Below are 72,089 nucleotides of genomic sequence, written 5' to 3' on the forward strand. Positions count from 1 at the left end.
TGCCTCAACCAAAATGTTTAAATTTTTGTTTTTTGCTTTTTTAGTTTGAGTTTGTACATTCATTTATGCTTTTATGAGAATACATTCCTCTGTAGGAACTAAAAAAATGCTGAGTTTCTAGTCTGGGTCGAAGCAGTTGACCCATAAAGATAATACATACGGATGAACACCCAGGATGGAGAGAAAACTCCCCAGGCCACGGCATTGTGCATCTGGGTGCATGGAGCGGAGAGAGGATTTGATAAATTCCCTCTCCCTAGATTTCTAGGAGGCCTCAGCTGCAATCTGAGTTCCAGATACCATAACTGTAATTATTAATATGCACACACAGTGGAATGCTTTATGGTGCTGATGTGAGCTACCTGTACATCCTTAGAGTATTTGTGACTCCGTACTGTGCCTCCCAGACACTTTGGTGGCATCAGTGTTTTCTGGGGAAACTTTCCTAAGCCTTTACATCCTTTAATGCCTTCCATGATGCTGTTTCCATTGCCTGAAACACCACTTTCCCTTTTCCCACCCTAACCTCTCACCGCTCTCTGTTGCAAAGGTACCTATTCTTGACTCACCAACCTGGACTGTAATGATTTGCTTGCTTGTTTGACTCTCTTAGTTTATAATCCTCTGGAATGCAGGAACTCTGCCTTGTGAAGTGGCTGATATATATAATAAGCCTTTAATAATTTATTGGTTGAGTGACCAAATATGAATAAATGAATAAATAAGTGAATGATAGCAAAACTGATCTCACCTCTTCTATGAATTTTCCTATTCTTCATCTATACCAATATCCAGTTTACACAAGGAACATTATTTCTAAAGTATGCTAATAATATTCTATTTCTCTTACATTTATTGGGTCCTTATTAGTGCAAGACACTATGAGATCTTATTTAATCCTTACAGGAACCCCACAGTATGGGTACTACTATTGTCTTTGTTGTTGTTTAGTCACTAAGCCATGTCCAACTCCTTGTGACCATATGGACTGTAGCCCACCAGGCTCCTCTGCCCATGGGATTTTCTAGCCAAGAATACTGGAGTGGGTTGCCATTTCATTCTCCAGGGGATCTTCCTGGCCCAGAGACTGAACTCACATCTTCTGCTTTGCAGGTGGATTTTAGTGACTTTAATTATAGGGTTAAGATTCCAAAGAAAAAAAGGTTTTGTTGTGTTGTTTAGTTTCTAAGTAGTGTCCAACTCTTTTGTGACCCCATGGGCTGTATTACACTTCTCTATCCATGGGATTTCCCAGGACACTGGAGTGGGTTGCCAGTTCCATCTCAAATTATTGTCTTTACTGGTAAGGAAATAGAGTGTTAGGGAAAGTAGGTGATTGAGCCTTGGTCATGCAACTGATAAGTGATGGAGCAAGGATTTGTGCCCTGACTGTTGGAATCCAGAGCCCTTTTGCACAGGCTTGACAAGTTCTATGGTCCTTCAGGGCCAACCATGGGCTTGGCTTCCTCAGGAAACATTCCTGCACGTGTGTCTTCATTGTCTGTTTTCTCATCTCTCCCGTCAGAATGTAGGCCCTGTGAGGCAGGAATCAAATCTCTTTTCTTCCCATTTTTTTGTGACCACCCTCTTGTGAAGTTACTGGAAAAGGGACTCCTGCTCATACTAGGCAGATGAGGAAAGAGCAGGCTTGGGGATCTGTCTAATATTACACAGCCACTTGTTGTCAGAGCCAGGGGAAGGACCTAGGTTTTCAAATCCCATCCCAGGCTTCTTCTCTGAAAGAAAATGCCTTAGAAATTTGTAAACAATCTGGGACAGATTGTTCATCGTTCACAGGATTTCTGGGGTTGCAAGAAACCACAATGTCACCTAGATAAATTCCTCATAGAGGGGGGAGGTGGTTTGTCCAAGGTTGTGCGCAGGTTACTAGAAAGATTGGAGTAATGAGAGCACAGAGGGAGATCACAGTCAGAAGTTCCTGGATGAAGCCTCACTCTGGCACTTAGCTTCTTCTGATTGAGGTTGACCAAAAACAAAAAAGTATAAATTCAGATTTGAACCAGCTTGATGATGACTTTCCTGTTATTGTCCTTGGCCTATATGCAAAAATAGCTTTCCTCTTAGTTCTTCTCTCCATTTATTCTACTTGGCACAGACACACATTGGATGGCTGTATTAGTTTTTTCCTTGACTCGTGCTATCTGGCAGTCTCCTGGACTGCTCATCCCACTTGTACCTCTCCAACCCGAGCCTCCAGCTCCCTGGTGCCCTGCTCCCCCACCACCTCCCCAGCCTTTGGTTTCCTTCATGGCTGCTAAGCCCAGCCAGTCTGCATTGCTTGTCTCTCTTCCAGCTGTGCTCCACACACCCAGCTAAGTCTATTTCCTGGCTGCCATCCTGACCCAAAGCTGTAATTGCTAAAATATTAATGGTGCCCTTTGTGAAAAAAAAAAAAAAAAAACACAGGGAAGCTTGGTGTAAATGAAAATTGCCAGAGACATGGAAACAGTGAAATGGAAGAAATAAAGCAGAAACATAAGGTGAAAAGGGGCCTCAGCGTTAAGTCAAAGGTGGACATCCTTAGCTCTGCCTTTCTCTTCCTAATACTGAGGTCTCACTGGGAAATGCCAGCTTCACTGGCTGAGATTCACTGTCTTGGCCACCTGGATGGGCTGCCTAACAAGGTAGGTGATCCCTGTGGATTTGCCTGCCTGCCTGGGTCTCCTGAGAGAGAAGAGAAGGGAAGTATGGCACAGATCTGAAAAGAAAAGGCAAACTGTGTGGATAAAGAAAGTAGAGGCTCCCGGTGGTCAAAAATCATGTGACACATTGGCATGAGGAGATCCGTAGGATGCTGAGGACAAATCAGGCTAGATTCAAAGGCAAAGACATGTGATTCCACCCTTTATCCAATCCTTAATGAAAGCACTTAGCACCTTATGCTTTATTTATTGGGTTTCTCATACTCTGTCGTTATCAGTATTGGATTCCTGGTGCCCTGCATGGTGCTTGGCACAAATCACAGTGAGAAGCTATATTTTCTGAATAATCAGAAAGGGGAGGAGTAGAGAGCAAAATGGAGAAGGAAAGGGCAACTCACTGCCGTATTCTTACCTGGAGAATCCCATGGACAGAAGAGCCTGGAGGGCTACAATCCATAGGAGAGCCAAGAGTCGGACATGATTGAAGTGGCTTAGCACAGAGAGCAAAAAATGACCCTTAACATTTGGAACATAGTGAAAGTTAATATTTTTATTCTTTTTATGATAAAGAGAGGACAAAGGGCTGAGGATGGGGACATCACAGGAGGAGGAAATATAGTGCCATCTCTGCAAAAGACACCCCTAAACTATACATTGAAAAGAAGTAGATCCCCCAGAGCAGCCTTTCCCATCCAGAAAATGGAAACCAATCAACATGAGTTTGCCAGTAGCTCACAGTAGGGCATATGCCAGCTTTTCCAGGTGCTGACTAGTCAAACTCCTTTTTCAGTTTGCCTCCAGGTTCCTAACTTGAGTCCCATTCTCTGACCTCTCTCATCCTCCTTGTTTTTGTCTTACTTGAGACTGATTCTCACAGGTTTCTCTGATTCCTGTGCTCATTTTCATTACTGGGCATGCTAACAATCTTCTTCCAGTTTAGGAAATTCTTCCAGTCCTCAGTCTTTCAGGCCCAAACAATTTCACCTCCCCATTTCACCTCCCAGTCTCCTCCCTCCTGGAGCACAGAGCTCTGCACTTGAACTTCTAGGCAAGCATGGCTTACGTGGAGTGGGAGAGTGGAAGCAGGTCGCCCTAAGGCAGAAGGTCTGTTCTCTGTGAAGATCCTAGGCTTCCTTCAAACAGACAGAGCTCCAGAGAGCATTCCTGGTTCCCTTCTTCAATTTCTGCCCCTTCATTCCACCACTGAACCTCCTCACAGGTACTGCCCAGCACCAGGCATCTCACTGGGTGGTAAAGGCAACAGCAAGGCTGAGACAGGTGCTCAAGCAACTAGGCTTGTTTTCAGGCTGTGCATGTGCACACAGAATATATGGTGTGCAACAGAGCCATTGTCACTCATGCAAAAGGGTTTCTATGCAACATGTTGAAAGTGAGAAATTAGGGATTTTATTGTAAGCGTGATACTAGTCAGAAGGCCCAGAAAACTGGCATTATAGCTACCAACCAGCTTGAGCAGAAGAAAAGAGAGCGACAGAAACCACTTAGGAGTCCCTGCTGATGTTAACATCTGTGGAGTCCTCAGGCCTCCCTGACCTCTTCCCTTCACTCAGATTGGCATGTTGCAGGTTTAAACATTTGCAAATTCACAGTCATAGTCAGTCATCCGGCACATTATGAATTTCCACTGGCGATCCCTGTAGGGAGAGAGTCAGAGAGCTGATGTCAGTGAGAAAAGACACCTTAGGAAGAATAAAGCAGTGAGCAATCTTTGGAGAATTTAGGAACTTAAGGGACACCTAATCTCACTTTCCTCTCAGGAAACATCTCTAAGAAGTCTCTAGAAAACCTATTGGTAATTGCCTATGAGGTCAGGACTCCTGGACGCCTCTTCACCCAGTTCAAGGTGCATCTTGGAGGGGACTAACTAGGTTGCCAGTGTGTTTAGGTCCTGTTTATCACCAGTGATCAGCTGATCACTGCTCAGTCTCAAAAGCACCTTCTTGGACATACAGGTTAACAGCTTGGGATAAAAGCATTTCTTTAACATTTTCTTCATTTCATTGTAAAGAATCATCTCTTACATAGGCTATCCATCTGCTCATTCTTTCTTTTTCTGAAAACGTACAATGTGCTGGGCTCTGTGCTGTACCCTCTTCAGAAAACACTATTACAGGGAAATGGACAGAGCGAAAACAACTCTAAAAGCCTTAATATGAAAAGGAAAGTGCCTGTTATTTTTGCATAACAGAAACTGAATTGCATATTTGTTCAGATGGTCAGGCATAGGTATGAGAAAACATAGAATTGTTTAGTTTTGAAAAATATAGTGTGGATGCATTTCAAGGAACATTCTTTGCTAAGGACTAGCCCAAGTCTTTTGTTCACCTATTTAAAAAAAATATATTGAAAGCCTACTCTGCATAGCACTCTTCTGATCTGATATTATTTAACAATGATAGCAGTGATGGTAATGACAACTGTAACCACTATTTGCTGAGTCCTCCAATATGTCCAGCATTGCACTACATGCTTTACATATTTTCTCATTTAATCCTCACAATATGTCATTGTTTAGGTGGAGAAGTGGACTCAGAGAAACATGAACTTTATTAACATAATTAGGTGACAATTTCAAGTTCCAAGTTTGTGGAACTCAAATCTTGCTCTTAATCTGATACCACAATGACTCCATAACTTGACACCCATAACTCCATTGAGAACACAGCTGTCATATCTTTTGCAAAGTCTTAATGAAGGGCAAAAAAGTCATTCTATGTATAACCACAAAAATGCTTCCCAAGCACAGTGGGGTCATTTAACCTTAGAATATTCTTATTCCTCTTCAGTCTGAAAAGCCTCTTCCCAGATCAATTTTTCTTAGACACCAACACTGCTAAGATCTTCATCAAGCTGCAAATCTGGAAGGTGGGACTGACCATTCTCGAGTTCTGGGAGGTAACTCTTGCCAACAGCTATGGAACAGGCTGCTCACACAGTAAGGCAGGCTTTGTAATTTGAGTCTGCTGCTCCAGGTTGTTTAGAGTAATGGGCATAGGATCCCCAAGTATAAAAAGTTTTCAAGAGCCTGGGTAACCAATTATTTATTACTATTTGTTCTTTCAGTTGTTAACAGAGAACATGGCTTGTTTTAGATGGAGGTTAGGAAATCGGTGGCATGTGAGTTTAGGAAATAAATTTCATTATTGTAGACAAGTCTGATTTATCTCTATGCCAACAGACATAGTTAAATAAGATCTTGAGCCAGGCATTCACACTGCTCTTTCAAAAGGCTTTAATTGATGCTAAGCAAAATTTAGACTTGGTTGTAAAAGAACCAAGTTATTCGAATCAGGCTTAGTCTCTGATTTCCCTCCTGGATGGTGGTTCTCAAGAAGGGACAGTTTTGCTCCTCAGGGTTTTTTATTGTTGTTGTTGTCATAACTCTGGGGGAGGTGAGGTTGCTATCGTCATCTAGTGTGGAGTGGTCCGGATACTGCTGAACATCTGGAATGCATAGGAAAGGCTCCTGCAACAAAGAACTATCTGTGCCCCAGCTGGGCAACTCCATTCCAGGAGAAAACCACTATGATCTGCCTGTGGAGGAAAAGCTCCTGCCCAGTGAGTCTTACACTGAAAATATTTCTTGAAGGTGATGACCTCAGCATCTTTCAGCAGAGCGGGAGAAATCCAAGTTGTGGATCTTCACACCACTGATTGTTAGTGACTGTGGCAAAATTGCATGGGTGTATTAATTGTAAACAAATGCATGATATAGTAGCTCAGTTTTCCAAGATTTTAGGTTAAACTACATAACTGAAAATGCCCAAGTCAATAGACACTGGACATTTTAACTGTCAAAATATATTTATTTTGAGGAAATTTTGGATGGTGTACTCTCTTTACTGTATTCCTTCCTGTCTCCTTAAACAGAAAATGCTGAACTAATTTTCTCATTGACTTGGAAACATCATTAGGAATATTGAGCACCTTCTATACTGTTGTCCAGTGTTGCCCTTCTGGGCTTTGAGTTCTTAGGTCTTTCCTTTTCTTTTTCTTAAATATAGTTTTTGTGTGTACATCATTCAGCTGTTTTATTTTAACTGGTGAGAAGTAATATCTTCCCTATTTATTAAAAAATTTTTTTTAATTGAAGGATAATAGCTTTACATAATTTTGTTGTTTTCTGTCAAATATCAACATGAATCAGCCATAGGTATACATATGTCCCCTCCTTCTTGAACCTCCCTCTCATCTCCCTCCCCATCCCACCACTCTAGATTGTTACAGAGCCCCTGTTTGAGTTTCCTGAGTCATACAGCAAATTCCCATTGGCTATCTAGTTTACATATGCTAATATATGTTTCCATGTTATTCACTCCACACATCTCACCCTCTCCCTCCATAAGTCTATTTTCTGTGTCTGTTTCTCCACTGAAAGCGAAAGTGAAAGTGAAGTCACTCAGTCATGTCCAACTCTTTGCAACCCCATGAACTGTAGCCTACCAGGCTCCTCTGTCCACAGGATTTTCCAGGCAATAGTACTGGAGTGGACTGGCATTTCATTGCTACCCTGCAAATAAATTCATCAGTACCATTTTTCTAGATTCCATATATATGCATTAGTATACAATATTTATCTTTCTCTTTCTTACTTCACTCTCTGTAATAGGCTCTAGGTTCATCTACCTCATTAGAACTGACTCAAATGTGTTCCTTTTTATGGCTGAATAATATTGCTTTGTATATATATACCACAGCTTCTTTATCCATCCATTTGTTGATGGACATCTAGGTTGCTTCCATGTTCTAGCTATTGTAAATAGTGCTGCTATGAACAGTGGGACACATGTGTCTTTTTCAATTTGGTTTCCTCAGGGCCTATGCCTAGGAGTGGGATTGCTGGATCATATGATGATTTTATTCCTAGCTTTTTAAAGAATCTTCAGACTATCTTCCATAGTGGCCGTATCAATTTACATTCCCACCAACAGTGTAAAAGGGTTCCCTTTTCTCCACACCCTCTCCAGAATGTATTGTTTGTAGGCTTTTTGATGATGGCCATTCTGACTGGTGTGAGGTTATACCTCACTGTAGTTCATTTTTTAATTTGCCCCTTCTAGCAAATAATAACTAAGCTAGATAAAAAGGTATGTAAAATGCAAACAATTAATGTGTGAGAATTGAGGGGGTTTTCTGTGAATAAATGCAAGGGATTTTGTTCATGGAGCCTGAAACCTGTATTGCATCTTTTCAGATTTTCTTCATGATTGTTTCTTTGTTTAATTTTTTTTAATTAAAGGTCATATTAAATAAGTTAACTCCAATTAGGTATGATATCATTGTACTTAAAAACATAAATATACACAAAAATGTCCCACCCAAATTTGTCATTCTATTATTTAATGAATTAATGAGTTAGGTTTTGTTCTATTTGCTAAACAGTTATTGGTAACTTTTCTGGAATTCGTTTGCTGTGTAAAGTGATGATCACCTAAATATAAGTAGGTCAAATCAACCTTTTAACACCTGAATTTATTCATATCTCTTTCTTTATTAGCAGGGAGAAGGATTTTTATTTTCCTCTTATTGTTTTGCTTTGATGTATTTGTGATAAAATTGGGAACTGATTGTGAGAGAACGGGGATTAAAAAAATTAGTACTGTCTTTCTCTGAAGTTCTCCTCTTTTGTTTCTAAATATAGTTGGTGAGTTTTGTGTGTTTCTTCTTTCCAGTCCCCTCTCTTTCTCTTTTCTCTCCCTTCCCACAACCCCAAGTGAGGACCATATAGAGAAGCGGTATTGGAGAGGATTCATTTCAACAGTGGGCACTCTTTTAATCACTTTTGTCCTCTCTAACATGTTTGGTAGGAAAAAAATGCTTTTTGAGACTGAGTAAAAGGAAGAGCATAAACCATCATGGAACACCAACTTGAGCATCTCCTGCTCTGAGCAATCTGGAACCCATCCTCATCTCCAAGGGTGAGCTGCTCCATGAAGTAGGTTCAATTCCCATTGTTTTCCATTGTCCTGTCAATATTTTAGTTAACATAGACCAAGTAGAAAACTAAAATAGGGAAAACCCCAGATCAAAAATCCTGCTGATATGACCCTTGCAGGGAGCTGGTCCCTGACCACTCTAACCTTGCCCATGGGGAAGGCTCACCTTTCCACTGCAGAGAAAGTGGTTGTTGCCCCTCGCATATAATAATCATAATTGTAGGAAATCATGTCCATCTCCTCACCATAGTGGCCTGGATATTCTGTTGTCAGCCTGTGTGGGAAGAACAAAAGGTTAGAGGGAAAAGATAAAACTACTACTGCTGGGAGCAAACAGGAGACATGCTACAGAGAAGAGATACAGTTTCAACATTATGGGAGACCCAAATCAGAGCTGGATGGCCTCTGCTACACCATTCCAGGCTGCAAAAAGATGAACAGTTTTCTCACGTCTCACGTTCCTTCTTGCCACTAAACTAGACACTAAAAAAGATATAGCAAGCTCCTCAGGCCTTGAGGAAACATTGACTAATATCAGTATTAGTTCAATCCAATCAAGTCAACCAGAACCAGGCTTTCAAAATGTGGGTTGTGACTTACTAGTAGATCATGAAATCAATTTAATTGGTTAGGACCAGCTGAGCTTTGAAAAAGAAGAAGAGATTGAATAGAAAATATCAGAGACTGCATTGTACATACTAAAGATAAGTTCTGGTGTACATACTAAAGATAAGTTATTGTGTATGTAGATAAAAACTTTGTTTCAAATATATATGTGTGCATGTATTTATATGTTATTTGTATAGTCTAATAATATGCACTTTTTTTTACTGTATTTGAAAAATATTAAAATAAAATATGAGCTGTATAAAAGTAGTTTTTACCTAGTCTGCCATTGTTTCTTTGGCACCTAAAACAGTTTCTGGTACATAGTAAGTATTTGTTGAATAAATAAAGAGCCTTGAAAGAGTCATTTAATCTCAGTTTCCTGGTCTATAGAAGAATGAAAGTTACCTTATAGGTTTGTCATTTGGACTAACACAAATAAGTATGACACGTGGTAGGACTTGAATTGTTAGGAGAAATTTTGCGTCTTCCTCCTCCACATTGCCTTCTTTCTCCTCCATTATTAAGTCAAGCCCTGGCCTCTCCCTGAGTAGGCTCATTGTGGTCCACTCTGGAATAAATCTAGAATTTCCTGGCTCTTATAATGCTTCACCACTGGGGATCTTCAGGATCAAAATAGTCCTTTTGGTATGATATGTGTTCCCCAAAGTCTTTATCTGCACCCCCAAACTGCTTGGGAAACAAATAGTGTCAGTAATTTAATCTGATTTGGGATCATAAGTCATTGTATGTTGATGATATAAAGATCTCCCTCTATGTAGACTTACTACTACAAGGATTGTCATGAAATCTTAAAAAGCCAGATTCATAAACTGGAAGGTCTCTTAGAAGATTCTCAAGCTTTGATGCAACAAGTTAACACAAGATAACCTGAGTTATTGAAGCTGAAGTTGCTCAGTCGTCACCAACTCTTTGAGACCCCATGGACTATAGCCTACCAGGTTTCTCTGTCCATGGGATTTTCCAGGCAAGGATACTGGAGTGGGTTGCCATTTCCTTCTCCAGAGGATCTTCCCAACCCAGGGATCAAACCCAGGTCTCCCGCATTGCAGGCAGACGCTTTACCCTCTGAGCCACCAGGGAAGCCCAAACCAGAACCTAAAACTTTACTCTCTTTGCTCATAACCATTTGTTTTCCCACATTATGCACTTGTTCTTCTCTGATTCTTCTCTTCTTAAGACATAATTATGCTCTATCAGAACGCCAAGCCCTATCTAGCGTGGGTTCCGTGTGTTTCTGCTTAATATTTATGGAAGGAAACAGGCTAAGGCAGAACCCTATTTTGTGCTTCCCAGGAGACTCAGAACAAGGACTTTCTCTTCCTAATGAAAACATTAAATGACTCATAAATGGCCCTAATAGGTTTTCATTTGGATTCTGTTAGTTTGTGATCCCTGAGGATTCTAACAAGTGCTAGATTCAAGTTTACCCAAAGGAGGAGGGATTTGTTGATAAAGAAAATTAGGATTAAAAGAGATGGAGTAAAAAAATAAAAATAAAAAAAATAAAAGAGATGGAGTAGAATGTATTTTTTCTTACATCAGGGAGCACAAAATATTTTCCAGAATTTTTAGAGCACTCTTTAGATACAATATATAAAAGTTAATTGCCACATATTTTAAGATGTGCTGAGGCAGAAATCTAACTAAGGTAATAACGTATGGGAGTCACTCAGTCGTGTCTGACTCTTTGTGACTGCATGGACTATAGCCCACCAGGCTCCTCTGTCCATGGAATTCTCCAGGTAAAGATACTGGAGTGGGTTGCCGTTCCCATCTCCAGGGGATCTTTCTGATCCAGGGATTGAAACTGGGTCTCCTGTTTTATAGGCAGATTCTTTACCATCTGAGCCACCAGGAAAGCCCCAAGGCAGCACTACATTAAGCTAAATCCAGTTCCCAGAACTATCGGAAATCATTATGCTAGACTGTTATTTTTTTGAGTTTTTACTGATCTACTTTCAAATTATTTCAATAGTTAAATACATTTGGAATGAAATGGGAAAGAGAGGCTTGCATTTTTTAAAAAAATGACATTTTAAGCTTCAAAGGGGGACAAACGTTATCCATTGCTTTTTTCAACTAGCAGTTCCTATGGCTTCATTTTTGGTAGTGACCAGACCAAAAGTCTCCTGTTCAACTGACAGTCTGACTCTGAGGTTTCTCTGTGGGGGACTGCTGTTGAGTAAGTTTCTAGAATACCCTCAGGAAGGTGTCATGCATGCTTATTTGTATATTTCCCTCTTGGTCCCAGCCAGCTTTTTGTTTTTACTTGATATTGGGGATTTTCATGTTGTTTTGTTTTTGTTATAAAATCATGAGGTCAAGTGTAGATTATTTTACAGAATCTTTGATTAAGAGGGTAAGGCAAGAGTTTGGGTTCTGGTAAAAATTACTTCTACTTTATGAAAGTAAAAATACAGAGGAAGAAAGAACTCCAATCAATAAACCTCCCAAACACCATTCATAGAGGGAACTGCTGCTTCAATACAGTCTGGATTCTGAATTTTAGAACAAGATAAATGTGCCTCCATTTAGTTTCTGAGGATGTCATGCACACACAAAATATTCCAATAAGTGAAAGCCCTAGTAATAACTCCTCAGAAGGAAAAAATAGAATTTAAACGTTCAGAACAAGACATGGGGACAAGGGCATAAGGACTTATCAGGAAATTAAAAGAGACTACGAGGAAGCACAAGATCAGGGTTTCATAAACTATGGTGATGGGCTTCCTGAGGGCAGAAGGGGAGGAGTTCAGTGTGGTTTCAGATTCCTTGTGGATTACCAGGTCACTGCAGGCAGTTTTCTGGCAAAGTACACTTCATACTGAGCACTGCCATACATTTCCAGACCAATTAAAACAATCAAACAGGCTTTCCCTTGCAAGAAGAAGGGAAAGTTCTGTCAGTAACATTGCTGTTGTTCAGTCACTAAGTTGTGTCTGGCTCTTTGTGACCCCATGGACTCCAGCATGCCTGGCTTCCCTGTCCTCCACTCTCTCCCCAAATTTGCTCAAACTCATGTCCATTGAGTCAATGATGCTATCTAACCATCTCATCCTCTGCTGCCTCCTCTTCCTTTTGCCCTCAATCTTTCCCAGCATCAGGGTCTTTTCCAATGACTTAGCTCTTCACATTAGGTGGCCAAAGTATTGGGACTTCATCTTCAGCATCAGTCTTTCCAATGAATATTCAGGGTTGATTTCCTTTCAGATTGATTGGGTGATTGGCTTGCAGTCCAAGGGACTCTCAAGAGTCTTATCCAGGACCACAATTCAAAAGTATCAATTGTTCGGTGCTCAGTTTTCTTTATGGACCAACTCTGACAATCCATACACGACCACTGGAAAAACCATAGCTTTGATTATATGGATGTTTTTATGCAATTTACTGAAATGAGTCTACTACTGAAGCTCTTCTATCAGGATCCTTATATATCCCTTTACAAAGAGTTAATTGTCCCTCTGTGTGTGTTTCCCCTATCACTTTTGGATGAGTGGCTCCTGGCGCATACTTTCTCACTTTAAACTATTTTTAGTGCCATCTGTAGGCAAGAGTATGGCATCACCGACTCACTGGACATGAGTTTGAGCAAGTTTTGGGAGTTGGTGACCAACAAGGAAGCCTGGTGTGCTGCAGTCCACAGGGTCACCAAGAGTTGGACACGGCTAAGTGACTGAACTGAACTGTAGGCAAGGGGACAGGACCAGAATGTTGTTTCAAAACTAAGTGAGAACTTGATAACATAGAACCACTTGTACAATTTCTTGTATTAGATAAGTTTGAAGAAAATGGAAAGAAATTAAGTAATGTCTTGGTTATGAATTGAAGAAGGCCCATGCAAATGGACGGGATTTTTGAAACAGATATGGGATTTTCTCATCTAAGATTATTAAAGCTCTAAAATTATCAATGGATTCAGCTAGAATCAATAAATGATTGCTGTCCAGTATGTTACTACAAACTGAGCCACAGCTGACAGATAGCATTCTCCTTTTCTATGAGAATAGGACATGTCATAGAGCTTACTCAGATATATGTCATCACATTCATTTTAAAAAGGAGAGTAGAGATAGAATTTAAAGAGGACAATTTACCTATTGTTGGAGGTTTGCTTGAGAACTTATGTGATTTTTAATAGTTAAAGGAAAGGGTTTTGACTCTTTCTCAACAGAAAGTGATTCAGTATAGATTTTATCAAACCTCACCTTTATTATTGATGTGTTTTGTTTAGTTGCTAAGTCATGTCTGACTCTTTTGCAACCCCATACACTGTAGCCCACCAGGTTCTGTCCATGGGATTTCCCAGACAAGAATATTGGAATGAGTTGCCATTTCCTTCTCCAGAGTATATTCCCAACCCAGGGATTGCACCCTCATGTCCTGCATTGCAGGCAGATTCTTTACCACTGAGCCATTCAGGACGCCATTTATTATTGATTACTGAGGCTTGAACACAAGGTCAGCCCTTGTAGCACCAGCATCTATTTGTTACATGTCTGACCTGTCAGCAAGTAGGACAACTGGATTCTTTGGGGGTCATCCTAGAGGCTCCACTTTTAGGCTGTGTACCTCACTGGTGTGCACAAGAACAAATGAGGCCATGCCCTATGGCTCAGCATCAGTTAGTATCATATCCTCAACTTTATCCCACTTTGTGGGATACCAGAGAAGCACACACCACAGATGTCCTATCCTAAAAACTGGAAGAAAACCCAGAATCTACAAGTTAACAAACCAGAAGGGGGTACCTGAGGAAGCCATACATTAGCATTTTTCAAAACAAGAGTAAACAGTGTTTCCCATCCCTTTCTTTAGCACTCAGCCCATCCTCAAACAACATTTTAGAGAAGCTTCTTCTGGTCAATCCAACCTCTAATTCTGTCTTACTTCTATTTTCTATGCTTCCCAGAATTCCCTGGTGACTCAGATGGTAAAGAGTCTGCCTGCAATGCAGATGACCCAGGTTCAATCCCAGGGTCAAGAAGATCCCCTGGAGAAGGAAACAGAAACCCACTCCAATATTCTTGCCTGGAGAATTCCATGGACAGAGGAGCTTGGTGGGCTATAGTCCATGGGATTGCAAAGAGTCGGACACGACTGAGCAACTAACATGTCACTTTTCTGCTTCTCAATTAACACCTTGTTTAAAATACCCTATTCTAATGTTCTAGGCCTTGCAGTTGGCTCAGTGGTTAAAAATCTGCCTGCGGTGCAGGAGACATGGGTTTTACCCCTTGGTCAGGAGGATCCCTTGGAGAAGGAAATGGCAACCCACTTCAGTATTCTTACCTGGGAAATCCAATAGACAGAGGAGCCTCCCAGAGTATAGTCCATGGGTTCACAAAAGATTCTAACACAACTTAGTGACTAAACAACAACATTCTAAAGTCCTATTACTTGTCAACACCACATATTTAGCTTTTGATTAAAAAACAGAATATTGTATAGCATCTTGTTTCACAATGGTGATCAGTACAGTGAGCTCCTTGAGGGGTCATTAGTATATGACAAGCATATACACTTATAATCTAGTTCAGCTGTGGACGTGGAAAAATTCAACATTTGTAGACTTGGGATATATTGAGATTAACCTACATTCTACAACCAGACAAAAAAGACACCCCTTTCTGACAGGCAAATCACTGAAAAGTGTCTTAAATAAACAGAATCTGCTTGTGATCAATCCTCTTGCTTATTAAATGCTTTGCCAGGTAAGCTACAAAGAATGAGAAAATTTTAGGTGAGAATGATGCTAAAGCTGAAACTCCAGTACTTTGGCCACCTCATGGGAAGAGTTGACTCATTGGAAAAGACTTTGATGCTGGGAGGAATTGGGGGCAGGAGAAGAAGGGGACGACAGAGGATGAGATGGCTGGATAGCATCACTGACTCAATGGACGTGAGTCTGAGTGAACCCTGGGAGTTGGTGATGGACAGGGAGGCCTGGCATGCTGCGATTCATGGGGTCGCAAAGAGTCGGACATGACTGAGTGACTGAACTGAACTGAACTGAATTTTCCAGTGGCCTGGCATCCCCAACAGGTGCTATATCTGAACCTATTTGAATTAATTTTGCAAAAATGAGAAAAGTAAAACCCAATTGCAGTTATGCATACAAGAAAGCAACCTCAGAGTCAACTGGCTTCTGCAAAGAGCTGGGGGAAGAGTTCAAGTGGGACTAAATGACTCTGGAGTCACCAAAGTGCCCTTCTCTGCAGAGAGGCCCTGAACTCTGGGGGTAGGAGAAAGAATTCAATATGGCCATGTGTGTCCTCTTGTGGCATTTTGGAGCACTATATATCAAAGTGTTCAAGTATGTATCACAACAGGGGAAACACAGTTCTAGAGATATCTGTGGTTTTAAATTAGAATAGGAAAGTCCCTAAGTATTTTCCAAATTGCTCTCTTGGAAATGAATTTCCAGCTCACCATTGCAAGCCCAGGGCTGGTTAGTAAGCACATTTGTTTTGACTCATGTTAGTTTTCACTGGCCACACTGCATCATGGTTGCCTTGATCCTGCAGTTGGTGGGGACAACTCCACCTGCAGTGTCTCCCCTCCAGCTAAAATAACCACTTTCTTCTCTATTTTCACTATGAGATGTCCACTGTATTGTTACCTAATACTCCATCTGTCCAGGTCTTATTTTCTCATCGAGATTCAGAGGACTCAGTACTGTGCAAAGCATGTGGGACCTGGAGGCAGATAGACCTGTTGGAATTGAATTCAGAACTTTGAACAAGTCACAACTTCTGCACCCTGGTTCTGTCATCTGGGCTATAGATCATGATATCTGTGCATCAGAAGTAAATGAGCTAACAGAGTAGATTAATAAATGAAATAAATAAAAATTATCATCATCGTTAGGAACTGAATCAAAGTCTATGAACTGCACTTATATCCATTTATATTCAGTCTGATTAAGTGAATTAATGAATAGAGGAATGAATGATTATTTCTAGAATACAATAAAAGAGAGCAGACAAGAAAGTATAGAGCCACAAATTTGGAATTGCAAGGTTTACTTTGTTCTAAGCAGCAAGTAGGACCTGGTCTTATGTTACCCAATACTTACTAGACAACCAGCCACATCTCTGAAATTTCTACTCTTGAAGGTTGAGCATAGGAAGGGAGGAAGCACTGACATGCAGGCAGCAAATACATTTCTAAATTAGATATATGGCACAATGATTACAACAGCCACGCCACCCCAACTGATGACAGATATGATTGATTCTGCTGAAGCTCAAAGGGCCCATCGGCCCCTAAAATGAGTGCTTTGTGCTTCATGCAGTGCCAGGGGATGGTTGATCTAAGGCCCAGAAGCATCTAAACTCATGGCAAGCTGCTTAAAAATGTAACATCCAGTCTTACTTTCTCAAAATGTGGGTGTCTCCATCTCTTTAATAACAGCTTCCAACCTGCTCAGAGGAAGCATCATAGAAGCTTCCCTTCCCACCAGGCTTCTGGGAGTAGTGCTGTAGTAGGCATCGGAGTAGGGGTTGGGGGGGCAGATGCCACATGGAGATGCCTATGAGGTCATCCTTGTCCCTTGTTCCCTTGTCATGTGGGAAATGGGAATGCAAACATTATCTGTCTAGTATTAAAGCAGTTAAAGTAGTTAAAGATAAGCTTTGATGCAGTGCTTTGGGTAGGAAAAGAAGACTATTCAGATGAGCTGGTTTTGTTGTAGTTGTTAGCCAGAACTATCTAGGAATTAAAAATAAAATCTCTGGCTTATGACCTCAGCATAATGGAGGGAGAGACCAGATAGTGGAGAATAGAATGCAGTATCTGAGATTCACATAGAAACTCGGTAGAAATTCATTATAGAAACACAAGGCTGAAGGAAAACTCATGGGTTATCTATGCTGATTCTGTGGAAGGGCTTTTTTTTTTTTTTTTTTTTTGTCAAAACATATTATGCAGTGAACCTGAAGAAGGGCCATGAATCTGGAAAAGAAACATTTAGGAAAGGAAACACATGCTCAATTCAAAACTGTTGGTCCCTGGGACATGGTCTAGCCTGGACAGCCTCAGCGTGCTGATGGGGGACAGCCTGGTGCATGGCAAGCAGCCGCTGGAGCTGCGTGGAGAGGGGAATTATTCAGTCTCTGAAAGGTTGTGGCTTCCTCAGCGACACGTGTTTGTGGTTTGCAGATGAATGGACAAAGAATGCATAGTCTCACACATAAATAAATCTGTGTAACAACATTTACATTTGTACCCAGTCCCAGTGGGGACTCTTGAGTGCTGCCATGTCTGCTTCTGTCAGGAATTTGCTTTCTTACCAGACTTCACTGATACTATAATATCTCGTGAGAAACTGCAGAGACTGAAATGGGAGCAGTGCCTTGGTCCCCAGCAAACAAATAAATCCCTCACTTACGTGGGAGTTGCTTGGATGATTTACTTTTTTCTCCTGTGCACAGGGTGCTATTCCTGAATCCCTAAAAGCTTGCAAGCTCAGAGAGGATAGATGCTCACTTCTCAGTGTCAGGCTCAGTGCTATAGAACAGCCTTCCAAGTGGGAAGAGAAAAATGTTTCCACCCACATATGCCCAGTTCCCTGGGAGGTGATTCAAGTTGGTTAAAGTGATGTGAGGGAAGGTTTCGAGGAAGAGGGTTATCAGGAGCTTTCACTGTGGGAAGGTGTGGGAAAACAGTTCTCGCTCAAAGGGCTGTTAAAAGGATCGGATAAAATAATGCACTTGAAGGAAGACTTTTTTTCCACTATAAAACCTCCTCATATCAATGTCAGGTTTCCTCCCTGTTACTGTTCCAAGGGGCCTGTGATGCTCAACTATTCATTTGAAAAATTTATTGCCTACTTTGTGCCAAGCAATACGCTGAGATGCCAGAGAAATAAGACCTAATTCATGCCCTAGAGGTTTCATGCAATTTAGAAAAACATAGAATGTCATGACTCAGGAAACTTAAAGATGCCACTAAAATGTCTAGACGTGCTGGCGGGACAGTGAGTCATGCCCTGCATACCACAGTGCCTCATGCAATCTCATTGTGCTGTTCCAAGTGTCCCTTTGCAAAAGTACTATTTCCTTGACAACCATAGTAGTTCTCAGCTCTAACACCACACAACCAGGAAGAGGTCCAGTCAAGTGAAGCCTTTCTTAGTGGGACCACGTCAAAGTGGACTTTCTGTGTCTTTCAGAGGAATTCTCTCCTCCATTCTTCTCCTCTTTCTCTCCACAGTTTGATTCTACCAACTATCAGTGTCAGGTTTGGGTGACGGAGTAGGATAAGGAATGGGGAGACTGGGGTGGTGGGAGAGGATGAGCAGACCATTGCAGACCACGGCCAAGGATAAATTTTGTTACCAGAGATTTTAATGTCTTGGGTAACTTAAGAAAAGTTGCTCATCTCTGTCAGCCTTTGATCTCGAGACTTTGTTCCCACATACACGGCTCCTTGCTCATTAAATTCTTAGCCTCTTAGAAACTGTGGGCTCCTGCTACTCTACTCCGAATGTAAGACCCTTTAGGTCTTGGATTCAGGAACTTTCACAGTTATAACCTACACCCTAGCCATGTCTGTTCACCAACCATAGTGGAATAAGACCAGCTTTATGGAGGCATCTGGTCCCATCACTTCATGGCAAATAGATGGGGAAAAAGTGGAAGCAATGACAGATTTTACTTTCTTGGGCTCCAGAATCACTGTGGATGGTGACTGTAGCCACGAAATTTAAAAAAAAAAAAAAAGCTTGTTCCTTGGAAAGAAAACTTTGACAAATCTGTACAGCATATTAAAAAGCAGAGACATCAGTTTGCTGACAACGCTCTGTAAAGTCAAAGCTAAGGATTTCCCAGCAGTCATGCATGGATGTGAGAGCTGGACCTTAAAGAAGGCTGAGCGCTGAAGAATTGATGCTTCCAAACTGAGGTGCTGGAGAGAGACTCTTGAGAGTTCCTTGGACTGCAAAGAGACCAAATAAATCAGTCCTAAAGGAAATCAACACTGAATATTAATTGGAAAGACTGATGCTGAAGCTGAAGCTGCAATACTTCACTGCCTGATGCTAAGAGCTAACTCATTGGAAAAGACCCTGAAGGTTGAAGGCAAGAGGAGAAGGTGACGACAGAGAATGAGATGGTTAGATAACATCACTGACTCAATGCGCATGAATTTGAGCAAACTCTGGGAGACAGTGGAAGACAGAGGAGGCTGGCATGTTGCAGTTCATGGGGTCGTAAAGAGTCAGACACGACTGAGTGAGCAACGACAACAACAGCATGGAGACATTTTGGACAGCTGGCTGAAGTCCCTGCCCCATCAGAGAGCTACTGCTATCAGGTCACTTTGAGCTCTGAATTTACCATTCATCACTGCTTCAAACAGAAAAATGCTGCCTATCCCTAGAGACACTATGCCCTACTTGAACATCTGTGGAGTTGTTTGGTTACAGAGAATAAGCGTGACCCACAAGGCTGTTTTTCCAAGCATCACATCACACTGTGGAGAGATATGTCACTTGAGTGAGTCAACCTTCAAATGTTGACACTTATTCTTTTGTTCTAAGTAAAAATGTCTAACTTGTTTCCAGACTGAAGAACTTGGGACAAGTTGTGTTGTCAGCATGCAATGCAAGTTATCAGAATATATATATATATACACACACATATATATATATATGTATATATATATATATATATATATATTCTCCTAGTCAACTCAAAGGCTAGGTCCTTTTTAAGTCTATGATTATATACTATGTTTGGCACTCTGACCTGGAGAAAGGCTGGATCTTCAAAAGAAGTCCTGCAAGAAAACTTAGGGTCCCAGATATGCCCAGTGTCCTTGGATGTGATGAGAAGTTATCATGATAGAGATAGAAAAGAGCACTGAAACAGGAGTCTGTAAACTTCAGCTTAGAGGTGAACCACCATGAAATAAGCTGGCTGGTCTGGGGCAAGTCACGTTTTTGCTCTATTGCTCTGTTTGTTTGTTTTTCTATCAAAAGAAGGATATAGGAACACTGAGTTGATGACCTGTAAGGTCCCTCCCAGTGTGAATACTACTCTGGCCTTTTCGTTCATCTGTCCATTCCCTTCTATAGGCTAGCTACTATATTTAAAACTTGTTTGTGATGGCTGATGCTTGTCTGCAACTAGAAACGTGGACCAAAGCACACTCCCCCAAGCTCCCCTCCAATCCCAGTAGCCGTAAGGGATTGCGTTTGGCTGCCAGGCTCACCAGCAGGAATATGGGCATCTCTTGCTGTAGCGACAGCAGTAAAATTGCCACTCTCGATCCAGCACTGACTCGAAGTAGCGGCTCTGGAACCCTGCCACCAGTCCATTGTTGGAGCATGTCTGGTACCTGAAGAGAAGAGAAAACTCCAAATAAACTAACACAATGGTGCACAAATTCACCCCCTCCCCAAGATCTTAACACCCAGTTACTAAGCCAAGTCACTCTTTCAATGACCTAGATTCCTTACAATTTATTCTATTTATGCAAATAATAAGGACTTTGTTTTATTGGTAGGAATGACATATACTCACCGTTAAAATTCAAATGATTCGAAATCTTTCAACTGGAGGAAAATTGGGAAACTCTGCTCTTGTTAGACCTCTGAGAATATGTTGTTAGATGGAAGAATGCATAAATGGATGGATACAGAGGCATCTAGAATTTTTACAAATGCAAGATTGTATTATTCATGCCATTTAAAATGAAAGATAATATAATTCACTTTGTCTGAATTGAAATAAAATGAAGACAAGGAAAAACACAATGGATTGATGAACTTCAAATAAACATTTCTTCTGCTTAAGAGTGGGCAGATTCTCTACCCCTGAGCCACCGGGGATACCTTGAAAGCTTTCAAAAGCTCTTCCAAAGTGAATATTAGCTAACTCTGTTTTTCTGCATTTTTACCCACCTGGACATTGATCCTGTTCCCTCTTGTGAGGAAGCAGAGCCGGAATTTGTCTCTGTGTCACTACCTGGCAGTTGTTGAAATATATCCATGCTTTCCAAGTAAAGATAAGTTTCCAGAAAATATAATAGATAAAGTAAGAATTAAGTACCCAGTGCTGATAGGTGAGAGAGACCTTGCTGACACACAGACTATAAAACCATCAGTGACTGAACTTCATTTTGTTCTTTTTAATTATTGGAAATGATCTTCTGGATCATATATAGATATATATATATAAAAGCATGAATAAATAAATGAATAATGAATGATGGAAAAAAGATGCTTTCTGACCAGACATGAAATATATTTAATATCTAGTTTGATCAGATTCAAATAGGGACTTCCCAGGTGGTTCAGAAGGTAAAGAACCTGCTTACAATGCAGGAGACCTGGGTTCGATCCCTGGGTCAGGAAGATCCCCTGGAGAAGGAAATCGCAACCCATTCTAGCATTCTTGCCTGGAGAATCCCAAGAATAGAGGAGCTTGTGGGCTATACTCCATAGGGTCTCAAAAGAGTTGGGCATGACTTAACAACTGAGCACATATTCAAATGTGTTTATTTATCCATTCATCCAACAAACTTGTACCTCCTCACTATTCTGTATCAATCTCTGTGCTCCTGTGTTGAAACAAAAATCAAGAAATGGGCTTGGTACTCAGTCAACAGGCAAATTGGCTCGAAGTCCCTGTTCCCAGGACTTGCAAGAAGTTGTGACAAACCTTAGAAAGCTCAGCTATAAGATATAACTAATGCAAGTTAAGCTGTACATTGAGACCTATGCCCGTTGATGACCTAGCCTTCTTTGCTCTACCATTGCTCACATCTCAGCTTTGGAAAGCACCCGGTACATTTCAGGAAGCCATACAGTTGGAATGGATGACTAAAGCCTGAAGGGTAGCCTTGGGGGCTGATTTTCCACAATGGTTTATCCTATCTTAATTCTAGCCTTGCTAGTGAGATGCAACTTCAATAGAAAGCTCTAAGAGTTGTAAACAAAGCTCATATGTGTCCAAAGAGTGATGGTGCATCAAACTGGTACTCTCTGTGATCTTTCTCCATCACTAAAAGTTTGCCTCCCTCTAAATCTGCCCTTTCAGAACTGAACCAGGCTTTCCTGGAACTGTTGTTCCACTCTCTTGGTTTGTCCTGGGCACTCAGACTGTCACAGGGATGCATTCCCATGATGGTAAGTTCCCATAAACAAAAATAAATTCAACAAGATAAGCTGAATGGTTTCAGTACCAGTTCTGAAGCCCATCCAAGTTCCATGAATTCTCTGCTGGCTGCCAGCCAGGCAGCTGACCCCACAGTCCTATATGGGAAGTGTGTGTGTGTCACTCTCTCAAATGCCATCTAAAATAACACTGCCTTGTGAAGATTATTTGGACACTACACGCCCAGGGCCCAAGGACGTATGATGAAAGCTAGTTAACCAAACAGAGCTCACCTCCCCCAGTTTCTGTCCCACTGCTTTCACATTTTGGTAGAGTGAGCCTGTACCAGAGCTTGGCAGTGTGTGTAGCCAATGTGATGGAATTATTCCTTCTAGAATTGGATTTTTGTAAGGGGACATTTTCACACTCATGTAGAAACAGTATAGGAGGGTAGTTAAGAGCATAGGCTATGTTTCTGGACTGCTACTCCAACTGTTCCTGACTGTATCACCTATAATAGGCTTCATACCCTCTAAAGGTCTCAGTTTTCTCATCTGTAAAATGGGTATACTAACAGTCTGTACTTATTAAGGTTATTATGAAGACAAAATGAAGCAATGCATACACAACTCTGTGTCTCAGATAGTAAAGAATCTACCTGCAAAAGAGGAGATGCGGGTTTAATCACTTAGGAGGGTCAGGAAGATACCCTGGAGAAGGGAATGATTACCCACGCCAGTATGATTGCCTGGAGAATACCCCATGGACAGGGGAGCCTGGAGGGCTACAGTCCATGGGGTTGCAAACAGTCAGACAGAACTGATCGAGACTAACACTTTCACTTTCATATACACCTCTCTCCAGTTGAGATGTGCTAGTTCTATTGTCCTACAGCTTGTGGGATGCCAGGTCCCCAATCAGAGGTTAAACCTTCATTGCCTACACTGCAAGATGGACTCTTAACACTGGACCATCAGGGAAGTCCCCCAGAATGCACTTGTAAGAGTCCATCATTCAAATCCAGGAGGGACCTTGAAACTCTCTGCTAGCAGTTCTCAGAAATGCAGGTGAGCGATACATCTTCCCACTTCTACCTTCTCCTTCAAGAACAGAGCCTACTCCAGGATGAGGGTGCAAAATTAATCTAGTTTTGGGCATTCCTCTCCTCCACTCTTCTCCCTTTCAATCACCTTTTCAAAAAGTACTTAATAAGATCCACCTAAAGATTTGTCCACAAACTGCAGGATTCCAAACACAGGAGCCAGGCAGGTGAGAAGGGGAATGAAGGCAGCTTATCAACAGGACGGGAGGGAGGGGGAGTTGCACAAAGCTTGCATTACTAAAGTGATTCAAATTCAATTTTTTTTTTTTTTAAGTTGTGGAAAAGACATCCCTGAGGCTCTGCTTCACTGCCCAGTGCATGACTGTTGTTCTTGAATGGTCTGCAGAAAAGATGGGCCCAAGACTGCAGCTTTCCTGGTAAAGGATAATAGGACCCAGCTAAGCCCTAGGCACAGGTTCCATGAGAACATCTCCTCATAGTCTGAGGGCCCTGGGGTTCCTTGCCTATGGATTCTCTCCTCTCCCTTTGAAAAGACATTCTTTCTCATCAACCCTTTGAAGGCTGGAGGCTCAGATTCACAAACTCGAGCACTGTGAGCCCTGCTCCACCTGATGCTGGAAACTTTCTAGAAGGAAAATCACCAGGGAGTTGTTCCTCCTCTGACAACAATGGTCATGGACATTTTCTGAAAAAACGGCCTTTCTGAAAGTGATTTCTCTTTTCTCTGGGCCATCACCCTGGGAAAACTTTCTTCTGTATCCACAATAGCAAAATGTGGAAGCAACAGGATTCAGGGGAAAGAGTCCCTGTTGAGGGATTGGCAGGCACTGAGTTCTGGTCCTAGCTGTGACCTTCACGTTCCATGTGGAGCCTCACCTAGGTCACTGTGAGAATCAAGTGAAATAACACCTGAAAAGCTCTTGGCCAAGAAAGAAACAGAAAGAGCAAGGATCCAAACTCAGATTTTTCTGAGGCCAAAGCTCCTGTTCAGGAACTCTCAGGGAGCCCAAGAAGTTGCTCCATGATTGTCATTCTGCTTTCTGGTCCATTCTCCAATCAGGCTTTCTCCCTGCTGTGGTGTCCTTCCCTGGGTCCAGGGCCATTGGTCAGGCTCAGTGACAGTGGCCAGGTTGGGAAGCTGTGCACATGTCTGGTTTTGCTGGTGAATTCTCTGTGAAGTTTTAGTCTCTCTTTCCAGTCTCTGCTGGTCTCAGTCCAGACTCACAGAAAACCCAGACTCTTAGCAAGTTGGAGGTGACATTGGGTTGAGTAAGGAAAGCAGCATCAACTTGGTGAAGAGCTTTCAGAATCCCATCAAATGGATGGGCCGGTTGTGCTCATCTCTTCTTCCAGCTCCACAAACTGTATTTCCAGGTCTGCTAGCCAGTTTTCAACTCCACGACAATGATGGAATAAAAACAATTCTTCCCATCGTCCAGGCTGGCTGCCACTCCTGTGACTAGAAGACCACGTGGCTCAACCTCTTACTCCCCAACATTGCTCTACCAACCCAGGTGATAAGGGTTTAAATTTCACCAAGGGAGAATCATTCTTTTATTTATTTATTTATTTTTCATTTTAGATAATGTATCTTGTGAAAATTGAGCTTACATGAACACAACAAACATGCATTTTCCACGGATATTTTTCTTTTTTTTTTCTTCTTAAAAGATATTTTAATATACATTTATTTGTTTTAATTGGAGGCTAATTACTTTACAATATTGTATTGGTTTTGCCATACATTGACATGAATCTGCCACAGGTGTACATGTGTTCCCCATCCTGAATCCCCCTCCCACCTCCCTCCCCATCCCATCCCTCTGCGTCATCCCAGTGCACCAACCCCAAGCATCCTGTATCATGCATCAAACCTGGACTGGCAAGTCGTTTCACATATGATAATATATATGCTTCAATGCCATTCTCCCAAATCATCCCACCCTCGCCCTCTCCCACAGAGTCCAAAAGACTGTTCTATACATCTGTGTCTGTTTTGCTGTCTCGCATACAGGGTTATCGTTACCATCTTCCTAAATCCCATCAAGATTGCTTTGACTATTCAAGGTTTTTTGTATTTCCATACAATTGGTGTTTTTCTTTCTGGCTTACTTCGCTCTGTATAATAGGCTCCAGTTTCATCCACCTCATTAGAACTGATTCAAATGTATCCTTTTTAATGGCTGAGTAATACTCCTTTGTGTATATGTACCACAGCTTTCTTATCCATTCATCTACTGATGGACATCTAGGTTGCTTCCATGTCCTGGCTCTTATAAACAGTGCTGCGATGAACATTGGGGTACACGTGTCTCTTTCAATTCTGGTTTCCTCAGTGTGTATGTCCAGCAGTGGGATTGCTGGGTCATAAGGCAGTTCTATTTGCAATTTTTAAAGGAATCTCCACACTGTTCTTCACAGTGGCTGTACTAGTTTGCATTCCCACCAACAATGTAAGAGGGTCCCTTTTCTCCACACCCTCTCTAGCATTTATTGCTTGTAGACTTTTGGATAGCAGCCATTCTGACTGGCGTGAAATGGTACCTCACTGTGATTTTGATTTGCATTTCTCTGATAATGAGTGATGTTTAGCATATTTTCATGTGTTTGTTAGCCATTTGTATGTCTTCTTTGGAGAAATGTCTATTTAGTTCTTTGGCCCATTTTTTGATTGGGTCGTTTGTTTTTCTGGAATTGAGCTGCAGGAGTTGCTTGTATATTTTTGAGGTTTATTCTTTGTCAATTGCTTCATTTGCTATTATTTTCTCCCATTCTGAAGGCTGTCTTTTCACCTTGCTTATATTTCCTTTGTTGTGCAGAAGCTTTTAATTTTAATTAGATCCCATTTGTTTATTTTTGCCTTTATTTCCAATATTCTTGGAGGTGGGTCATAGAGGATCCTGCTGTGATTTATGTCGGAGAGTGTTTTACCTGTCTTCTCCTCTAGGAGTTTTATAGTTTCTGGTCTTACATTTAGATTTTTAATCCATTTTGAGTTTATTTTTGTGTATGGTGTTAGAAAGTGTCCTAGTTTCATTTTTTAACAAGTAGTTGAGCTGTTTTCCCAGAACCACTTGTTAAAGAGATTGTTTTTTCTCCATTGTATATTCTTGCCTCCTTTGTCAAAGATAAGTGTGTGGATTTGTCTCTGGGCTTTCTATTTTGTTCCATTGATCTATATTTCTATCTTTGTGCCAGTACCATACTGTCTTGATGACTGTGGCTTTGTAGTAGAGCCTGAAGTCAGGCAGGTTGATTCCTCCAGTTCCATTCTTCTTTCTCAAGATTGCTTTGGCTATTTGAGGTTTTTTGTATTTCCATACAAATTGTGAAATTATTAGTTCTAGCTCTGTGAAAAATACCATTGGTAGCTTGATAGGGATTGCATTGAATCTATAGATTGCTTTGGATAGTATACTCATTTTCACTATATTGATTCTCCCGATCCATGAACATGGTATATTTCTCCATCTATTAGTGTCCTCTTTGATTTCTTTCACCAGTGTTTTATAGTTTTCTATATATAGGTCTTTAGTTTCTTTAGGTATATATATTCCTAAGTATTTTAGTCTTTTCATTGCAATGGTGAATGGAATTGTTTCCTTAATTTCTCTTTCTATTTTCTCATTATTAGTGAATAGGAATGCAAGGAATTTCTGTGTATTGATTTTATATCCTACAACTTTACCATATTCACTGATTAGCTCTAGTTATTTTCTGGTGGAGTCTTTAGGGTTTTCTATGAAGAAGATCATGTCATCTGCAAACAGTGAGAATTTTACTTCTTCTTTTCCAATTTGGATTCCTTTTATTTCTTTTTCTGCTCTGATTGCTGTGGTCAAAACTTCCAAAACTGTGTTAAATAGCAGTGGTGAGAGTGGGCACCCTTGTCGAGACTCATTCCTTTAGAGTAAAGCTTGCTGCTAAGTCACTTCAGTAGTGTCCAACTCTGTGACCCCATAAACGGCAGCCCACCAGGCTCCCCCGTCCCTGGGATTCTCCAGGCAAGAACACTGGAGTGGGTTGCCATTTTCTTATCCAACGCATGAAAGTGAAAAGTGAAAGTGAAGTTGCTCAGTCATGTCTGACCCTCAGCGACCCCGTGGACTGCAGCCTTCCAGGCTCCTCCGTCCATGGCATTCCAGGCAAGAGCACTGGTATGGGGTGCCAGCTTGGACTCCTGTTCATTCTCTTTTCCCCAGAATATTCTTTGAGTTGCTATCAGACATATATAACATGCTCCACAGACTTTCAGAATATTTGTTAAGTCAACAAGTATTCATTAGAACCTACTCTATGACAAGTGCTGTACTTGGTCCGGAATGCTTTCCAGACAACTGTACCGGTAAGGGACATCACGATGATACAGATGTTGGAAGGAAGAAATAGATTGGTACTAAAGACAAAGATGAGAAACAATAAACTGTCTGGGGATGGTGGGGCAATGAAATGGCAAGAGACAAAGACAAATCAGTTTGGGGGCAAGTTTACCTATTCCAAGGAGCTTTACAAGTTTTGGATATTTCTCTCAAGCCCCAACAGAATGACTCCATGTCCCATCTTGTTCTTTTTGCTGATGTTTATGCCTACCTCCACAAAAATGGGGGATTCCCTGGTAGCTCAGATAGTAAAGAATGTACCTGCAATGCAGGAGACCTGGATTCGATTCCTGAGTTGGGAAGATCCCCTGGAGAGGGCATGACAACACTTCAGTATTCTTACCTGGAGAACCCCCATGAACAGAAGAGCATGGTGGGCTGGAGTCCATGGAGTCACAAAGAGTCAGGCATGACTGAGCAACTAACTAAGCACAGCACAGCACAGCCACAAAATGGGGATGACAACTTCAAGCCTGATAGTATTGCATGAAGATTAAAGAAATGTTATATGTCAAGTGTCTACCCCAGAGCCTGATACAAAATATGTTATGAAAAGACAGAAAAGGTAGTGGTTGTTACTATTACTGTTATCATAAATATTTGCAATTAAATGGAAGGAGAAACTACATCTGGGCCAAGAATTGTTCTAGGTGCCTTCTACAGTCTTCCAGGGAATTGAAAATTCTTCCATTAGGAGAATTTTATAAAGACTGAAGTAAATCGAAATCTGAAGGTACAATGTCTGGTGGATATGGGAATGAATCAGAACTTTCCAGCCAGACTGTAACAGCTTTTACCTGATCATCAAAGAAACATGCAGTCTTTCAGTATCCTGATAGAAGATTATCGGTTTTCTGTTGACTAAGTCCAGACACTTTCTGTCAAGTGATGCTTTCAGTTGGTCTAATTGGTAGCAGTACTTGTTGAAATTAGTCATGTATTTTTCCAAAAGGAGCTCATAGTAGAGGACTCCCTTCTAACCTCACCATATATACATCATCAACTTCTTTGGATGAACACTGGGTTTTGGTGAGGTTGGTGGTTTTTCATTTTAATTGCTCATTATCTCTTCTGTTATGCATTATTGTACAGTACCCACTTTTCATCTCCCATAACTGTTTTTAAAATGGAATGGTTTAGTTATGCCTAAGTAGAGAATCATATGAGGAAATATTGTCAAGAAGGTTTTTTTTTTTTTTTTCCTGTTTAACTTCCATGGAACTTCAAAGCAATTAACATAACCAAGCTGGTGCAAATGATTCTCAACACTTGATTTGGATATTTTGAGTATGTCGATTATTTCCCACATTATATAGCATTGATTGTTCTCAACTAATGTCTCAATTTGGTCACTATCAAATTCAACTGGTCCCCTTGACCACGGAGCAATGTCCTATGAGAAATCTTCAGCACAAAACTTCACAAATCACTTTTGACATGTTCGATCAGTCACAGCACCTTCTCCATACACTGCACAAATTATTTTTATTTCCATTTCAGCTGCTTTTTCTTGCCTTTCATGAAATCATAAAGCATAATATGACAGAAATGTTGCTTTACTTCTTTCATCTTCAATATTAAAGTGGCTGAACAAAAATTTATCAATTTTGATATGTTTTTTTAAAAATCCACACTGATATGATAGCTGTTACAATACAGCCTAACAAAAATTGTTTCAAGTGAAGTTAAAAACAACTAAGAACTACCAGAGACATCTTAAGGAAAAAATTGAATGAACTTTTTGACCAACCCAATAGTAATTTTGCCTTGCAGTATTATTGTGAAGCTCAAATAAGATTAGGCCACGAGTAACTCAGGGGCATAGACTGTATGTTATTCATCTTCATATTTCTGGAGTCTGGCAAAGTTTGTGATAATAAGTATTTGGTAGTGAATAAATAGGCAAATGAATGAGGAATATTCTATAAATTATACAGCACCATATCAATTAAAATTAGGGCAATAGCACTTATACTTCATACCTGTTTCATTGCTTTTTCAATTGCTTCACTCTCACCCTTGTTTTTGAAGTCTGTGAGTTTCTTTCTGTTTTGTAAAGAAGTTCATTTGTATCACTTTTTAGATTACACATATCAGTGATATCATATGTTATTTGTCTTTCTCTGTCTGACTTACTTTACTTAGTATGATAATCTCTAGGTTCCTCCATGTTCCAGCAAAGGGCATAAGTTCATTCTTTTTCATGGCTGAGTAGTATTCCATTGTATACATGTAGTGGGGAGAGGAGGTGAATTAGGAGTCTGTGGTTAACATATGTACACTACTATAATAAAATAGATAATCAAGAAGGATCTACTGTATAGCACAGGGACCTCTACTCACTATCCTGTAATCACCTATATGGGGAAAAAAATGAGGAAGAATGTATCTATCTATCTATCTATCTATATATATATATGTAATCGAATCACTTTGCTATCCAGCTGAACCTAACACACTGTAAATTAGCTTTACTACAATATAAAATAAAATAATTTAAAACTGTAACCAAAGTGGTTTCCTGTGCAGGAAGATCTGCAAGCTTCTTTGTTGAGGGCACTGAGGACATTGGCTGGGATTTGGGCTGCTCAATGAACTAACTAGTCTTTTTTTAAGTTTTTTTTTGTTTTGTTTTAATGTGAACTGTTTTAAAGTCTTTATTGAATTTGTTACAATATTGCTCTTGCTGTTTATGTTCTGGTTTTTTGACCATGAGGCATGTGAGATCTTAGCTCCCAACCAGGGATTGAATCCACACACCCAGCATTGGAAGGTAGATACTTAACCAGTGACTGTCAAAGAAGTCCCTCAGTTCAGTTCAGTTCAGTTCAGTCGCTCAGTCATGTCCGACTCTTTACAACCCCATGAATCACAGCACGCCAGGCCTCCCTGTCCATCTCCAACTCCCGGAGTTCACTCAAACTCATGTCCACCGAGTCAGTGATGCCATCCAGTCATCTCATCCTCTGTTGGCCCCTTCTCCTCCTGCCCCCAATCCCTCCCAGCATCAGAGTCTTTTCCAATGTGTCAACTCTTCACATGAGGTGGCCAGAGTACTGGAGTTTCAGCTTTAGCATCATTCCCTCCAAAGAAATCCCAGGGCTGATCTTCAGAATGGACTGGTTGGATCTCCTTGCAGTCCAAGGGGCTCTCAAGAGTCTTCTCTGACACCAAAGTTCAAAAGCATCAATTTTTCAGCATTCAGCTTTCTTCACAGTCCCACTCTCACATCCATATATGACTACTAGAAAAAACATAGCCTTGACTGGACAGACCTTTGTTGGCAAAGTAATGTCTCTGCTTTTCAATATGCTGTCTAGGTTGGTCATAACTTTTCTTCCAAGGAGTAAGTGTCTTTTAATTTAATGGCTGTAATCACCATCTGCAGTGATTTTAGAGTCCCCAAAAATAAAGTCTGACACTGTTTCCACCGTTTCCCCATCTATTTCCCATGAAGTGATGGGACCGGATGCCATGATCTTCGCTTTCTGAATGTTGAACTTTAAGCCAACTTTTTCACTCTCCACTTTCACTTTCATCAAGAGGCTTTTTAGTTCCTCTTCACTTTCTGCCATAAGGGTGGTGTCATCTGCATATCTGAGGTGATTGATATTTCTCCCAGCAATCTTGATTCCAGCTTGTGCTTCTTCCAGCCCAGCGTTTCTCATGATGTACTCTGCATAGAAGTTAAACAAGCAGGGTGACAATATACAGCCTTGATGTACTCCTTTTCCTATTTGGAACCAGTCTGTTGTTCCATGTCCAGTTCTAACTGTTGGTTCCTGACCTGCATATAGATTTCTCAAGAGGCAGGTCAGGTGGTCTGGTATTCCCATCTCTTTTAGAATTTTCTGCAGTTTATTGTCCCTAACCAATCTTATTTTATATTTCACTACGTATTTAGTGGGTCCCACAATGTGCCAGTATTATTCTAGTGCTGAAAAATAGTCTATACAGTGGTGAATGAGACAAACTCCATACATTCATGAAGCTTATATTTTGAAGGGAACAAACTATAAAAATGCAAACCAGGTAATGACAAGTGCACCACAAGAAACATAAAGCAGATTGGTAAGCAGAGGGTGAAAGACATTGGTGTAGAGGAGCTGATCTGAGAAAACCAGGTGAGCGCAGTGTGTACTTAATGACCAGCATAATGAATCAGGAAGGACTGCTCTTTACTAGACAGGACCTTGGTCTCAATTATAATTACACTGTGAAAAACTGAGTTCCTACTGTTAAAAAATTAAATAGAAATCTCAATTAAATAGAGTCAGGAGATGGACCAGAAGGGGGAGCTCTCATACCCTGTGATGCTGCTCAGCCAATGAGAGTTTGTCACAAAGGAACCAATGAAAAACCATGGACTTTATGCTTACTGTAGCCCTCCCAACTCCTTTTACCCCCTCAAAAGCGTTCTCTCCATTTCACAGGGACTTTCACATGCCTCACCATGGTTGTAGACCCCAAATTGTAATCGTTTGCTCATCCCAACCAAAAGCGTTGTTTTCTGGAGATGTAACTGGCAGTCTATTTATTTTAAGTCAACATTTTGGTGTTCCATTGGGAGATCCAGTGAAGATCCTTGATCACTTTGAGGCTTGTAAGCAAACAGATGTGGTACCCAGACTTAATTTGTTGATGCTCACTGCTTTTCTAACTGACCCTGAGGTTTTTAAGCAAATCTTTCTCCTGGATCTGAGCTTCACCCTCGTTGCATTTTGAACCTTTCCAGATTTTATTCAGGATCTATTTTAAGGTTTCATCTTTTCCGGTTAAGACCTTGTTCCCCTATGAGAATATTCATTTGGCACTTTGACTCAATTTTTGAAATCAGACTGATACAGCTGGAACTGGCTGGCCATCAGCCCATTCCTTTAGGAGAGTGGGGCTGTCTTATTGGAAGTATGCTGAGTAGCTTCCTGTCTCTCTTGGGGCCAGACTGCTGTCTTAGAACTGGCTGATACTAGACCTGCATGCAGTGTGGGCTATTCGAGCTAAGTTGTTTGAAAATAATTCTCTTACTCGAGAGAAAACAGCTCTGAGAAAATGGGATCCCAGTTATTTAAATATTTTGAGGGTACCCCTTCCCTACAGTGATCCTGGTCCATTTTATGTTTGAAAACCAAGGTTATTCTTCATGTTTATGTCTAACTAAATTGGATTGGCCTAACCAAAGGCAATTTAAAATACCAATGACCATTCTGGGGGAACTTTTGAAATCCCTAAGCATACTTTTCTCAAAACCAAATTGGACAACCGTCACTCTAAATTTTCCAAAGCTAAGTGAAAAGCCTATTCTGATGGTATTTTGAGGCTTCCAAATATTATCAGGAGACTAAAATTGCATCTCTGCAAAGTAAAATGTTCAGATTAACTGAGGAAAATGTTTAAAGAAAGATACCATGGCTCCCAAAGCCTTGGGTTCTTCTTCCTCGGCCTCTCTGTCTCTCCCTCCACCTCTGTCACCCCATCTCTCTACTTCGGCACCCCCTGCTCGGGGTCCACCCTCAGCGCCACCTTCCTCCTTCTCTATCTTGCCATCTACACCTCCTGTACGTGTTTGTGTGCTCAGTCACTTCAGGCGTGTCTGACTCTTTGTGACCACATGGACTGTAGCCCACCAGGCTCCTTTGTCCATGGGATTCTCCGAGCAAGAATACTGGAGTGGGTTGCCAAGCCCTCCTCCAGGGATCTTCCTGACCCAAGGATCAATCCTGCATCTCATGTGACTCCTGCACTGCAGGTGGATTCTTTACCACTGAAGCCCTGGGGAAGCCCCTATATCTCCTATAGAGACCCCCAGTCCCTCAATACTGATTCTCTTGCCAGACTTCCTCTTTTCTCTGAAGGTCTTCCCAATCCCTTTTCCTCTGAACTGATCAGAAACTGTCCCTTTCAAATTAAGCCTTTTGGGGACCCAGAGGCTCAACCCTTAATCTCTACTATTTCCTGGACTAAAGCTGAACTGCAAGACAGTCAAACCTTTTCCCAAAGTAACTGAAGATTCTCATAGATTTGCTGAGTACTTTAGTCATTCAAACTTATCAACCTAGTTTCTTCAACATATATCAGTCAGTTCATATGCTTGTCAGTGAAGACAACGCCCAAATTCGAATGAAAATAGCTAATACGAAAAATCCTAAAAGGTCTCTAGAATTACAACTGTGAAACCAGCACACTAACTTACTATGTGTTCAGGCTCAGGCAATCACTAGACATGTTCATTGAGTTATTACAAGGGCTTTTCTAAAGCCTGTTGATTGGAACAAAATTCAGGCTGGCACACAAAAGTTTGGTGAATGTGTTTATGACTATTACAACTGACTTCAGATTATTTTTAAAGCAAATTCTGATCTTTCTCCAGATGTTGATTCCATTTGGGTAGCTCTAAACTCTATGTTTAGTAACAGGCTGATCCGGGACCTCTCCCTTCTAGTAAAAAGAACTAGCATGGAATAGGAAACTGTGTCCACTCCAGACTCAGTTAACCTAATAAAACAGCACTCTCTTACTTTAGATGAGTTACCTAAAAGGAAGACTGCCAAAATTCTTAATCTTCGACTTCAGCAAATGAAGGCCTCTAAGTGAACCCCTTCCCCTAAGTTTCTGCTATTTTTGCAAGAAGTCAGGACATTGGAAAATAATTTGCTACAAATTTAAGGGCTTCAGTTGCCTTCAGCCCTTTAATCAACCTTCCCAACATCCTCCCAGTCCTCAATGACTGGATTCCTGGGAACAAAAGGAGCTCATCCCAATCATCCCTCTTAAATGACTTGAAGAAAATTTGTCCAGTTTGAGGGTGAAACTCTTCCAGTTCTAACTGACACTGGAGCCATGTTCCGGGTACTCAACTGCACTACTTCAATCAGCCCTTGCCTTGTAGTACTAAAACAATTCAAATAGTGGGAAATCTCTAATGAACCTCATGAGATTTCTTTCTCTGAATATATTCCCTTTTGCTTAGGCCTTTTAAGAGGCACATACCTTTTCCCCTTAGTTTCTTTTCCCTTCCATTTATTAGGTGAAGACTTCTTAGAGATGTATACAGGCACGAGTGCACGCTCAGTCACTAAGTCATCTCCAAATCTCTGCGACCTGTTGGACTATAGCCCACCAGGCATCTCTGTTTATGGGATTTTCCAGGCAAGAATACTGGAGTGGGTTGCCATTTCCTTCTCCAGGGGATCTTACTGACCCAGGGATTGAACCTGCATCTCCCTCATTGGCAGGTGGTTTCTTTAACATTGAGCCACCAGGAAAGCCAAAGAAATATACAGGACTTTTTCCTAAAAGGAGAAACAATTCTAGAATTTGACAGTAGTCATCAAGGCAGCCCACCAGGTGAATTAAGTGACTCTTTGACATTTATTTGTTTTGCTCTTGATGGTACTAGAGCTGATTCTGGAAACAACTGAGCATCTGCTTCTACTGAATCAATTACCACCCTCTTTGTGGCAAAATCTCCAACTGATATCAGGAAAATTAGCCCACTGCACATCCAGTTTCAAACAGATCCCTTAAAACCTCTTCCCAGAATTAATCAATATCCTATAAGTAAATAAGCCCTTCAAAGCATAAAAATCATATTAGATTATAAGGCTCAACACCTCATTGTCCCTTATACTAGTCCCCATATGTTATGTTAGTTGTTCAGTCATGTCCAACTCTTTGCAACCCTATGGACTGTAGCCCACCAGGCTCCTCTGTCCATGGGTTTCTCCAGGCAAGAATATTGGAGTAGGTAGCCATTCGCTTCTCCAGGGGATCTTCCTGACATGGGATCAAACCCAGGTGTCCCACTTACAGGCAGACTCTACCATCCGAGCCACAGGGGATCCCAATGCTCCTATTTTACTGATGAGAAAACTTACAGACTGAGAGTGGAGGTTTGAGACAGAACCATTTAACCATTTTTGTACCTCAGTAGAAGTTCTCCTGAATTTTCATCACACTGAACATTTCTCAGTCAGCTGCCTCACCTCATAAGAAGTCCTTTGGCTAACTGTTCCTCGCACCACTCATTTAGGTTGTAATAATCTTGACTCTGCTACTCTTCTCCCCTCTGGCACTGATGAAGTTCCTCATGATTGCTTAACACTGATGGGATGACCTACTGACTTCTTGTGACTATCTTTAGGAAGTTGTCTGGGTAACTGATTATTCTTGGTTCACTGACAGTTCTTATTTAAAAGATGGCAATGGCATATTCTGTGCTGGGTATGCTATTGCAACGTCTTATATTTTTGAGGTGGTACCTTTATCTATGGCTACTTCAGCTTAACAGGCTGACTCACGTGCTCTTATGTGAGCCTGTACCTTTTAGTCAAGTATAAAACTGCCAAAATTTATACTAAATAGTAGATATGCTTTTGGAGTAGCTCATGATTTTGGAATGTGGTGGAAGTAATGTGGTTTCCTCTTGTCTATCACGTGGCTTATCTTTGGTGAATTATTAAATTCAAATAGTCACCTCCAAAACAAGCTGCCATTTTGAAATGTCTTCTTGGGAATTCTTTGAGGACCTGGGAAAAAAGCAAATGCCAGGAGACTGAATGTTCTTCTGAATTCAGACTCCATGTAAAGCTGACTTGCCTCTTTAATCAGCCTGGTCAAATTACAGATTCACAAAATCTTTGTTGACTGCCCATGATGTGCCAGGAATTTGTTTTAGATTTGTGTTAGAGTTCTCCTACACTTTGGCTTGTGAGCATCACAGTACTTCTCCCTAACAGCTTACAATATGGGTATTACACTTTTTTTCCAGAATGAGAAATTGAATGCCCAAGACCACAGTGCTCAGAGATGATAGGAAACGGAGCTGTGAATCAAAATTTCCTGATTCTAAAACCAGAGCTCCTCTCACCACACTCCAGCTCAGCCTCACTAACAAATTTTAGCTTCACTTTGTTCCACATGGGACCCACATGTCCTACAGCCTGGGTCAACCCAAGTTTGAGAAGATTCCCTGAGAACAACTGGGGCATGCTCTGAGATGGCAAAATGCCACTCGTGGGACCAAGGTAAAGCCTCCAAGCAGTTGTAAGTAGGGGCCAGCATGCGCACTTCAGAATCTGGCACCTGAAGAAGTGATTTTTAAACAGAGAAGCCCCAGCAAACAGCCGTGTTACAAGTCAACTCAGACATGTCAGAAGCAATTTTTAAAGACTGTGCTCCAATTAACAAGGGTCTTTAGCAGATCCTATGTATTTTTGTCATATCTGTGTTTGAGACTCCCCCATCCCCTTTAAAACTAAGCTTGCAAGCAAATATAGTTATACAAGGCAGCCATATTGTACAAAACTATCAACTCTTCCCCCAGAATAGATTAAGAACCCACAGTCAACGGGAAGATATAATTGCCCCCCAGTTTATGAAAAATTTCTCTCCTTCTGATTTTTTCACTGAGATTGGAGGCTTAACTAAAAGCAATAATCATCTAACAAAAATGCCTCTGGGGTAATCAGGATCAGTCTTGGGGCAGCTGAGTCCTACTGGTTTTCATTCGTACATTTTTTTTTTTTTTTTACTCTGTGATTAATGGAGGAGGAGACAGAGACAACAGAAGGTGGAATGGGGGAAAGAAAAAAAAAATCATTTGACTCGGCACAATCAAAAATGTGGAGGAATGACGGTGGAAGAGAGATTGTGTCTGTCAGCTTCTCATTTGCTTCCCATTGGCCAAACAAAATCATATAATTTGCACTCCCTCTTGTGTTTTTCTTCAAATAGTTTGGGAGTTAATGACAAACAAGTCACACATTGGCAAGTTTGAAACTAAACACAATTTGCCTTCTCTCCCTAGCAGGGATAAACACAAAGATCAACAGAATGAAAAAACAATCCAGCTGTATTTTCAAAGCCAAGCAGAGATTAGGAGCCTTGGAGCCCTACAAGATTAGGCAGTCTAACTGCTCATTTTCCAAATGAGGTGGGAGCCTAGAGAGCTGAACCCAAGGTCCAAGGTCACCACGCAAGTTGTCTTCAGGAGCAGGATCCAAGTTCAGGCCTCCTGATTCAGAGTCCAGGGCTCTTCCTTTAGGATTTAAAAAATCATCTGAGTGCTATTTTGTGTGGCTCTAAAAGGGGCCATTAGAAAGGGGCCCCACCCATCTACTGGTCCCCTAAATTGGAGGACTAGACAGACAGTTGTAATTAGGTCATCCCCAGGCTCTGTGCCAGGCAATGGCCTGCCTACGGGAAGCCACTGGAGACTGTCATTGAGGTAAGGCTGGACTCTGAGTCAGCCATCTGTCTGGAAGGGTTTTAGATAATTAAATATGCTCACTGGAGGCAGTGGGGATGGATGAATAAGGCCTGATATAGGGGCTCCCACCTGCAGCTATGAACTATTACCCCATCCCTTTTGCAGGCTGGCTGAGCCCCTCAGTCCTGGCAGTAATCAAGCTGACCCCATCCCTCCAGGACTAGCTTCTACTGTCATCTTACAGAGCCCTCCCTCCCCAGGATGAAGAACTTCCCTGAATCCAGTCCCTACCACACTGACCCATGTGGACTGAGCCCATGCAGTGGGGCAGCAGACTCTCAAGTAGCCCATCACCATGGCTAAGCACTTATGCTCTGGAGCTGAGACTCGCTGGATCCAAATCCTGGATCGACTGTTTTCCAGTTGAGGAAACCCCTGATCTCTAAACAGCAGTTTATCTACCTATAAAGTGACTTATAGATTTAAAGCACTCAGCATGGTGCTTGGTTGGGTTAAGCAATCAATGACAGCTGTTTTTATTGCTTAGAAGTCCTCTTTATTGCCTGGCTCCTCCACCCATCAGTCTTTTCCTCCTGACCTTTCATCTCTGTGCTGGTGGAGTGACACTCAGAATTTTGTGCTTGACCACCCCTAAGCCCCAATCCACCACATGCCCACGGAGACCCCTCAGTAGAATCTCCTCTGCACAGTTACCATAGCAGCAACCAGTCAGCTGGGCTTCCTCCTCCCCAGGCCAGCCTCCCCCTAAGTCTGCCTTCACCCTCTCCCCCAACCCACTCCATGGCCTTGCCCCCATGCAGGCTGCTGTGACTAACTGGCCTCACAGTGCATAGCTTCTGGGATGGGCTCTGACCAAGTACTCGTGTGAGACAGTCACACGCCACAGTGGAGACAGAGGCTCAGGCCATTTCTGTGTCATTAACCATTGCAGAACCCAGTTCAATGAGAAGACTTCTCCCAAAGGATTTCAATGAACTATTTCCCAGCAATGAAATCCATTTTAAATGCAGACAGAGAAGGACCTTGGTACTCAAAACTGAGAGGGCACATTTAATTGGGATGGCAAAAAGCTATTTCATTTCACTTCTCTTGGCTTAAATTTCTTTGACCCCTCTCCCCCCACTCAGTAGCCTTAAATCAATATTTCTCAAACTGTGGTGAAGGTTCTGTTGTTTATTTTCCCCAATCTATTGGGTACCAATACTTTTTTTGTAAGATAGTCCGAATAAGTTATTACCATACTAAAGTGCCATTTGGATGTCACAGCAAAATTGAATTGCTACAAAGTTTCAAAAAGACTTTCAGTTTCTGTACTTATCTTTTGGAAAACTAGTAAATGTTTCACAAAGCCATACTAGTCCCTGGACCAAACTGAGAGCCACAGAGAAGTCCATCTGCCATGGACACCCCTCCACCCCATCGTGGGTTTTTGTCCTGTAATGTGGTCTGCTCAGCATCGACCCTGCCACACCCGGAGCATGCAATGGAAAGGATCCTGGTAGGATTTGCCCAGTCTCCAGTGAGCTCTATCCCCTGAGGGTCAAGCCTCCCCCAGCTAGAGGGGTATGTTGCTGCATCACCAGCCGTGTGCAGCACGCTGGCTCTTACCATTCCTTTCCAGCCCTGTTGATCTCCTCCCACCAGCACTCCGTAGGCTCCCCCAGGCTCTGGGGTGTGGGCATACAGGCGTAGTTCCACTGTCTGTCGGAACCTTCCTTCTTGTTGAAGATGCTCCTCACGGCCACCACCACCTGCCCATGGGGACACTGGTAGCTGAAGCCCTGCCGGTTCAGATTCACCCACCCATCATCACTGTAGTCATGGTACTGATGATAGGAGTACCCATAGTCACCATACTGCCCCCAGGCCACGGTGACCAGTGGCAGAAGCACCCACAGAAGAGTGAGGTCCATGCCGTCTGGGCTTCTGGCAAAAAATGTCACCCTATGTCTGCTGGGCTGCTGGTTTTATACAGCTGCTGCTGACATGTGGCTTCCAGATGTGGGTGAGCAGGCTCCAACTGCAGTGTGTCATCGTTTAAGCAAAACTTTTCGGCGCGGAAATATTGGCCATAAGTACATTCAGTTTGTTTTAAGGTGGAATTCTAAGAAAATGTAAGGAACATGCAAATGGAAGAAACTCCCAGAGAAGGAAAAAATTAGCAGTTAGATTATAAAAGCAAATGCTTTCACACTCCTTAGAAACAGTGTTAGAATAAAAACAGTGTGTTTGTCCCTCCTCTCTTAGCACCTCACCTCTCTCTGCCCCCAACTTCACCCACCACTAGCAAACCCCTGTAATTATTCTTCAAACCACCAACCACCCTTCCAGGACCACATAAATATGCAGAATGAGATTTCAAAACACCAAAATAATAGGATGAAGGAACAGAATCATTTAGATTTCTATAAGCCTGGATGCCTGCTTTTTTAAACGTTTTTCTGTGTGTGTGTGTGTGTGTGTGTGTGTGTGTGTGTGTGTGTGCGCGCTAAGTCCCTTAATATAAAACATACTATTTTAACCATATTTAACAGTACAGTTCAGTGGCACCAAGTACATTCACATTACTGTGTAAATCTCACCAACAACCATTACCCAAATTTTTCACTTTCCTTAATTGAAACTCTGTTCCCATTAAACACTAACTCCCCATTCCCCCTCCCCATATCAGTCCCCACCCCCTGGTCTCTGGAAGCTAACAAGGTACTTTTTGATTCTATAAATTTGACTGCTCTAGGGGTCACACAGAGTCGGACATGACTGAAGTGACTTAGCAGCAGCAGCAGCAGGTATAAGTGGAGTCAATCAATTTTTGACTGTTCCTACTGTATATTGGAATGCATTTTAAGGTTAATTTAATAAATGTCCTACAAACAGATTATACCTTCTTTTTACCCCTGTGCTACACAGTAGGTTCTTGTTAGTTATCTGTTTTATTTTTTTTATCTTCCCATTTTTATTTTATTGTTTTAATTTTTATTTTTACTTTATTTTTCTTTACAATACTGTATTGGTTTTGCCATACATTGACATGAATCAGCCACGGGTGTACATGAGTTCCCAATCCTGACCCCCCCCTCCCACCTCCCACCCCATATCATCTCTCTGGATTATCCCCATGCACCAGCCTCAAGCATCCTGTATCCTGTATCAAACATAGACTGGCGATTCATTTCTTACATGATAGTATACATTTTTCAATGCCATTCTCCCAAATCATCCCATCCTCTCCCTCTCCCACAGAGTCCAAAAGTCCATTCTAAACATCTGTGTCTCTTTTGCTGTCTCGCATAGAGGGTTATCATTACCATCTTTCTAAATTCCATATATATGTTAGTATACTGTATTGGTGTTTTTCTTTCTGGCTTACTTCACTCTGTATAATAGGCTCCAGTTTCATCCACCTCATTAGAACTGATTCAAATGTATCCTTTTTAATGGCTGAGTAATACTCCTTTGCATATATGTACCACAGCTTTCTTATCCACCCATCTGCTGATGGACATCTAGGTTGTTTCCATGTCCTGGCTATTAGAAACAGTGTTGCAATGATCATTGGGGTACACGTGTCTCTTTCAATTCTGGTTTCCTCAGTGTGTATGTCCAGCAGTGGGATTGCTGGGTCATAAGGCAGTTCTATTTGCAATTTTTAAAGGAATCTCCACACTGTTCTCCATAGCGGCTGTACTAGTTTGCATTCCCACCAACACTGTAAGAGGGTTCCCTTTTCTCCACACCCTCTCCAGCATTTAGTGTTTGTAGACTTTTGGATCGCTGCCATTGTGACTGGTGTGAAATGATACCTCATTGTGGTTTTGATTTGCATTTCTCTGATAATGAGTGATGTTGAGCATCTTTTCATGTGTTTGTTAGCCATTTGTATGTCTTCTTTGGAGAAATGTCTATTTAGTTCTTTGGCCCATTTTTTTTTATTGGGTCATTTATTTTTCTGGAATTGAGCTGCAGGAGTTGCTTGTATATTTTTGAGATTAGTTGTTTGTCAGTTGCTTCATTTGCTATTATTTTCTCCCATTCCGAAGGCTGTCTTTTCACCTTGCTTATAGTTTTCCTTTGTTGTGCAGAAGCTTTTAATTTTAATTAGATCCCATTTGTTTATTTTTGCTTTTATTTCCAGTGTTCTGGGAGGTGGATCATAGAGGATCCTGCTGTGATTTACGTTGGAGAGTGTTTTGCCTATGTTCTCCTCTAGGAGTTTTATAGTTTCTGGTCTTATGTTTAGATCTTTAATCCATTTTGAGTTTATTTTTGTGTATGGTGTTAGAAAGCAATCTAGTTTCATCCTTTTACAAATGGTTGACCAGTTTTCCCAGAACCACTTGCCAAAGAGATTGTCTTTAATCCATTGTATATTCTTGCCTCCTTTGTCAAAGATAAGGTGTCCATATGTGTGTGGATTTATCTCTGGGCTTTCTATTTTGTTTCATCGATCTATATTTCTGTCTTTGTGCCAGTACCATACTGTCTTGATGACTGTGGCTTTGTAGTAGAGCCTGAAGTCAGGCAGGTTGATTCCTCCAGTTCCATTCTTCTTTCTCAAGATTGCTTTGGCTATTTGAGGTTTTTTGTATTTCCATACAAATTGTGAAATTATTTGTTCTAGCTCTGTGAAAAATACCGCTGGTAGCTTGATAGGGATTGTGTTGAATCTGTAGATTGCTTTGGGGGTAGTATACTCATTTTCACTATATTGATTCTTCTGATCCATGAACATGGTATATTTCTCCATCTATTAGTGTCCTCTTTGATTTCTTTCATCAGTGTTTTATAGTTTTCTATATATAGGTCTTTAGTTTCTTTAGGTATATATATTCCTAAGTATTTTATTCTTTTCATTGCAATGATGAATGGAATTGTTTCATTGCAACAAAAAGAATAAAATACTTAGGAATAGTTATCTGTTTTATATATGTCAATCCCAATCTCCCATCCTAACCCTGCTTTCAAGTTCCCAGCCCAATATCTTTTAACCCTGAGTATAAGCATGGAATGGGCTTCCCAGGTAGTGTTAGTGGTAAAGAACCCGCCTAATGCAGGAGACATAAGAGACACAGGTTCGATCCCTGCATCAGGAAGATTCCCTGGAGGAGGGCATGGTAATTCACTTTCATGTTCTTGCCTAGAGAAGTCCATGGACAGAGGAGCCTGTAGGGCTACAGCCCATAGAACTACACAGATTTGGATGGGACTGAATGACTGAGCATGCACATAAGCATGGAATACCAATTTGCAAGCTACTCAGAATTTTAGGTCATGTATGGATATACTAGGGCCTCTGGAAAGATAAATTGGGCATTATCTCTACACTTAAGCATCCTTCTGAGCTGCTAAAACTGGACCCAGCTATACCTAGAAACTGTGCTTAGCTTTTCAATATATAATGAGTTTAATCTGAATAAAGTCACATTTTATCCTTTGGTGGTTTTCCTTCCATGTTTTCTTTTTGATGAGGAATATTTACATATAATAAAATTCATCTCTTCTGTGTTCAGCATACAGTCATTCATCCAGCACCATAATCAAAACATAGAATAGTTCCATCAACCCTCAAGCTCCCTTACACCCCTTGGTAGTCAAATCCTTCCCAATATCCAGCCACTGGTAACCACTGAACTACTTTCTGTTACTGGAGTTTTGCCTTTCCTAGGATATTCCATAGATGGAATCACACAGCATGCTATCTTTTGTCTGATTCCTTTCACTAGAAATGTTTTCAAGATCCATCCATGTCGTTAAATATCAGTAGTTCATTTCTATATACTGTTGGTGTGACTGTACTACAGACTGCTTATATACTACCAGTTGAAAGAATGTAAGTTTATACATAGTATCAATTGTGTATATACATCAACCCCAAACTCCCAATTCATCCCATCCCCCTCTACCCCAGCTTGGTATCCATACATTTGTTCTCTATGTCTGTATCTCTATTTCTGCTTTGTAAATAAGGTCATGCTGTATAGGAGAAACTAATATAACATTGTAAAGAAGCTATATTCCAATAAAATTTTTTTAGAAAGAATGTAAGTTTGGAGATTGGGATTGACATACATACATTACTATGCATAAAATAGATAACTAATGAGAATCTATTGCATAGCACAGGTAATTCTATTCTGTAATGATGTAAATGGGAAGGAAATCTTTAACTGATTCACTTTGCTGTACAGCAGAAACTAACACAACATTGTTAAGCAACTATACTCCAATAAAATTAATTTTTTAAAAAGCAAAAAAAGAATATAAGTTTAATGCATGTACAGCTCACCATGTATTTTCAACTAGGTTATTATATTATCTTTCTCACAGCCTTATATAGTAGTGAGGCATTATTGTGATTTTTTACTTCCACAGGTAGGAAAACTGTGGTCAGGAAGTTTTTTGGTTCAAATTCCTAGAGCTGGAAGGTCATGATCCCCAGATCTTCTGATCCTAGTCTGTGATTCCTTTCATCATTTTAACAAAACTATAGTCTACCAATTACACTAGTACATCAACATTTAGAAATAATTTCCAAATAAAATATTTATAAGGTTATTAATATTAAAACACACACTGTGCCCTCCCTGGTGGTCCAGTGGCTAAGACTCCATGCTCTCAATGCAGGGGACCTGAGTTCTATCTCTGGTCAGAGAACAAGATCCCACATACCACAACTAAAGATTCCACATGCTACAAGGAAGAGAGAAGATACCACTTGCCGCAACTAAAGCCTGCTGCAGCCAAACAAATAAATATTAAACACACACACACACACTAATTCACATTATGAATTTCTGCTATTATTGGCAAAGTATGCTCAGTAGGCCCTGGGGAACTTTGAAAACTAAGTATTAGATTAATAGTTTTCAAAGTGTGGTTCTAGGACCCGCAACATCAACATCACTTGGAAAATTATTGGTAGCTCAAATTCTCTGGCCCTGTGAAGTGAAAGTCATTCAGTCGTGTCTGACTGTTTGTGACCCCATGAACTATATAGTCCATGGAATTCTCCAGGCCAGAATACTGAAGTGGGTAGCCTTTCCCTTCTCCAGCAGATTTTCCCAACCCAGGTCTCCTGCATTGCAGGTGGATTCTTTACCAGCTGAGCCACAAGAGAAGCCCAGGAATACTGGAGTTAGTAGCCTATCCCTTCCCCAGTGGATCTTCCCAACCCAGGAATTGAGCTGGGGTCTCCTGCATGGCAGGCTGATTCTCTGGCTCTACTCCAGACCTACTGAATCAGACATGCTGGGGTGGGGCCCAGCAGTATTCAATTTTACAAGTCCTGCATGTGACCTGATGCATGCTGTAGAACCACTACACACAAGTCATCTCAGAAAACTGTAGCCAAATTTCAGGAGTCACTTGGTAAGGAGTAACATAGTGATGCTAATGCCTATCTGACCAAAACCATTCATATTTATGCCAGAGCCCACAGTGTAACCACTGGGATCTCTGACTTCCTAGTAATAATGGATTTGAGATGTTCTGGAGAGATTCTGCCCATGGGCATTCCAATGATTGGATGATTCTTCCTTTTTTTTTTTCTCTCCTTTCTTTTCCTCCTCCTTCTTCTAATATCTTTATTGTGATACACTTCATACATCATACATTTCACCATTTAAGGCACAAAATTCAATGGCTTTGAGTATATTCACAGAGTTGTACCACCATCACCACAATAAATTTTGGAACATTTTTATCATCCAACGAGAAATTCTAAAATGCTATACCATTAGCAATCACTCTCCACTTTTCCTCAACCATTTAGCCCTTGGTAGCCACCAGTTTACATTCTGTCTATGGATTGGTCTAATCTGGACATTTCATGTAAGTGGAATCATTCAATATGTGTTCTTTCATGGATGGTCTTTTACTTAGCATGTTTTTCCCCAAGCTTCTTCCATGCTATAGCATGTGTCAGCACTTCATTTATTTTCATTGCCAAACAATATTCCACTGTATAGACATTCCACTGATATTTACCCATCATAAGCTGATGGACATTTGAGTTGTTTTCAGCTTTTGGCCATGAACATTGTTGCTATAAACATTTACATACAAGTTTTTGTGTGGCCATATGTTTTAATTTCCCTTGGATGAGTACTTAAGAGTGGAGTTTGGGGGCTATATGGTAACTATTGTTAACTTTTGGAGGAACCACCAGGCTGCTTTCCAATGCGGTAACTGCACATTTTGCATTCCTACCGGCTGTGTATGAGTGTTTCATTTCTCTGCATCCTCACCAATACTTGCTATTAGGCCTGAGTTCTTCTGAAAGTTGTGGAAAGCCACAGTCACTCTGGTGAGACTAAGCCTGGACCTGCTCTTTCCTGGCAGCTTCCTCAGAGATATCATTCATTCTTAAGAAATTCTGAATACACTGTTTGCCCTGATCTCAATGGGGAACTCCCACACTAGCCTTTGAATCAACACTTCCCTTCAAGTGAATTACTTTTTGACTTTTAGGACTAGAGCAGATCCTGCTGTACATTGTCAGTTGAAAGTGAAAGTGAAAGTTGCTCAGTCAAGTCTGACTCTTTGCAACTCCATGGACTATACAGTCCATGGAACTCTTTAGGCCAGAATACTGGACTGGGCAGCCTTTCCCTTCTCCTGGGAATCTTCCCAACCCAGGGATTAAACCCCAGCCTCCCGCATTGCAGGCAGAATTTTTTACCAGCTGAGCCACAAGGGAAGCCAAGAATACTGGAGAGGGTAGCCTATCCCTTCACCAGTGGATCTTCCCAACCCAGAAATCAAACCAGGGTCTCGTGAATTGCAGGTGGATTCTTTACCAACTGAGCTTTGAGGGAACATTGTCAGTTAGAACAGCGTATATTTACAGTGTCACTCTAGAGTTGATCTAAATCTACTATTAATAGATAAAACCTGTTGGCTCCATGGACAAGGTATTAAAGGCAGAGGACATGGCTCTTCCTAGTGCGTAGAGGAAGGTGATAGCCCCAGATGAACAGATATTTAACCTAAAATATGGACTGAAAATTATTGGAGAATTCCAATTTTGCATGCTTACTTTTTTCCCTTTTAACTTCTGTGTATTATGAGGATTTGGCTACAGTTCTATGGACTGGAGTGACTTCATACGTATGCAGTTCTTTGTGGCTAAATACGTGCTAAGTCACTTCAGTCATGTCTGACTTTTTGCCACCCTACGGACTGTAGCTTGCCAGGTTTCTCAGTCCATAAGATTCTCCAGGCAAGAATACTGGAGTGGGTTGCCATGCCCTCATCCAGGGGATCTTCCTGACCCAGAGATCAAACCCGTATCTCTTATGTCTCCTGCACTGGCAGACAGGTTCTTTACTACTAGCAGCACCTGGCTATGCACACAGGGTCCTTATATACATACTCTCAGGAAAGCTGATGAGTGTCTGTTGAATCATTCATATTTTCCCACCAAAAAGAATGTTATCATCTTCCCAGTTTATCTGAGGAAGGTCCAAATAGCCCCAGCACACCCAGGCTGTCCTCCTCTTCCTTAAGCTTGCCTCTCTTTGTGTGATCCTTTGCTTTCCTGTGATGGAACCCATCTTTTTGCCATTTGAAATTAACTGTGAGAGTTAAAATGTTAAAAAAAAATGCTCAATATGAGGCAGCAGAGAAAGAGTAAGAGCTGAAGTTAAGGAGAGAAGATTGGGATGGGTAGAATAAAGTGCATCTACTGTGTGTTGGATTCTCTACCATGTGCTTCACATTGGACAGGCCAGTTAATCTTCCAGTGGTTAATCTAGGATAACCATTTTATGGTTGAGGAAAATTAGGTTCAGAAAGCATTAGTCATTTGCCCTAATTTTTCATAGCTAGCTCAAGGCACAAAGGGGACTTCAATGAAATCATCAATCCTTTTCTCATAATCAGGAGATGATATTAGCCAAGGTAGTGATAAAACCTGAAAGTGGTGGTACAAGATCCCTAAAAGAGCAGAGGCTCAAGGACTCTAAACAAGTGGGTTAGAATCCTGGTTTCACAAGTAAATGAAACTAGACCAGACCCTAAAAGAGCAGAGGCCCAAGGACTCTAAACAAGTGGGTTAGAATCCTGGTTTTGCAAGTAAATGAAACTAGACCAGAGTTTCACGACCTTAGAACTATTGATACTTTGAGCCAAATGATTCCTTGTTGGGGATACTGCCCTGTATGTTGTAGGATGCTGTGCAGCATCCCTGGCCTCTATTGAGTAGATGTCAGTAGATCTTGCCTCTGCAACATGTGACAACCAAAAATGCCTCCACATTGCTACCTGTTCCCTGGGAGATAAACTCATCCCTGGCCAAGAACCACTGAGTTAGACAAACCTGTTCCATTGTCTGTTAAACGAGAGATAATAACCACCATGAGATTGTTGTGAGAATCTCATCAAATTGTGGTCTGCCAAAGCCTTTGTAAATTCTAACGCTTGACACAAATGGAGGTTGTCATTATCACCCCAGAGAAACACAAGACACTGGATCGGAGGCATCATTATGCAAATTAGTGTGATGAGCAGCTGAGGGCTCAGCAGGCAGCCGAGTGTCCTTGCACAGACACATGACTGGTGCAATTCTTTTGGGAATGAACAAAGCTTGGAGTCTGTTGTTTCCCCACCCTTAGGGGCTGCATTAGTCCATATGATGAGTGTGGATGGCAGAGGTCACTGAGAGTGAGTTTGTGGGAAGAGATGTCAGGAGGACAGGGTTGGGCAATGAAGAGTGAGAGTGAGGGATGAGAATTCAGGAGATTTGGAAGCAGCAGGCAGAAGGAGGAGCCTTTATGGTGGAGAAGGAGGACTTTGTGTGCACTGGGACCAAGATTGTGAAGGGGGAACCAAGCCAGGTTAGTTCTGAGATGCTCATGGAAGGAAGGTGGCAGGTCTAAGTGCCTCATCAGTGCTCAGGGATCTGTGAGGATGAAGGAAGCCCGGAGACACATAGGCTGCTGGATATATGGCTTTAGTAGATATATTATGTGCTTGTAAGTGAAACAACATAAATCAGAATACACATCATCAGGAGTTTATGATTTGCTAGAGAACATAGTAAAGAAACGTCTCATTGGGAAAACATGGATACAAATGAGAAAAAAAGATAATAATTCAATCAGAAAAACACTTAAGGGCTGTCTTCCCAAGTCAAATTTCCTAATTCAAAATCAGCCTCCTCATTGCTTAAAACCCTGTGTATAATCCACATGATCCAGGAGGAAGTGGGCACTCAGTAAACATTTGGTCTTTCCCATTTGTGGGGCTCTAACATGATCCAGTTCATCCAAGCATTGTTGAACTGGTTTATTATATCCATTTTACCAATTTGGAAATGAAGGCTTTGAGAGGTAATGCCCAAAGTTGCAGACATATGGGTGATAGGGTCTGAATATCAACCCGTGTTTCCCAGTTCCAATCTGAGGATCCTGAAGCATACAACACTGCACTGACATGAGTATTCATAGCTTATGTATACACGCCAGGTTGCCATGTATGTACACGCCTGTGTACATGCCTGGCCAGGCTTGGCCAGATTTCTCAGGTAAGACTTGAAGTCTGTGTCCCGTAGGGAAGCAAGGTGACCGATCCTGGGGAATCTCGAAAGATCCAGCTCATACACAGTTAGCAAGCCCTGAAAGTGACTTTCATCTCCAGGGAGACAGTATTCTCATCATCCCGGCCAGTCGGTTCTCCAGCACTATCTGCCTGCTGCTTCTGATCACGCCTGGCTGCCTTCACTAAGATTCACACTCTTACTCTCTTTCCTGCAGCCATGCATTTGGACTTCCTTTGGCTTTGTACAATCATTTCACCTCTCCGGGCTTCTGATACTGGACTTGGTCACCTAGGAAGCCTATTGTCTCTCCCAAGTCTGAAAACACAAGCCCATTACTCATAGGCATTTCTCAACTTCAGTTCCCCCCAGACTACCTGGATCCAAACGTGCCAAAAGCAGATTCCTGGGGTCCTATCTGCCCTACTGGAGTGCAGTTTCTGGAGAGGGGGCTCTGGAATTTGTCTTTTTAATGAGCTCCCGCACCCCTATTCCCACCACCGTGATGTTCATATATAACCAAATCTAGAACCACAGGCCAAGGGGCATGTCCATTCCCTGGGAACAAGTCTGATTCATATTCTTCTCTAACTGAGTGCAGCAGAATAAGACAAGTTTCCTCTGCCCTGTACCTGGTGTGGCCCTGGCCCCTGGGCTTGTGGGCTGTGGTCAGGGCTTGGTCCTGTAATCCTGTGTTCATGGAGCCCATTCTGCCCTCCTGCTCCCCATAGGCAGCCTGGAGCCAAGCACACTGCACACTAATGACTCCTGTTTCCTAGCCCCACTTTATAAAATGCTGCAGTATTAACATCTACCCAAATCACTCAACCTTCTTTGCAGGGTTGTGTGCATGTGTCTGTGCACGCACACGTGTGCACATTCATGCACTCATAGCCCTGCACTTTCCTTTTAATCTATACGAAATTAAATAAAACAGTATGTGGAAAGTGCTTGAGGAGAGGCTGGTATTAAAAAAAAAAAGTCATGGTTTTGTAAGTAACGTACTGGATATTCTCATTTCACTTTTGGATCACTTCTCTTTCCAGCACTGCACCCTGGGAAGGTTAATTCACTGAATGAATGTGCCGTCCTGCCCTTGGGTCCTGATCAGGCTTGGCCAGTGGGAGGCACCAGGGGAATATGAAAGGGAGAGAAAAAGGGTCAAAATGTTAATTTCCCTGCTAAGTCCCGGTAAGCAGCGGCTGGATTTCTTTACATGAGGCCTCAGCTTCTGTCAGCTGTTGCCTCTTCCAGGACAGAGTTCTAGACATCACTCTTTCCCTGCCCCTTCAGACCCGGGGGTAGGGTGGGGGAGCAGTTTTTCAGTTGTTTTTAGTGGAGCCTGCCTGGGTGTTCACCCTTAATCCTGCTCACACATTTGCACATGATTCTTTCATTTATTCTCTCCAGTCATCCGTTTTGAATATAAACCTTTTTCTTGCCAGGACCTGACTGATGTAAGTGATAACTGGCTGAATTCAATACAAGGGCAACTCTGAACCACAGTAACTGTCCCCAGCACTGGAAATGTCTCCAGCAGCTTGTGGCTCTTAGTTGCTCAGTGCAAGAAAAATGTTCTCTTCAGTTGTGTGATGTTGAGAAGCATCAGTGCAGTTCCTTCTTCAGTGGGAAGCCAGCCCCAACTCTACCCCCAGCCTTCGACCCCCGATGTTCACGCCACTCCATCCAAAGGCCCACCTTTGCAACCTGTGCCCTTTGGGAAGCCAATGTTAAATCTTATCCAGAAAACAGACTGGGAGCCGTTTGAGTTGTCCTGATGATGTGTGTGAGTCAGCCTTCCTCTACCAGGCCACGCAGTCTTTGTTCGTAGAGATCTTCCTAAGCAGAGAAAAATGACATCTCACAGACCTGTACACTTACATCAGTATGTCTACTCGTGGCATACACTTTTATACTCATGATATTGAATGTCATCTTTGTACACTTCGAAGGATAACTCTTCCTAGTTTTTCAAAGGAGATGACTGATGCTGAGAGAGAAACTTGCTCAAGGTCACTCAGCTAGTGCAGATAATCCACTTTCAAACTTGGTGGAACTCAAAGCTCCCAAAATGAAGGATCTCTCAGGATCACATCCAAATCACCTAGAGAGCTTGCAAAAGAATTGGAGATTCCTGAGAGATTCCTGTCCCATCTTCAGAGTCTGCTGCAGGTCCACAGAAGGATCTGGAAAGGGAGTCCACAGTGAACTTGCTGGGTCCCTCCTCCCTGCCCCCTGCAAAATTTCCCTTTTAGATCTCACCTTAAATCTAATTCCTGGGGAAGCCTTCTGGACCTCCTTGACTCAAATTCCCAGTCTCACAGCTTCACAATACTGCCTAAACATTTTTCATAGCTGTTACCACAATCACAATTTTATATTTATTTGTGTAATTATTTGATAACTTCTGACTTCCACCACTAGACTATACATCCTGTCAGGGCAAGTTCTGTGCCTGATTTTAGCCACTGTTGCTTTTTCTGTGCCTGGTACATCCCTAACATTCAATAAGTATTTATCAGATGCTTGTTGACTGAAAACAGGATACTGGACCAAATGGTCCATGGGGTATCTGTCAACTATTTGACTCTATAAATACTTGGTTGCTTCCTCATAAGACATCAAATTTAGAATAAGAAGTAGCTGAGAAAGTATGGTTTTTCTGACTTATCATCACTTGACATGATCACAGTATATCCAAGCAGCTGCTGTCCAGTGACCGTCAACTGAAATGAGCCATCTGAAAGTACGGGAGATGCCTGGGTGCTCACTGCTGCATCCTTAGAACCCATCCCAGGGACTGCCGAACTGATCCTAGATGCTCAATCAATGTTTTCTTCTGCAAATGAGTTCAAATAGGCCAACATCAATGAAGTAAAGGCACTCTCTGCTCCTCCTTTCTCAGTTCATTTTTCTATCCCTCAGAAATGCTTCCAGGGGTCCTTGAAGCAGGACTTAAACTAACATGTCCTTCTAGCTAGTGACATGACAGAGAAAACAATCAACAATAAAGAGCATACCATGTGGCAATATCCAAAATGAGATGACTTCAGGAAAAAAATGTAATTCATGGAGAAATGAGGCAAATTTGTGGGGAGAAGAGGTGAATTTGCAAAAAGCGCCATCCTTTGTAAACCAAAGTCACCAGTGACATTGACTAAAAGACAATTGTACAAAAATGCAAGGAAGTCCTGGCCTTCATTTTCAGGTGGTGTACTTAGCCGCTCAGTTGTGTCTGACTCTTCGCAGCCCTGTTGACTGTAGACCACCAGGATCCTCTATCCATGGAGATTCTCCATGCAAGCATACTGGAGTGAGTTGCCATGCCCTCCTCCAGGAGATCTCCCCAGGGATCAAACCCAGGTCTCCTGCATTGCAGACTCTTTACCTTCTAAACCACAAAATACCATAATTAGTGGCATGTAAACCCTATGCTCTCTCTCTCATTCTCTCTCTGTTTGTATATGTGTGTATGTGTGTACAGATGTATCTATCACTTGCTAAATGGCTTTTATATCAAAGTGTCCATTTCTGTAACAACATGACTATATCAGCTCATTTTAGTTGGACATCCCCCCAAAAATGCACTTTAGTTCAAAATCCTTAATAACTGCCTAGTAACTTTACTCTTTAAGTTCAGTGTACCAAATTGTCGGTACATTCTGAGGTATTTTGATTTTAATTATTCAACTCCAAGCCTTACAGAGCACTCAGTGGTTCTTGTACTCTCAGGCAGGGGCATAATTATTCTATTTATTTCACTACAACCAATACTGATGGTTTCGTAAGGTCTGTTGTAGTGGGTTAAATTACTTCCCCAAATCTATGTCCACCCAGAACCTCAAAATGTGACTTTATTTGGAATAAAAGTCTTCATAGGTGTAATTCGTTAAGAATCTCAAAATGAAATCATGTTGGATTTTGTGTGGGCCTATGGGCTTCCCTCATGGCTCAGTGGCAAAAAAAAAAAAGAAAAAAAAAATCCACCTGCCAATGCAGGAGACCTGAGTGTGATCCTTGTGTCAGGAAGATCCCCTGGAGAAGGCAATGGCAACCTACTTCAGCATTCTCACCTGGGAAATCCCAAGGACAGAGGGCCCTGGCAGGCTACAATCCATGGGGTTGCAATGAGTTGAACAAGACTGAATGACTAAACAGCAATGGGTCAATGACTGGTGTCCTTATAAGAAGAGGAGGGAATGCAGAGAGACACAGATAAGGGGGTGATGTGAAGAATGGGGAGATTGGAGTGATACGTCTACCAGCAAAGAAACCCCAAGTGTTGTAAGAAGCTGCAGAAGCCGGGAAGAGGCAAGGAAGGATGCTCACCTAGAGGCTTCAGAGGGAGCATGGTCCTCCTGATGACTTGATTTCAGACATCTAGCCTCCAGAACTGTGAGAGAGTAAGTTTCTGTTCTAAGCCACCAGATTTGAGGTTATATTTTGGGAAATTACATCTGGGTGCTGAGGATTCTACCTACCACTGGAGTGATACAGTCATCCTTCTAGTTGCACATGAAGGAAACATAATCCTTGCCAGCCTTCTCAGTTTCCTTCAAACACTCTCCTCTTTCTCTGACTCTGACAGCACCCCACCTGCTCTGTGTGGCCACTCCATGTCACAGCGCTGGTTTCCTGAGCAGCTGCTGAGCCGAGGGACCACACAACAAACCCGAGAGGTGAGAGGCAGTGAGCTGTCAGGGAGGAGGGGAAGGGCACCTCCATCAAAGTGGGATGAGAACATGGCGAAAAAGGGGTGGATAAATGTCCCTTCCATTTGATTGCTCCAAGGGATACTGTCTCCTCGATTCCAGAGAAATCCAGGCCCATCAGGGAACATGCCTGCCCAGGCTTCACCTCTTTCCTCATCACACTTTCACCCAAATCTGCGTCTCCCAAGTTGAGACTTGACAGTTTAGTCCTGGTTTCAGGCTCTGATTTCAGATCCTGGAAGACACGATGGTTAATTTGAGCAAATTAATTAACATTTCTGTGCCTCAGTTTCTTCCTCTGTAAAATGGGGAGATTGACAGTTTCTACCTCATGCAAGTATGGTGAGAATTTAAAAAGTCAACCTATAGAACACTTGAAAGATGTACAGGTATGTAATAAGAGGTAAATAATGTTAACTGTTACAGAGGATAAGGAGATTTTGGTTTTAACACCAAATGCTAATAAGAATTCTCTAGTAAGAACTAATTCTTCAGTAACAAACTGATAACTATGTAAATATCTTACTTTAGAGTGATTAGAAAGAAGAAAGGGAAAATAAAAGAAACAGCATGTCGGGGGAAGAGTCACTAGGAAAAAAGAGTCCAAAAGCAAACATTGTTTTTGCCAGGTGTCAGTTCATAAATCTTTCTTTAAAAAAAAAAAATACAAAAACCAGATCACAATAACAGAGGAAAAAAATTCCCTATTCTTTTCTACAAAGACAAAGGGTACTTGGCTTAAGTCTATGAGCAATTTTATCAATAGCAACCACTTCACAGATGTAACAAAGGCTGCCATTCTCATGGTGATGTGCTGGGCATCAAGCTAAGCTCTTTATTCTTATCATCATCTTTAATCCTCACAACAACCTTTGCCATGGGATTATAGAAAACAGTTTCATAGAAAGAAGACAAGTAATTGCCCAAGGTCACAAAACCAGAAAGCAAAGTACCTTGGATTTGAATTCAGAATTCTGACTTCAAAGTTCATCATCTCATCTTTCCCTATTGTGTTACGCAGCCTGTGTTTATCTCTAAAACCAGACAGTTATTACAAGGATGGAAAAGTACTGAAGGAGTATAAAGTACTAGTTTCCCCACAGGAGTAATCTGTGTTCTCAAACTACTTGGATACCCTACAAGTGAGATTGCATAAAAAGGAGGTGGTCCATTCCCAAGTGGTGCTGTGATAAAGAGTCTGCCTACCAATGCAGGAGAAGCAGAAGACTCGGGTTTGGTCCCTGGGTCAGGAAGATCCCTTGGGGAAGGAAATGGCAACCCACTCCAGTATTATTGCCTAGAAAATCCCATAGACAGAGGAGCCTGGCGGGCTACAGTCCATGGGGTCATAAAGAGTCGGACAAGACTGAGTGATTGAGAACTGAACACCATGCTCTGCAACCCTTGCCCTGTTAATTAGGAACCACGCACACACATGAATTTTAAGCATCTGAAACAGACTCACTCGCGAGGCATCAGAAAGGTGGCTTACAGGAAGTGCATGGTTTGAAACCACGGTACTAACGCACACTGCAGTGAGCCAAGGACAGCAGCCTGGAGGGTGAGGCTCCCGAAACAATAGAACTCCCACAGCACTGCTCACATGATGGAGTCAGAGCCCAGTGTAAACACCAACACTCGTCCACAACAGCATCCCACTCCTGACACAAGTCCCTCCTTTCTCTCTGTCTCAGTCTGCCCTTCCGGTGCAGGCACTCTGCCCTCCTGACCTGAGAATGATGAATTAGGCTGTGTGGGGGGTACAGGGAAGAGTAGTCATTTTCTTGAGCAACAAGAACTGACATTTTCCCATGCCTAATCAGAAAGGAACTAAGCACTGTAATGCTAGCCAATCCCTTAGAGCTCCTGGGATAAGAGACATTATATAAGTGTTAATTATTATTGCAGTTGGAAGAACAGCTAAAACAGTAAGTGTTTTTAAGGGATGAAATGGAAGGCTTTGAGTCAGGGACGATTAGGATGGCTTTACTGCTCCTTTCAGTGAAGGCGTCATCATAGGCTTACCTGAACATAAGCTTGCAGGACGGTAGTAAGAACCAGAACACTTCCCTTGGAAAGTGTGTTCTTAAAATGTACTCAGACTCACTAAAAGTGGGATGTGTGTGCCATTTCCTCCTCCAGGGGATCTTCCCTACCCAGGGATCAACCTGGGTCTTTTGCATCACAGGCAGATTCTTTACGGCCTGAGCCACCAGGAAGCCCTAAAAGTGGGATATAATGCATGAACCTACCTTGTGTGTTCGGAGGAATGTGCTCCTATCTTCCATTCTACCTTTCTGTGCAGACTGTACTGTGGAATAGACAATTCCCCTGAATGACTTGAGCACTTAAGTTCACTGATTTCTAGAGTGATTTTGTTGGATTGTTTATAAATAATCCTTTGACCCTTGAAGTGGAGTTATGAACGCTATACCCAATTTGGGAAAAAATTTTAAAAAAGTATTCGTTTTGACAATACTTTCATCCCATTCAGGAATATAATTTACTTGTGAATTTATTAAAGCAAAAGCATGTATTAATGCTCGCTGGGACCTTGGATAAGTCATCACACCTCTCTGAGCCTCAGTTTCCTCATTTGTTAACCAAAGGGATTACAATAAATAAGGAGCCCTTTCCATCTCTACCATGTAGTAATTCTAGATCTGAAATTTATTCTTAAGAAAAGATACTCTTTGTTGTCAAAGCTTCTGTTTCTGAAACCTCAAAGCCACTATTACATTCTTGGTTCTGGAAAAGAATAAATTATTGAGAAAGATTAGAAGCTGTCCTCTCATAGTCTGTTACACACGTTCTCAGTCACTCGGTCTGACTCTGTGTGACCCCGTGGACTGTAGCCCTGCCAGGCTCCTCTGTCCATGGAATTTCCCAGGCAAGAATACTGGGGTAGGTTGCCATTTCCTTCTCCAGGGGATCTTCCCAACCCAGGGATCGAACTTGCATCTCCTGCACTGAGAGGCAGATTCTTTACTGCTGAACCACCGGGGAAGCCCAAATATCTGAATACAAAGCATTTTACCTCTTGATAATCTCCATAAATATTAACCAATGATACATTCATCCCTTCTGCCTTTCATAATTGCTATCTGATTTTAACTGATGAAATAAATTTATAGTTTAAGGCAGGGCAAGAAAAAATTAAACATAAAAGTCTCTGTGTGCTTGGGCCTCCTCCTTCCTCTCTAATGTGTAGTGTACATCTACACATTAACCAGAGCTCCTCAAAGAGGGGAGTGCCTGCTCAACCAGAAAGACCTTTTTTTTTTTCCTTTCTTGTGACCACAGCACCATAACTTCTTAAAAAGTAGAGGTCTTTCCTAACTCTGAACGAAGTCATGGTGACTTGCTGCTCACTTCATACCCATTTATCTGGACTATATATCCATGATCAACTTTATGTAAACTATAGCTATGTCATTGTGATGTATGGTCCCGTGTCTCAAAAATGTATGTGACTGTGCCTTTGACTTGTAGCAAGCAGAAGAGTTCTCTGAACTTTCTGAGAATTTGTTTCCTGAGTTTTAATCCTCAGTTTGGCTCAGATAAAATTCTTTCTCTTTCTTCTTGGTAGTTAATTGAATTTTCATCCACATGACTAAGTTTCTTCATTCTCTGAGTGCAAGTTCTTTCATTTGCAGAATAAAGTAAGCAGTATATATCTTTGGAGACTATGGTGAGAATTAATCTCCTCTCTTTCTTCCTCATTGCCAATTTATAATCCAAATGATAATAGGAAGGCAATTTGGGGAAAGGAACTAGGATATTTGTTTTTTTTATTTGCGTTCAGGTTCTGGAAGAGAGGAAGGAGGTGAAAGTATGCTTATGGTTAAAAGCACAGGAGTCTTTGATCAGGTTTGTGAAGCCTCCTCTTCCCATAATAGATTAAAGAGATTGGAAAGGAGTTGTCAGGACTTGAGATCAAATCCCTGCCTTTCAATAATCCTTGATGCCTCAAGTAAGCAAACTTAACTCTTTGAGTCTCCTCAATTTTAAAAATTGTGATAATAATATCTAGTTCTCAAGAGTGTTATAAGGATGAGAGGCTAATTGTGTCTGTGAGGTGCTCAGGCAGAGCCTGGCTTAGAGTAACCATTAAGGAGCTGAGGACGATTCCCATACTCTTTTCTAGGCTCTGTAGTTCTGCCCTCTGAGACTCCATTTCTGCTGTTCACCCAGTAAGCGTGGAGGTACAGCCTGGAATGCTTCCATCTTCTGCTGGTTAGAGAAGTTTCTCAAATAAGCTGGGGTACGGTGGGGTGGTGAGAGAAGGGATTCTAGAGTTAGCAAGAAGAACTCCCTTTGGCAGTTGGTTACTTGAGCTCTGTGCTTGTGTTTGTCCAGTTGCAATGGAGGGGTAATATTGATAGTATCCACTTCATAGAATTGTTGTGAGTATGAAATGAAAAAACACTTTATAGTATGCACTCAATAAAAGATACCCATTACTGTACTAGGCAAAAAAAAAAAAAAAAAAAAAAACCCTCAACTCACATGCATCCTCTTCCCTGAAGAGTTTTCTGATCACACAGGTAAGACTGTCATTGCTCTGAGTTACCATAACACATGGCCTGTATTTCTTTTCAGCATGAAATTGTCATGCTGCCATGCGTTAAAACCAGCAGCTTACATGAGACTTCTGCACAGATTTGTGTGCTTCTTGAGGACAAAGCACATGGCTTAATTCAGCCATGATTTCCTCACAATCAGTGGAGGTGCACAGTAAAGGCTCAAAAGTCATTGTTGGATGGAACTGAAATGATGAACTAGAAAACCCCTTCTGCCAAACATGATCACTGGGAAAAGAGGTGCTCTGTCTCCCCGACAACAATCAAAACAGCAAGAAACAAGTCAGATTGAACCGTCACCCTGACATGGGTGCTCAGGAAATTGGCTAAGAGTGAGAACTGATTCAAACACACAAGTGAAAATTCTGTTTTACAAGAAAAATCATTGAGAAAAGAAATTATATGTTGGAATCAAAGGACTTAACTCCTAGAGTTAATGTTATTAAACAAGTTATGCAGAGAGGGTTGAGATCTATGAATGGGGTGATTTTTCTCAGGTTTGCCAGGAAAAGGAATCAAGGTCACTCAACTCGTGACAGTTTAACCTTTCCAATTCAATTTTATTTACACTCACTCAGCTAAAGGCAAAGTATTTTCCACATTGGGTAAGTAGAATAAATATTAATTGGTGAATCACTGACAGCTACTATTTATGGGCTCTGGACAGCTCGGAGTGCATATGCAGAGTGCTTGTCATTGCACTCACTAACTCTGAGAGGGGCAGGGATGAGGTGGGGAGAGGAGAGCTGGAAATTAAACCTCTGCAGGTTTCAACTCACACTTCCTCCTTATCTGGGAAATTTTATCTTCTCTGTTATTATCTAAAGACTGTTGTGCAAACACCACACTCCTGACAGACCTGTTGGATGAGAACTGTGGTATGAGGTTTCAGATATCAGGGCCAGATACGGCAGTAATTTTCCATGAAGCAAAAGCAGATAGCATCCCCCACCTCCAGGGCTCCTTCAGAGGAGACGGAACACTTGCTACCAAACGTGAGAAGGATGTAGCGCAGGTGAAAGGGAGGGAGAGGGTGTTTATTCCAGCACATATGCAGCCCCTGTGCTAAATGAGACCCAAACTGGGTGCGAGTAAACAGTACACGATGCAAAGTTTCACTGATACGTTCCAGCTCCTCATTAGTGTTAATGAGCCATTTGCAATTATGGTGGAATATGATATTTTTAAAAAACTAAATTTAGTATTTATTGTTTGCCTGAAAGGTCCAGAGGATCCTGGTGTTAGTGTGTGTTAGGTCGCTAATCCGACTCTTTTGTGATCCCCTGGACTGTAGCCTGCCAGTCTCCTCTATCCATGGAATGAATTCTCCAGGCATGAATACTGGAGTGGCTTGCTGTTTCCTTCTCCAGGGATGTTACTGGGGATGATTCTAATTCTTATGGTCCTGGAAGTCCACAGACTTTTATCCATGCCTGGGTAAAAGGCATGCATGTCTTGCTCTTACAAAGAATATCAAGGAAGTTGCTTAACCGAGTAAGTTTGGGAGGGAGTGAGCAGTTTCTCAACTAGTAAAATGAGAGGGTTGAGGTAGTTTATCTTCAAGACAGTGATTCTTAGCATTCTTAAGATCAGAGACTGTGAGAATCTGATGAAAACACTAGCCCTTCTTTCTAGAAGAAAATCCATACATTAGATTTTTAATGTACATTTTCAGAGGTATTATGGACACCTTGAATCCAACCACAGACCATCAGTCCCTGCTCTAGATTCTTTCATAATATTTTATGACTATGAATTCGTACCAGGCTTCCTAGGTGGCTCAGTGGTAAAGTCTCCAATGCAGGAGACTGCTTCAATCCCAGGTCAGGAAGATCTCCTGGAGAATGAAATTGCAACTCACTCCAGAATTCTTGCCTAGGAAATCCCATGGACAGAGGAACCTGGCAGGCTATAGTCCATGGGGTTGCAAAGAGTCAGACATGACTTAGCAAATAAACAACAACATGAATTCCTACCAAGAGAAGATAAACCACAGGGGCACTGCTTCTGCCTTCAAAGACACTAATTTTAAATTCAACATTCCAGAAAGTATCGGATTATAATCGTAAAAATATGATATTTCCTGATGTTTAACCCATATAGTATTATCAAACTTTAACTGAACAACTTCAAATTATAAGCCTTAGTTTCCTTTCTGTATATTTGTAAATGAAATCAAACTTTCCTAATGAACCAAATTTCTACTTGAATTATGATTTCAAAGGTATTTCCACAGGGGTAAAAAAAAAAAATTGACCCCAGACTGTAAAGACAAATAAATAATCACATTTCAATAAGACTGCAAGGAGATCCAACCAGTCACTCCTAAAGGAAATCTGTCCTGAATAGTCATTGGAAGGACTGGTGGTGAAGCTGAAGCTCCAATACTTTGACCGCCTGATGGAAAGAACCGACTCATTTGAAAAGACCCTGGTGCTGGGAAAGATTGTAGGTGGGAGAAGGGGACGACAGAGGATGAGATGGTTGGGTGGCATCACTGATGAGATGGACATGAGTTTGAACAAGCTCCGGGAGTTGGTGATGGACAGGGAAGCCTAGCATGCTGCAGTCCATGGGGTTGCAAGGAGTTGGACACGACTGGGCAACTGAACTGAATTGAACTGAACCGAATATTCACTTGTGAGGCCTCATTGGCCTAACTGACGGCACCACACTGATGTGACCTTTGTTTTAAAATGCTAGGAAAACAAACTTAAGGGTTGACTGCAAAAGCACGGTGTCAATACAATCCCAGATTCCTTCTTAAATATCTGCTTTGTGAACTCCAGCGTTTTAAGGAGTGATCCAACAGATCAAATGGGAGATGAATCAGGTGAATGGTGAGAGGTGACAAGTATAGGAGATTTCAAAAGAGCGAAAAATGGAGGGAAAATATCATAACATGGTTAAAATCTCCAGGTAGAGGAAAATGTATTAGGTATGTTTGCACTTTCCAAATCACATCCTTTCTCTTACTTAAAACTTATTCAGGCTGTCTTATTTATTTACATATTTCCAACGTCCAAGTCAGGATCCGGACCATTGTTTTCCATTGCTTTCTTCTTTACATCATTTGGCAAAAAGAGTGCCATAATAGGAAGCAAAAATATCTATGTACCTCATCTTTCTGTTGCAGTGTCTGAAATCCTATTAGATTTGATTCCTTGAGCCAATGTGTTGAGTACCCAGTACATCGCTGTTTATGCTATAAAAATTTCTGGAATGGTAAAGACTTTAATGGGATTGTAATCTTTAATATGATGTGAAACGTGGTCTCCCAGTTCAATTAATTAGCTGAGACTGGACATGGAAAAACCAAAGACAATGAGCAAGGACAGGTAAATTCTGACTGACATCAGGAAAAGAGGGAGACCCCAAGAGATGACTAAGGACTCCTATGCTTAGATGTGTTCAAGGAGAGGACACCGGAGCAAGGGGAAAGCTGAAACAATCAGTGGAAAATGCACAGGGCAAACTGCCTTTTTTTAGTTTCAACCCAAATAATTCCAATCAATTCACAAGAAATTATGTGTGCCACTCTAGGTTGGATATGGCAGTTGTTTTATTTTAAAAATTTTGCACATGGTAGGCAGTAAAAATATTTGTGGAATGAATGAAATTATCACCAACACCCCTGAGCCATATGATATCTTAAAAATCCTTCTCATTAAAATGCAGTTCTAAAGCTGAGCCCCCCTTAGCTCTGACTGTCTTTCATCATTGACAATGTGACCGACTGTCTAAAATACATGCCTTTAAGGTCATTCTCCAGTATTCTACAACCCATGCTTCTTTCTAGTCATGGAATCTGTACATTTCATTCTATTGTTATCTCTTTTGTTTTAGAGTGTGACCACACTGAGAATACAACTCTTCTACTATTCACTGTCTCGGTTGCATTTATGGAGCATCTGACAAGTGCCAGGCATTAGGGAAAGTGTCTGACAAGGCATTCATCCATTTGCAACAGCTTACATTAACATTATCCCCATTTTATAGACGGACCAATTGACCTTCAAGCCCTCTTGTGAGTAAGCCGTTGTGCAGGCTCCCATTACATGCTATGGGCTTCCAAGTCAGGACTTAAAGCCCTGGTCTGTGAGCTGTGCTCTGGAGCAAGCAGGCACTCAGTCAAGGTTGCCGACAAGTGAGAAACAGTTCACCACATTAATTGCAAATTACAGGAGACCTCAAGGCTCCCAAGGAATAATAAATGCCAAGGCCCTGGTGCCTTGTGGGCTCCATGGAGTCTGGACTTGGAACGCCCTCACTCTTCTAAAGGTGCCCCCAAGAGCCTGGTGCTCATCAGGCAAAATATAAGGATGGGATTTGGCAGGGCTGGGTGTTGTTTTCACACTCTGCTCAAAGGCGTGTGTGATGGAGGGAAAAGTCAGAGGCCTGCAAGAGACCTTGAGAAGGAAGCAATTTCTCTCCCACCCCTTCCCATACCTGTTAGACTCTAAATCCAAACCTGCAGGTTGCTGCTTTCTGGGCAGAGCAGGGCTGCCTGGTGCTGGTTCCCTGGGGAGGTAATCTCACCTTGGGCGGTTCCTATACTCACTGCCTCGTTCTTCTACACTAGCCTGGTGGAAACCGCCTCGTACCAGCTAGTGAACCAGAACCACGACACCATTTCTTCCTGCAGAACAATAAAGGCAAGGTCTGGCTGATGCCAGTAACCACAGGCTGGCCTGGGCTGCCCTGGGTTACTTCATGCCCCAGTGAAGCAGCTTGGCTTTCTGAGTCACAGCCATCCCAGGGCTGGAAGGTCAGACTACCTCCTCTGCAACTGGCATGTTAATCATAAGTTCTCATACTCTTCCTCACACTGCTACGAAATGATCAGAATGTCTCTGATCTCCTAATTTGGAAGCAGAGGCTCAGCTAGATGAAGGAACAGACCCGAGGCATACCCTGGAGCAGTGGTCCCCAGTCTCTTTTTCACCAGAGCCCGGTCTCATAGAAGACAATTTTTCCATTGACCGGGATGGAGTGGGGGCAGGGATGGTTTGGGGTGATTAAAGCACACTACAATTATTGTGCACTTAATTTCTATTATTTTCACATCAGCTCCACCTCAGACCATCAGGCATTAGATCCTGGAGGTTGGGGGCCCCTGCCCTAGAGAATGACGGAACTGAGATTTAAACCTAAACCGTGTGGCTGTGAAGTCCACACTCTATTCGAGACTGAGACCACACTAACTTACAGCTTCTCTCTCCTGCTCCTCTCTGCAGGGTGCTCAAGGAAGAGATAACAGTTCATTCCCTGCTAGAGGCCACTCTTTAGCTGAGGGTTGGATCCCTGCACTATTTATTCCCCTGAGCCGGAGCAGGTCCCCAAAACTCTTCCTCTCTAGCCCACTTTCCACTGCAATTTAATCATGTTTGTTAAACGAGGAACACCTGGTTTTGCAGCAGCATTCACCTGAAGCTAAATTCACCTTTAACCATGTCCTGTGCACTGCTCACTAAAATCTTGAAACTTAATCACAGGTCTTTCAAAAGCCGGCACCATTTCCCTACCCCACAATGCAATCTTCTAGGTCAGAGATCAGAATGCTTGGGCTTGATGTTGTGCAGGGACTCTGGAATCAGACTGGCTCCAGATTCTGTCAATCACTATGTGACCTGAGGCAAGTCACTTAACCCCTCTGAACCTCAGTTTGCTAATATTTACCTGGCAAGATAGAAGTGAAAATTAGCAGTAATGTTTATAATAGCCCTAACAGTGAGGGGATATAGCAGATTCTTGATAGACACTAACTGTTTTTATTATTTCCACCACTTCATCAGTATGTGGTATAGGGAAAGTCTATGCCTACGCCATGCCTCAGTATCCACATCTGTAGAACGGGAATAATCTGAGTCCCCTGCCTAATTCATTCTCACAAAAGCTGTAGAAGATAGTGTACCTGATTATTATAAAAGACTGAGTTCCCTCAGTGACTAAAGGAGAAAAATTCTGTCCATGCAGGCAATTACCCAAAGCCATTATATTATTACATAACTTTCTTTTTTCTCCAGAGCTTACTGCTGTTGGCAAGCATTAATTTATTCATTTTCTCATCTTCCCTTTTAGCATCACACACTGAGGACTTTATTAAGCTGTTCCAGGAGAGCAATGCACTTCCTGCTTCTTATTAAACACATGATGAGTCTGGGATGCTGTTAGTTATCCAAAAATGAATCAGGTCACATATAGACCAGCTTTTCTGGCCGTTTTAAGAGCCAGTTCAAATAACCTCTTGTTGATCTAATAATAAAATAAAAAACTTACCAAATTATTTTGGGTTCATTCAGGGATTCAATAACATTTATTGAGCAACTATGATATGACAGTTGTTTTACATGTGTACATATAAAATATAACAAGACCTAAGGGAGAAACTTGGGGATAATTGTTAAGTAATATGAGTATTTTCATAAAGGTGCAAACAGCTTTATGAAAATGCCAAAGAGGAAAAGTAAATTCTACCTCATGAATGAAAGGGCAGGATATCTTCATAGAATACTGGTGACAGTATTACTGAGATCCTTCCTGCACGCCTGCTAAGTTACTTTAGTCGTGTCTGACTCTGCGACCCTATGGACTATAGCCTGCCAGGCTCCTCTGTCCATGGGATTCTCCAGACAAGAATACTGGCGTGGGTTGACATGCCCTCCTCCAGGGGATCTTCTTGACCCAGGGATCGAACCCATGTCTCTTAGGTCCCCTGCATTGGCAGGCTGGTTCTTTACCACTAGCACTATCTGGGAAGCCTCAAGATCCTTCCTAAGTGCCAGCAAGGAAGACACTTACATGTGTTATTGCCTCAAATCCTCATAACATCCTGTTGAGACGGAGATTAGTCTTACTTCAATTTTAAAAAGGAGAAATGAAGGCTCAGAGATGTGATGCACACTATCCAAGGTCCCACTTCTGAACACATGAGACAAAGAGCCTGCACTTGGCACCTCTGTGCTGTGCTGCCTCCCACGCAGAGGTGATGACTGCTTACCTTGTTTGTGCCTGGCTGTGTATTCAACACTTCACATGTATTATATCATTTAATCCTCATCACAACCCTGAGAGCCCTATGAGATAATAGCCTTATTATTCTCATATAACAGATGAAGAAATTGAAGCTCAGGGAGGTTATGCAAGGAAATTTAGTCCTGGATGCTGTCAATAAAATAAGCTGAGATTTTATTTCACCTCTGTGATTGTAGATCCCCCTGGAGGAGAAAATGGTAACCCACTCCACTATTCCTGTCTGGAAAATTCCACGGACAGAAGAGTCTGATAGGCTATGGTCCGTGGGGTCACATAGAGTCGTGCATGATTGAGCAACTGAGCATGCACACATGCACGATTGTAGAAATCATACTCACTTGTGGGGCTACTTTGTCCTTTTAAATGCAGTGGTGTCGCTTGAGTCCAGTCTTCAGAATGCAGCAGAATTTGGTCAGAGGAGGAAAATATTCAAGTCAGGAATGGAACTCTTAGTGAGGGGAGAAGACTCCCAGAGTCACAAAGCAGAAGGAGTGTATCAGTGCTTCTCAAGCCTGAAATGCAGAGGAACCAGTTCAGAATCTTTCTCTAGGTACCCAACCCAGCCCTGCTAGATCAGAACCTCTGAGGCTGGATATCTCTGCATCATTAAAAATAACCTCCAGAGGTTCTGCTGTTCACAATAGTTTGAGACCAATTAGTGTAGAGATAGATCTAAAAGACACTGGAGGGCCTTCCCTGGTGGTCCAGAGGTCATGACTTTGCCTTCCAGAGCAGGGGGTGTGGGCCTGATCCCTGGTCAGGGACCTGGGATCCCACATGTCTTGCGGCCAAAAAATGGTAGAACAGAAGCAATATTGTAACAAATTCAAAGATACTAAAACTGGTTCACATTAAAAAAATTAATTAGATTGTGGGTATACTGAAAATATAAATAAATAAAGACACTGGAAGAAAGGAGATGGAGATGGAGAAGAAAGGAGTATGTGTTCCCTGGATGAGTCTTAAATATGCCTTCATGTTATAGCTGTGATTTCAGATCATGGATAAAGCCAAATCACTGGAAACACACCATTGGGCTACTAGAACTCTTTCCTCAAGCAAGAAGGTGCCCAAGGCTGACTCAATAAGAGTACTAAAGATGGTCATAATTGTCTTCATAGTCCTTGGGTAAAAGGAAGCTGGAACAAGTAAATGAAGGTGAAGTGGGGCAGGGCCACCAAGCACACGATGAGTGTGACCACTGGAGGTCAAGGTCAAGGTTTAAATATTCATGAAGCTGGAAACTGTGTTTAATTTTGCTCACTGGTACACCCCCAGGTTGCAGGTTCAGTCATGTGGGACTCTGTGACTCCATGGACCATAGCCCACCATGCTCCTCTGTCCATGGGATTTTCCAGGCAAGAATACTGGAGGAGGTTGCCATTTCTTTCTCCAGGGGATCTGCCTGACCCAGGGATCAAATCTACATCTCTTTCATTGACAGGTAGATTCTCTTTTTTAAATTTATTTATTTTTGCTGTGATGGGCCTGTGTTGCTGTGTGGGCCTTTTCTCTATTTACAGAGAGCAGGGGCTACTGTTTCTTGCAGTGCACAGGTTTCTCATTGTGGTGGTTTCTCTTCTTGAAGAGCATGGGCTCTAGGGTGCGTGGGCTTCAGTAGTTGTGATATATGGGCTCAACTGTTGCAGTTCCTGGACTCTAGAACACAGCCTCAGTGTTTGTGGCACACAGGCTTAGTTGCTCTGGGACATGTGGGATCTTCCCAGACCAGGGATCCTGTGTCTCCTGCACTGCAGGCAGAGTCTTTACCACTGAGCCAGCAGGGAAGCCCAGCAGACAGATTCTTTATCACCGAGTCTGCATTGCCCATGTCCTGCCTTCAGGATGCAGACATATACTTCCCTGAGCTGCTGGGAGTTTTGGCTGCTGATGGTTCACAGCTGAGTGCCCTCTCAGGCGTTGCCCCTTGTAGAAGAAAATTCCTTGCCCAAGGTTTTATCCCCTCTACAATTGCAGCCCAGTGGCTGATCAGTACAGTGGGTACAAAGACCTGGGCCCCTGACCTCAATTCAGGACAACTCTGAAGGCAATCTTCAGCTCCAAAACACTGTGTAGGTCCAGCTGACCTACCTACCTACCTTGGTTGATACCACATCAAGACTCAACTTCTCCTTTAAACTAACTCTATTTTCCTTACCCACCAACAGGTGTCTTAGCCAAAAACATTTGTCAGTATATCTGCCAGCAAATTGTGTTTCCTGGGGAGCCCAACCCATAAAGATACTCATTGTAGGGTTTAAATAATATTTGTGGAAGGCTGAATGAACACTGGAAGGGGATAAAGCTGCCAGCAAAATCAGTTTAATTTAATATAAACATCTCTCAAGAGATGAGAAAGAATGGCGACCATGGCCCTTTTCCATAATTTTATAGGGAAACATTTCCTAAGATACGAGACAGCCTCCAATTTTAATGCTGCTGTCATAATTTCTTTGAAAGAAGACTTTTAAAAGATCGCTGCAGGGCACAGTAAACAAACAAACAAATTCCAAAGTGGTCATAGACACATAGCCATTCATCAAAAAAATTTTTTAAAAATGCTTTAAAAGTAATGATGTTTTACCACGTGTAAAATCTAATACACCTAAGAATTTTCAAATGGACATTGTTATCATTAATTTTCTTCTGGTCAAATTAATCAAAAGGAGAGTAAGCAATCTTATTTTCATGTCTATTGGTGTCTATCAGGCCAAGTTCAAATTATATTAGTGTAACTATCAGGAGCTTGTGAATTAAATTATCCTTTGGATGATGTATATGTAATCATGAAGTCCATCACCCTGGCAGATGGAAAATGCTTGCTTCACAGCCACAGTACTGGTAAAGTCAGACTTGTTGTTACTTTTCATGAGCCTGTGTAAATAACAGAACTTGGTCTCCTGGTTGAGATTCCTACTCTGTTCATAATTTTCTTTCAGAAAGCAATCATGCGTATGTCAGAGTTGTGCCACTATGCTGCTAGATCATTTCTAATTGAGACACAGACGGAGAAAAAGATAAATTTCCTTTACGACCACCCTCACTCTTAGTACAATAGAGCATGGACTTCAAATCAGGTCTCTCACTTGCTCCCATCACTCTAGGCTAAGTGAGCAGCAGAACTGCCTGTCATTTCTGTTGCTTAGTTGATCAGTCGTGTCTGACTTTACAGCCCCGTGAACTGTAGCCTGCCAGGCTCTTCTGTCCATGGGATTCTGCAGGCAAGAATAATGGAGTGCGTTGCCATTTCCTTCTCATGGGGATCTTCCCAACCCAGGGACTGAACCCTCATCTCCTGCATTGACAAGTAGGTTCTTTCTTTACCACTTAGCCACCAGGGAAGCCAAGACCTGACTGGAAATGGTCAATTTGGAATTTTTAAAACATTTCAGGACATTTATCTCAATAAAGTTGACTAACAAAATTTGTAATAGCTGCTGCCGTTTAATAGCCAGGCAAGGTCTCTAGGTTTTAGGCACTTTGCAGACATTTTCTTGAATCTTCACAACTCAGTTATGTAGGGAAGTATTCTTTCCTAGAGAATCCTGTGGACAGAGGAGCCTAGTGGGCTGCTGTCCATAGGGTCACACAGAGTCAGACATGACTGACGCGACTTAGCATGCATGCATGCATTGGAGAAGGAAATGGCAACCCACTCCAGTATTCTTACCTGGAGAATCCCAGGACAGAGGAGCCTCGTAGGCTGCCATCTATGAGGTCGCACAGAGTTGGGCACGACGGAAGAGACTTAGCAGCAGCAGCATACTTAGCTATGTTTTACAAATGACAAAACAAATTCAGGAAAGTAGATAGATTACCTAAGACTGTGTAATGATTAAGATAGTAGACCGGGATTCAAACCCAAGACTAACAGGCATTCAAGACATTCTGCTCCTTTATTTTTGTAAGTGATTTTGACTTGATATAAACAAAGCTAAAGCAGGGATCCAAAAGGTGGGTAAGATTTAAACCACCAGATGTCTTGAAGATATGAGCTAATTCCTGGTGATTTCTCTACCCATATTGTAGGAGGCTACTCGAATTAAAAACAACCATACGGGGTCTGAAAGAATGAAAACACACACACACACTCACACATACATGAAGAAGGTCCACAAGGGAATTTGTCTGCTTTAATCCTGGCCACAAAGGGAGAGGGGAAAATGTATTATTCCCTGGAAGTTTTTAACTGAATGCTGGCTCTCTTGAAGATTTCAAGCCAAATTCATATTACTTGTTCAATAAAAAAAAAATCTGCAAGTTAAAATTTTACTTTTAGGTGGTATTCCATAGCCCCCTATCATCTGGCTAATGAAGAGTCTTTATGGAAGAATATAGTTTTACCAGGACCCTTTACCACATTAAGTCTCATCCTCTGTTGTCCCCTTTTCCTCCTGCCCCCAATCCCTCCCAGCATCAGAGTCTTCCAATGAGTCAAGTCTTCACATGAGGTGGCCAAAGTACTGGAGTTTCAGCTTTAGCATCATTCCTTCCAAAGAAATCCCCCTGCTGATCTCCTTCAGAATGGACTGGTTGGATCTCCTTGCAGTACAAAGGACTCTCAAGAGTCTTCTCCAACACCACAGTTCAAAAGCATCAATTCTTTGGCGCTCAGCTTTCTTCACTGTCCAACTCTCACATCCATACATGACCACAGGAAAAACCATAGCCTTGACTAGACAGACCTTTGTGGCAAAGTAATGTCTCTGCTTTTGAATATGCTATCTAGGTTGGTCATAACTTTCCTTCCAAGGAGGAAGCATTTTTTAATTTCATGGCTACAATCACCATCTGCAGTGATTTTGGAGCCCCAAGAAATAAAGTCTGACACTGTTTCCCCATCTATTTCCCATGAAGTGATGGGACCGGATGCCATGATCTTAGTTTTCTGAATGTTGAGCTTTAAGCCAACTTGTTCACTCTCCTCTTTCACTTTCATCAAGAGGCTTTTTAGTTCCTCTTCACTTTCTGCCATAAGTGTGGTGTCATCTGCATATGTGAGGTTCTTGATATTTCTCCCAGCAATCTTGATTCCAGCTTATGCTTCTTCCAGCCCAGCGTTTCTCATGATGAACTCTGCATTTAAGTTAAATAAGCAGGGTGACAATATACAGCCTTGACTTATTCCTTTTCCTATTTGGAACCAGTCTGTTGTTCCATGTCCAGTTCTAACTGTTGTTTCCTGACTGCATACAGATTTCTCAAGAGGCAGGTCAGGTGGTCTGGTATTCCCATCTCTTTCAGAATTTTCCGCCGTTTATTGTGATCCACACAGTCAAAGGATTTGGCATAGTCAATAAAGCAGGAATAGCTGTTTTTCTGGAACTCTTTTGCTTTTTCCATGATCCAGTGGATGTTGGCCATTTGATCTCTGGTTCCTCTGCCTTTTCTAAAGCCAGCTTGAACATCTGGAATTTCATGGTTCATGTATTGCTGAAGCCTGGCTTGGAGAATTTTGAGCATTACTTTACTACCGTGTGAGATGAGTGGAATTGTGTGGTAGTTTGAGTATTAAACATATTAAGTATTAAGCAAAGTGTGTACCCGGTGCCCTTTTCTAACAAAATCTCTTGCTTTGTCAGCAGATGTGTCTCCTTGGACAATTCATTTCTGAGTGTTAGACAAGAGCCCGGTTTCGGGCCCTGGAAGGGGTCCGCCTTCCTGCAACAAATGGTGACTCTGCCAGGGACTCTTCTTCACTGAGACTGACATCCTGACCACTCGGGGTACTCAGGGGCCAGCTTGCCTGCCAATGGACCAGACCCAGCAGCCGCAACTGGGACCCTTTTGTCCCTGGTCTCCTCCTGACGTGGACAACTGACCGGAGTGCCCTGACAGGTAAGGAACAAGAGATCTTATTGACCTCTCTCCCCTTGCCTCTCTCTTTCCTCTCCTTAACCCTTCCTATCCTTCCCTGTTTTTCTAGTTCCCCGGTCCTGGACACAGGAATCTGGTCGAAGGGCCCTCAGCCTGAGCTGAGGATTGGAGACTGATCACCTCCTCTTGGCAGAGAACTCGAATTCTGGTTCTGGTCTGGTCTGCTTTCTGGTAGGGCCGAGTTCCAGTCCTTCCTTCTCTGGAGGCCCAGGGAAAAGTCCCATAATGCCTGAGCATCTGTAGGTGGCAGGAGACGTCTGTAAGGCCACCCCTTTCGCCTCCCCTTTCCCGCCTCCTCCCTCTTCTTTCAACCTGGCTTCCTTTCC

At 41.9% G+C, this 72,089-nt stretch overlaps 1 protein-coding gene across 1 annotated transcript; it reads right to left on the reverse strand.

Moving 5' to 3' along the window:
- Positions 3,194-39,986, reverse strand: DPT (dermatopontin). Its single transcript, XM_005690613.3, has 4 exons — positions 39,629-39,986; positions 20,465-20,590; positions 8,787-8,894; positions 3,194-4,318 (listed from the first exon to the last, which is right to left on the reverse strand). Exons 1-4 carry the CDS (start codon positions 39,931-39,933, stop codon positions 4,252-4,254), a joined length of 606 nt encoding a protein of 201 aa, XP_005690670.1. The 5' UTR covers positions 39,934-39,986; the 3' UTR covers positions 3,194-4,251.

This window comes from Capra hircus, chromosome 16 (genome assembly GCF_001704415.2).
Source record: "Capra hircus breed San Clemente chromosome 16, ASM170441v1, whole genome shotgun sequence".
Classification (NCBI taxonomy): domain Eukaryota; kingdom Metazoa; phylum Chordata; class Mammalia; order Artiodactyla; family Bovidae; genus Capra; species Capra hircus.

What these genes read in the sequence shown, in the direction of transcription:
- DPT (XM_005690613.3), bottom strand. Translation starts at nt 39,933, where the DNA reads ATGGACCTCACTCTTCTGTGGGTGCTTCTGCCACTGGTCACCGTGGCC. An exon ending in AGATGCCCATATTCCTGCTG is followed by an intron (nt 8,895 to 20,464) that starts GTGAGCCTGGCA and finishes CTTCCCACACAG; the next exon opens with GCTGACAACAGAATATCCAG. An exon ending in ACTTTCTCTGCAGTGGAAAG is followed by an intron (nt 4,319 to 8,786) that starts GTGAGCCTTCCC and finishes CTCTCCCTACAG; the next exon opens with GGATCGCCAGTGGAAATTCA.